Source organism: Martes martes (assembly GCF_963455335.1).
Source record: "Martes martes genome assembly, chromosome: 1".
NCBI classification, from domain to species: domain Eukaryota; kingdom Metazoa; phylum Chordata; class Mammalia; order Carnivora; family Mustelidae; genus Martes; species Martes martes.
Window position 1 is genome coordinate 71,648,487 of NC_137888.1, and position 72,089 is coordinate 71,720,575.

The 72,089-nt window shown below is 35.8% G+C and overlaps 1 protein-coding gene across 2 annotated transcripts; it reads right to left on the bottom strand.

Moving 5' to 3' along the window:
• Window positions 1–21,635: 21,635 nt before the first annotated feature.
• LOC308356486 (phospholipid scramblase 1-like) lies at window positions 21,636–49,824 on the bottom strand. Of its 2 annotated transcripts, XM_080825506.1 has the most exons (10): window positions 49,689–49,791; window positions 49,392–49,484; window positions 45,627–45,652; window positions 43,006–43,086; window positions 38,173–38,543; window positions 36,711–36,753; window positions 34,655–34,875; window positions 33,096–33,257; window positions 24,639–24,800; window positions 21,636–22,349 (listed from the first exon to the last, which is right to left on the bottom strand). In XM_080825506.1, the coding sequence occupies exons 3-10, from the start codon at window positions 45,637–45,639 to the stop codon at window positions 22,311–22,313; spliced, it is 1,092 nt and encodes a 363-aa protein (XP_080681632.1). In that variant the 5' UTR covers window positions 45,640–45,652; window positions 49,392–49,484; window positions 49,689–49,791; the 3' UTR covers window positions 21,636–22,310. The 2 variants fall into 2 exon arrangements, with proteins under 2 accessions (XP_080681632.1, XP_080681631.1); XM_080825505.1 differs by lacking the exon at window positions 49,392–49,484 and having other exon boundaries at window positions 49,689–49,824.
• Between the last annotated feature and the right edge of the window lie 22,265 nt (window positions 49,825–72,089).

Consider the following 72,089-nt stretch of genomic DNA (forward strand, 5'->3'; position numbering starts at 1 on the left):
TCACATGAATATGTTCATTTTCATATTATTACTGCTCAAATAAGTTAAGAAACACATTACTACACCTGAGTCAAATATTCCAGTCCAGGTGGACAGTTGGTTATTGTCCCTGGTGCTTGTATACATTGCATCATGGGTGGAAGATTACAAAAAGCCATAACCAAGATTATATAAATACTCAAGAGTGTGACAGGTTGAAGAGATCTCTCTTTTTATCTATAAAATCTAACATGAAAGAAACAACCTGATTAGAGACAGGAATCAACTTCAATTTCAGGTTTATTTTTCTTTATTTTATTATTTTCAACTGAAGTATTTAGAATTTCATTTATGGAGACTGTCTCTCAACTAAAACCAAAGAGGAACCTCAGGAATAAAGAAACCCCAGCTAATACCAGTATCATAAACTGTGTTAATCACTGTGTTATACACAGTGGCCCTTGATCTATTTAAATATGCTTGTCTTTAGGTTCAGAATCTTTTGACAATGGCTAGATGGACTTTTTCCCTCCAGTGTTGAGAACAATGTTATGGTGGACATAACATTTTGCTCTGGATAGGGATTGGATAAAAATTTTTATAATGAGATTTGGGGAAATACCTATCTCTAGTGCCATGATTCTAACAAACTTAGAACAAATATATATGGAGTCCAAATTTTCTTTTCAGCCCTGATTAAAGTCTCATTATTCTCTGTATTTTCCTCAGGTTGTGTCAGAATTAAACTTATGAAATAAATGCACAAATCCATGCTTCCAACTCAAAGTTTAGGAGGATAATTCTAAGCGCTTATAAATATATTTAAGGTATTACAGAATTTATTACATTGTTTTGAGGCAAATATTGTAAGATTTACTCTCATTTAGGTACATTAAAATAAAAAAAGAAACAAATAAGTGATAGCAATATAAATGCAAGAGATAAGCATCAATTATGATAAGAGAAAGATGTGTTTTGGAAAAATACTTACCACAGAATGCAAGAGTGAGTTTTAAATAGATTGCATTCCAAATAATCAGAAGTGAGAGCTGAGATAAAGGGAAATGAAAAAAGGATGGCGGCAAAAGAGAGGAAAATGCAAACTGACGAGATTTTTTCTTTTTAGTTTTGCTATTTATTTAAATTTTTGTGATTAAATTTTCAAGGAACTGCAAAATATTTTCCAAAGTGGCCAGTACATTTTACATTACCTCTGGCAATGTATGAGCATTCTAATTTCTCAACATTCTTGCCAACACTTGTTATTGTCTGTCTTTTTAATTATAGATACCCTAGTGGGTGTAAAGACACATTTCATTGTGGTTTTGATTTACATTTCCCTAATGGCTAATTCTGAATAATAATTTTTCATGCGTTATTGGCCACTTGTATATATTCTTTAGAGAACACTGTCTTCAAATCCTTTGCCCATTTTTACCTAGGTTATTTGTTTTTTTGCTGGTGAATTATGAGAGATTTTATACATTTTAGATTGTCCTATTTTAAGACTTGCAAATATTTTTCTCCTATTGTGTGGGTTGTCTTTCCACTTTCTTGATGATGTTCACTAAAACACAAAAGTTTAAAATTTTTGATATAGTCCAATTATCTATTTTTATTTTTGTTTGTACTGTGTCATATCTAAGAAAAGTCACAATGTCACAATGATTTTATTAGTCCAAAGTCACAATGATTTTATTCCTCTGATTTTCCTAATGGTGTTAGTGTTTTAGTTCCTAAATTTAGATCTTTGATTCCTTTCGAGTTAATTTTTGAATATACTGTGAGTTAAGGTCCAACTTTACTCTTGTGCATGTGGATATACAGTTGTTCCAGCACCATTTGTTGAAGAGATTGTTTTTTTTTCATTGACTTATTTTGGCACCCTTGTTGGAAATCAATTGTGCTTAAATGTAAGGGTATATTTCTGGACTTTCATTCTATTCCATTGATGTATATGTCTTTCTTTCCTAAGTACTGCAGTGTTTTTACTTTGTAGAAGTTTAAAAAGGGAGAAGAATGAGTCCTCCAACTTTATTTTTTTTCAAGATCGTTTTGGATTATTTTTGTCCCTTGAGTTTCCACATAAATTTTGGAGTCACTTCATCAGTTTCTACAAAAAAAGCTGCTTGTGATTCTGATAGAGATTAACTGAATCTGGAGATTACATTACATTAGGAAATATTGCCATCTTAACAGTGTTGAGACTTCTAATTCACAAAAATCTATGAAATTTCATTTATTTAGATTTCCTTTAATTTCTTTCAACAATATTTGCTGATTTTCAGAATTTTATGCATCTTGTAAAATTTATTCCTAAGTATTTTATTCTTTTTGAACTATTATAAAATAATTATTTTCTTATTATTATTTTGGAATAATTCACTGCAAGTTTATAGAAATATAATTGATTTCATTTCATTTATTGTAAATATTGCAACTCTACTGAACTCATTTTTTAAAATTCTGATGTTTTAGTGGAGCCTTTAGGGTTTTCTATATAAGACTATGCCATCTCCAGATAGAAAAAAATTATTTTTCTTTTCCAATTTAGGTGATTTTATCTAATTTTCTTGCTTAATTGATGTGGCAAGAGCTTTTAATACAATATTGAGTACATTTCATTTTATTGTGCTTTGTAGATATCACATTTTTTACAAATTGAATGTTTGTGGCAACCTTGCATCCAGCAAGTCTATCAATACCATTTTTCTAAGAACATTTGCTCACTTCATGTCTCTGTCACATTTTGGTAATTCTCACAATATTTCAAACTTTTAAAAATTATTATTACATTTATTATGGTGAAATGTGACTGGTGATCTTTAATGTGACTATTGTAATTGTTTTAGGATGCTACAAACATTCATTGAGTAATGCTTTTTTTGTTCTGATTGCTCCACCAACAAGCCATTCCCCCCTTTGTCTCCCTCTCTCTTGGTCTCCCTATTCTCTGATCCATAACAATATTGAAATTAGGACAATTAATAACCCTACACTGACCTCTAAGTGTTCAAGTGAAAGGAAATGTTGCATGTCTCTCACTTCAAATCAAAAGCCAGGAATGATTAAATTTAGTGAAGAAGGCATGTTGAAAACTAAGATAGGCCAGAAGGTAGTCCTCTTGCACCAAATAGCCAAGTTGTGAATGCAAAAGAAAAGTTCTTGAAGGAAATTAAAAGTGTTATTCCAGTGAAAACATGAATAAAAAGTCAAAACAGCCTTATTTCTGAAATGGAGAAGGTTTTAGTGGTCTAGATTGAAGATCAAACTAGCTACAAACATTCCCTTAAGCCAGAGCCTAATCCAGAGCAAGGTTCTAACTCTCTTTCATTCTAGGAAGGCTGAAAGAGGTAAGGAAGCTGCAGAAGGAAAACTTATAGCTACAAATATTGGTTTATGAGGTTTAAGGGAAGAAGCTGTCTCCATAACTTAAGGTGAAATAAGTGCTGATGTAGACGCTACAGCAAGTTATCCAGAAGATCTAGCTAAGATAATTAATGAAGGTGACTGCACCAAACAAGAGGTTTTCAATGTAGATGAAACAACCTTCTATTGGAAGAGATGCCATCTAGAACTGATAGCTAGAGAGGAGAACCAATGCCTGGCTTCAAAGCTTCAAAAGATAGGATGATTCTCTTGTTAGGGGCTAATGCAGCTGGTGACTTGAAGTTGAAGCCAGTGCTCATAAAGCATTCTGAAAATCTTAGGGCCCTTAAGAATTATGTTAAATCTACTCTGTGCTCTATAAATAGGACAGTCAAGCCTGGATGACAGCATATCTGTTTACAACATAATTTACTGAATATTTTAAGCTGTTAAGATCTATAGTTCAGAAATATAGATTCCTTTCAAAATATTACTGCTTGGCAAGGCACCTGGTCACCCAAGAGCTCTGATGAAGGTGTACAATAAGATTAATGTCATTTTCATGCTTGCTAACATTCATTTGTTCTGTAGCCCATGGATCAAAGAGTAATTTTGACTTTCAAGTCTTATTATTTAAGAACTAAACATTTTGTAGAGTTATAGCTGTTGTAGGTAGTGATACCTCTGATGGCTGTGGGAAAAGTAAACTGAAGACCTTCTGAGAAGGAATCACCATTTTAGATGCCATTAAGAACATTTGAGATTCATGGGAAGAAGTCAAAATATAAGCATAAACAAGAGTTTGGGAGAAGTTGATTCCATCCCTGATGAATGACTTTGAAGGGGTTCACAACTTCAGTGGAGGAAGTAATTGTGATGTGAAAATAACATGAGAATAGAATTAGAAGTGGACCCTGAAGATGGGACTGAGTTGCTGCAATCTCATGATAAAACTTTAACAGATGAGGAGGTGCCTCTTATGGGCGAACAAAGAAAGTAATTTCTTGAAATGGGATCTTCTTGTGGTGAAGATGCTATGAAGATTGTTGAAATGAATATAAAGGATTTAGAATATTACATAAACTTAGTTGATATAGCAACAATAGGGTTTGAATAGATTGAGTCTAATGGGTAAAAAGCTGTAAATAGCATCACATACCATAGAGAAGTTCACCTTTCATGAAAGAAAGAGTTGGTTGATGCAGCAAACTATCGTCTTATTTTAATAAATCGCCACATCCAGCCATCCCAACCTTCAGCAAGCACCACTCCAATTACTCAGCAATTGTTAACATTGAGGCAAGACCGTCCACCAGCAAAAAGATCATGACTCACTAGAAAGCTCAGAAAATTAGAATTTTTTAGCAATAAGTATTTTTAAACTTAGATACGTACATTGGTTTTTTTAGATACAATGCTATTACACACAATAGACTATAGTATAGTGTAAAGAAAACTTTTATATGCACTGAGAAACCTAAAAGTTATTTGCCTTACTTTATTGTGACATTAGCTTTATTGTGGTCTTCTGAAACTAAACCTGCAATATCTCCAAGGTATGGAGACTATACAGACTGTCCTTTCACCATTGAGTATTCTTGGCTCCCTTATCAAAAATTAGTTGATCTTATCTGGGTTTATTTCTGGGCTCACAGTTATTTGTTTATGTGTCTTTTTTATGCCAGTACCAAACTGTTTTTTTTTTTGAGGTATAATTGGCAAATTAAAATGTAAGCTATTTAGGGGCACCTGGGTGGCTCAGTGGGTTAAGCCTCTGCCTTCGGCTCAGGTCATGATCTCAGGGTCCTGGGATCAAGCCCCACATCGGGCTCTCTGCTCAGTGGGGAGCCTGCTTCTCCCTCTCTCTCTGCCTGCTGCTCTGCCTACTTGTGATTCTATCTCTCTCTCTGTCAAATAAATAAAATAAAATCTTTAAAAAAATTAAAAAGATTTAAAAAAAAAACAATAAAATGTAAGCTATTTAAAATATACAATGTGATTATATATATGTGTGTGTGTGTATACACACACACACACACACACATATATATATAAAGGATTCCCCCCTTGAGTTAGTTAACACATCCATCAGCCATATATTTACTTGTTTTTTTTTAATAAGAACACTTAAGTTCTATTCTTTTATCAAATTAAAATTATATAATGTTATCAACTACAGTCACACATTATACATTAGATTCTCAGAAATTATTCATCTTATAACAGAAAGTTGATACCCTTTTACCAAACTCTCTTTATTTTTCCTACTCCAGGGGCCCTGACAATCACTATTTTGCTACCCTCTATGAGTTCAATTTTTTTTTTTTTTAAGATTCCATACACAAGAATACCATGCAATATTTGTATTTCTTTGTCTGGCTTATTTCACTTAGCATAACACCCTCTATGTTTATGCGTGTTGTCACAAATGGAAGGATTTTCTTCATATTTAAGACTAAACAGTCTTTTGTATATATACACCATATTTTCTCGACCCATTCATTCATTGACAGATAATTATATTGCTTCTAAACCTTGGCTGTTATGTATAATGCTGGAATTAATGTGGGAGTCTTCAAGATCATGGTTTCATTTCCTTTGCATATATACCCAAAAGGAAGATTGTTGGATCATATGGTAGTCCTATTTTTAATTTCTTGAGGAACTTCCATACTGTTTTTTATACTGCTTGTACAAATTTACCTTCCCACCAAGAGCACACAGAACTTCTTTTCTCCACATCCTCTCCAGCTCTTGTTATCTTTTATTTCATAATACCTATTCTAACAGGTGTGAGGTGGTATCTCATTTTGGTTTTGATTTGTGTTTCCCTGATGACTAGTAATGTTGACCACATTTTCATGTATCTGCTGGCCATTTGTATTTCTTTGGAAAGAAAAATACCTAATCAATTCTTCTGGCCTTCTTAAAATGGGATTTTCTTTCCTGCTATGGAGTTGTATGAGTTTGTTATATATTTTCATTGCTACCCTTTATCAAATGTGTGATTTTCAAATATTTTCTAGTTTCTATCATTCAGTAGGTTGCTTTTCATTTTGTTGATGGTTTCCTGTGCTGAGCAGAAGCTTTTTAGTTTCACGTAGTCCCACTTGTTGATTTTTTCTTTTATTGCTTTTGCTTTTGTTGTCAAAGCCAAAAAATCATTTCCAAGACCAATGTCAAGAAGTTTAACCCTCTGTTTTCTTTTAGAATTTTATAGTTTCAGGTTTTACATTCAAGTCTTTCATCTATTTTGAGTTGATTCTGTGAATGGTGTAGGGTAATGACCCAGTTTTATTCCTTTGCATGTGGCTACCAGTTTTTCCCCGCACCATTTATTGAAAAACTATCATTTCCCATTATACATTCTTGACTTATTTGTTGAAAATTAATTGACCAACCAAATATGCGTATATGGATTTATTTCTGAGCTCTCTATTCTGTTCCATCTGTGTGTCTGTTTTTATTCCAATACCATACTGTTTTGTTTAATATGGTTTTGTATATAGTTTGAAATCAGGATGCCTCCATTTTTGTTTTTCTCTCTTAGGATTGCTTTTGCTATTGGGGGTCTTTTGTGGTTCAGTTTGGATTTTAGGATTTTGAAAAATTTGTTTTTGAAATTTGATAAGTTGCTTTGAATATGTAGGTGGTTTTTGGCATTATGGACATTTAACAATATTAATTCATCTGACCCAAGAACGTAGGATATCTCGATTTATTTTGTCTTCCATCTCTTTCAGCCATGTCTTACAGTGTTCAGTGTAAAGTTTTTTCACCTCCTCAGTTAAATTTATTCCTAAGTATTTTATTGTTCTTGATGCCATTGTAAATGAGATTGCTCTCTTAATTTCTCTTTCAGATAGTTCCTTGTTAGTCTATAGAAACAGAACTGATTTCTATATGTTGACTTTATATTCTGCAACTTTACTGAATTTGTTGATTAGTTCTAACAGTTTTTTATAGGAGTTTATAAAGTTTTCAATATTTAAGAATATGTCATCTACAGAGACAGTTTTACTTGTTTTTTTTTCCAGTATGAATGCCTTTAATTTCTTTTTCTTGCCTAACTACTGTAGTTATTAGTTCAAATATTATATTGAATAGGACTGATGAAACTGGGCTCCCTTGTCTTATTCCTGATCTTAGAGGAAAAACTTTTAACTGTTCACTGTTGAGTATGATGTTAGCTATGGGCTTGTCATATATGGGTTTTAAAATGTTGAAATACATTCCTTCTATACCCAGTTAGTTGAGAGTTTTTATCATGAAAGTACATCAGATTTTGTCAGATGCTTTTTCTGCATCTATTGACATGATCATATGATTTCTCGTTTTTATTTTACTAATGTGGTATATCACATTTATTGATTTGCACATGTTGAAACACCCTTGCATCTCTGGGATGAATTCCATTTGATTATTTTAATATGTTGTTTCATTTAGTTTGCTATATCTTGTTGAAGATTTTTGCATCTATATTCATCTGGGATATTGACCCATAATTTTCTTCTTTTTGTAGTGTCCTTGGCCCGGTTTTGGTATCAAGATAATGTTGGCCATATAAAATGATTTTGGGAGTGTTTCCTGCTTTTCAAATTTTTGGAAGTTTGAGGAGGATTGCCGTTAAGTTTTTAAATGTTTGGCAGAGTTTACCAGTGAAACCATCTGATTCTGAAATTTCTTTGTTGGAATTTGTTTGATTACTGATTCAATCTCTTTACTAGAAATTGGCTAATTCAAACTTTCTATCTCATCATGATTCAGTCTCAGTAGGTGGCATATTTCTAGGAATTAATCCATTTTAGGTTCTCTGATAGCGTATCATCGTTCCTGGTAGTCTCCTGTGAGTCTCTGTATTTATGTGGTATCAATTATAATGTTTCCTTCATTTCTGATTTGATGTATTTGTCTTCACTCTTTTTTCTTCTTCTTCTTAGTCTAGCTAAAGTTTTGTTAATTTGTTTATCCTTTCAAAAAATCAGCTCAGTTTTGTTGATATTTTCTATTGTTTTTCTGGTTTCTATTTCCCTTATTTCTTTCTAATCTTTGTTATTTCTTTTCTTCTTCTAACTTTGGGCTTGGTTTGTTCTTTTTTTATTATTATTAATTCCTTTATGTGTACAGTGAGGATGTTTATTTGAGATTTTCTTTTTTTTCTAATGTAGCTGTTTATTGCTATAAACTTCCTCGTAGGACGCTTTTGCTGCATCTCATGAATTTTAGTATGCTGTATTTACAATTTCATTTATTTTGAGATTTTTTTAAACTCTTTTATTTTTTTGACCTTTGGTTATAAAGGAGTGTTTTGTTTAATTGTCACGTATTTGTAAAACTTCTAGTTTTCCTCTTACTGATTTCTATTTTCATACTATTGTCATCAGAAAAGATATTTGGTATAGTCTCAGTCTTCCTAAATTTGCTAAGAATTGTTTGTACCTGACATATAATCCATCTTGGAGGATGTTCATGTGTCCTTGCCAAGAATGTGTATTCTGCTGCTGTTGGATGGAATGTTCTGTGTGTGTTTGTTAGATCCATTTGATTCTAGTTTTATTTATTTATTTATTTATTTATTTTTTAACAACCTAGATTTGAATTTTGGTTTTGGCCTTTACTAGGTGCGCAACTTCTTTTTTAAATTTAATTTTATTTTTTTAGTGTTCCAAGATTCATTTTTTATGCACCACACCAAGTGCTCCATACTATATGTGCATGCCATCTTATTTTTTTCTATTTTATACTTCTCCTCTTGCTATTTCCTTTGTGAATTGATGATGTTCCATAGTGCTATGCTTTGATTCCCTTTCTTTATCTTTTGTATTTCTACTGTAGGTTTTTGCTTTGTTGTTACCAAGAGGCTTACATAAAACATCGTATAGCTATACCAGTCCATTTAGAACAGATAACAACTTAACTTCAATTGCATACAAAAACTCCACACATCTCTCCCTCACATTTTATATTTTTATATTGTGTATTCATTAGCAAATTATAGTTATTTTTCATCCTATTGTCTTAACTTTTATACTTGAGTTGTGATCAACACACTATTAACAGTATGAGAATATTGTGAATTTGATTATATACTTATCTTTTCCACTGTGTTTTATATTTTCGTAAGTTTTCATATTACTAATTAGTGTTCTTTCATTTCAGTTTGAAGAACTCCTTTCAACATTTCTTGTAAGGCAGGTCTACTGGTGATGAACTCCCTCAGCTTGTATTTTTTGAGAAAGTCTTTATTTCTCCTTCCGTTTTGAAGGACGACTTTTCCAGATAAAATATTCCAGGTTGGCAGTTTTTTCCCCCTGCATTTTGAATAGATCATCCTATTCTCTCCTGGCTTGCAAAATTTCTGCTGAAAAAGCTGCTGATGGCCTTATGAGGGATTCCTTTGTATGTGAGGGTTTTTTTTTCTCTCTTTTTTTTTCATAATTTTCTTTAAAAATTTTAGACAGTTTTATTGTGGTGTGTCTTGGTGAAAATATTTGGAGTTGAAATTTTGGTAGAACCTATGAGCTTTATGAACCTTATGTCCAACTCTATCCTCAGATTTGGAAAGTTTTTGACTATTCTTACATTAAGTAAACACTGTGCACTCTTCTTCCTTTCTTATACTTCTGTCAGCCCAGTTAGGGATTCTGAGACTTTCTCAGACCTTTCCTATGGATGTGCTTGCTTCACATTCCTTGTTTCTTCTTTGTGGTAATCCTTAAGGTTATATGTTTTCTCTTGATGCTAGAGGCTATATACTGATAATTTCCCATTTGCTTTCTCTAGGTCAGTGCTGAATGCTCACGTTTGTGTGACTTTTTTGTAGTTCCACATTGTTGGGCCTGTTTTCTTTGTGCTCACTAACTAACTAGAAAAGTTTGCTTTTGCCACTTTTGGGAGTATGCACAGGGAGATGTTCATGAGGAGGGGATGTGTGTGTGTGTGTGAGGCAGACAGAGTGTTGTGGGTGCCTGTGGGCCAGTTAGGAGGATCTGCCAGGGAGGCATCCCCAGTGGCTTGTGGATGGGTTATAGTTGGAGTTTGTGACAGAGTTGGTAGGATCCATGTTCTTTAATGCCCTTGCAAAGCCCTAGATGCAGTTGTCCAGGCTCCCTCCTCATTGTTCTACTCAGTATTCAGGATAGAGAAAGAAATGGGCCTCTTTTGCACATATGGGAAAGCTGGGCACCCATCTATTCAACTTTCCCCTGTGTAGAAATCATAAATCAAAATGGTCTTTCTTGGCAGTGAGCTATGCTGCCTTGGAGGAAGTGTGATGTGGGTAAAGTGAAGCTATTTCTCTTACCCTCTTCAGTGTGTATAATCCCAGAGATTTGTCCTAAACCCAGGAACCCAGACATCCTCTCCAAAAGGCAACCAGCTTTTCACATATATCAGAAGAGCAGGAATAAAGCCTCTGCAAATTTTTAGATCCTTTTGCCTAAAGATGATAGTTTCCTAATGTAAGTTATAAAATCTCCATTAGATAGGCCACAAAGAGGGCCATAGACCTAAAAAAGGGCAGAAGTCATTTATGGTGACTGAGAGTTGGAACACAGCATTGTCTGGAAGCTCCCTGTGACATGGCTACCTGGTAGGTGAATTAGAAGAGGCTTGATCCTCTGTCTGGCCCACATCTACAGCCTCTCAAAGTTGTGAGGAAGAGATGAGATGCCCAAGCAGCCATGGCAAAGAAACATTCCATTTAGAACTTTGGAGTTAATTCTTTCTATGAATACTTCCATATGTATTTGGATATAAAATTAATGATTCTCTGGCAGTCCTGGTCCCTACACTTCCAATATTGGTTTACTTTTTTGCACCTTGTGCAAGGGAATGTTCTTGAGATGTCCCCCTTCATAAGACTTCATCCAAATTAATACATTGAGAACTTCCCCAGTTTCTAAACCAGGAAGGTGCAAATGAGCAATCCCAGGACTATACCCTGTTGGCCCTAGTAAACTTGCATCATGGGTTGCAGAAAACAGATATAAATAAGTGATTAAAAGAAATATAGAGATATTATGTCTAACTTAAATTCTAGTATTTCCAGAATTTTAAAAGAGATGTGTTACCTCTTCACAAACCTCTTGATCCAAAGTTGCCCTCTTAATTTCCTTTTCTTTTAGTCATTGAAAGCAATAAGCTGTTTCCTACTTATATGAAATTATAAGATACATAAAAACCTCAAAAATCAGAATTGTTTAAGGGTTATATTCATACCATAAGCTGCATCTTAACTATCTTAAAAACATTAGAGTCTCAATTTTCTTACCTTATAAATATATACTTTCATGTTTCATCTAGTTATATAATTTTCCAGTTGTGCATATACTCTCAAATACTCCTTTTTGAACACTAAAGGAAATTCAAGTATTTCTCTTTTGGTATGTAGAAATCAATCTGAATTAAAATTATGAGTTCAAAATTTAAGATAGAACTTTAAGAAAACTAAAATTGGAAAAAAAAAACTGTAGAGTGTGTAAGTTGTTTAGTAAATAAGTACACACACATACGTGATTATTATTGGAATCATATATCAAAACCTAAATTTAGGGGGCACCTGGGTGGCTCAGTGGGTTAAAGCCTCTGCCTTCAGCTCAGGTCATGATCCCAAGGTCCTGGGATCGAGCCCCGCATCGGGCTCTCTGCTTGGCAGGGAGCCTGCTTCCCCCTCTCTCTCTGCCTGCCTCTCTGCCTACTTGTAATCTCTGTCTGACATGTGATCTCTATCTGTGAAATAAATAAATAAAATCTTTAAAAAAAAAAATATTAAAAAACCTAAATTTAGGATGTCACAAATATGCGTAGTAGTCTAGGAGAGGACTTTTTTCCTCGGTGCAGAAAACACCAGCTATATCCAGTGTTAGGAATGGATAAAATTATTCTTAAAAAAAAATTATCTCTCAGAACATTTTCAGCAACATCTGAAAATCATTAAAAAAAAATGCTTACAGAGGCGCCTGGGTGACTCAGTGGGTTAAAGCCGCTGCCTTCGGCTCAGGTCATGATCCCAGCGTCCTGGGATCGAGCCCCGCATCGGGCTCTCTGCTCAGCAGGGAGCCTGCTTCCTCACTTCTCTCTCTGCCTGCCTCTCTGCCTACTTGTGATCTGTCAAATAAATAAATAAAATCTTTAAAAAAAAATGCTTACAGTGTAACATCATTTGAGTTGAGAATTGATGGTGCATTAACAATAAACATAATAGTAATGGTAGTAAACAATGTTTATCTAATCCTAATAAAACCTTAAACCTTAAAATAAAAACCAATGTTTATCTAATCCTAATAAAAACCTTAAAAATCTTAATAATTAAATTATTAACTTAATTATAGAAATAAGTCAAAGCTTAGAGTGGTTCCATTAAGATTTTCATCCAAAATCACACAGCTAGAAAATTCAGGAGCTGAAATCAAATCCTGGTCATATTTTGATTTGATAAGGAAAATGCTGTAGTTTTACCTATTTCTTACCTGCTCATTTGGTTGAATTTAATTATCTACCAGTTACTCTTAATTCCTTAAGGCTACATGAAGTCAGTTACTTAAAAGACTTTTATGAATAGAGTACATCAACTAATCCTCTAAATATCAACTCCCATAAAACTTTGAAGAGGCATGGAGGTGAACCTGGCACAATTTCGTCAATTGAAAATTTGATCAGTTCTACCCTTCACAGATGGAGACTTGTGACATATCCAATAACACAGAAGAGTGCTAGAAACCACGCATGAAAAAAAAAAAAAGAGAGAGAGAGAGAGAGATACAGACTACTCCTTAAAATGGGTTTTACAGATCTTTGTTACTTTAAGACTGAGCCTCGAGTCTTGAGTGGTGTCACCTGAGCTGGGAGCAGTCTCTGATCTTTTGGCAAAATTCCAGAAGACTTTGTTCCATAATTTGACCACGAGAGAAGACCTATGTCATTTTTTGTCTTCAGACACTATATACATTAACAAAGAATGATAAGACTCAACTCTTTCTCTTAAGTATGTGGTTGGTGTAATAATGTACACCAACTTTTCAGCAAGATAAGAAAATGTAATAAAATCAGTTTTCAGTTCAAATCTGTTCCTGTTGCTGGAAACATCGTTTTTCGTACTTCAAATCTATATGCCTCCTACATTCATGAAAAACTTCATAAATATGCCAAGTAAGGTGAAACTAGAGTCAATACTCTGCATATGAGTACCTACTGCCACTCTTAACAAGAGTGGCGGAGCAAGGTTTTTCAGTGTTATCCTGAGAACATTGGCACAAACTTAAATAAGCAAGACTCATTTACAAAATACAAGCTAACTATGGTTTCGATTGGCATTCTTCTTGCTTAAATTATTACTACTATGCAACTAATACCTTTTAAAAATTCAACATCACATAACCTAAAACACTTCATAATTACATATTTTTAAAAGGAATACCACTTTTTGAGAAATAATCCCAGAAGGTCTCATATATACAAACACAATTCACATGTGAAAACAAGAAAAACTGTTTTTTATTTGTTGATTTTTTTTTTTAATTGAAGATGTACCAAGAAAGGGGAAAATGGGCATGAAGGAGGACATTTAGGGTACTTACTTGCTCTAAATGAGCAGTGAAGACCTATGAGATAAGCACAAGTTGATTAGTTAGTCATTTTGAGAAACTGAAAATCTCATATTAATAAAATAATAATATAAACCATTTTTTAAAAGATTTTAATTTATTTATTTGGTAGAGAGAGTCAAATAAACAAAGCAGGGGGAGTGGCAGGCAGAGGAAAAGGGAGTGGCAGGCAGAGGAAAAGGTCCTGCTACATCCCAGGACCCTGGGATCATGACCTGAGCCAAAGGTAGACACTTAACTAACTGAGCCACCCAGGCGCCCCAATTTTGATTCATATTAAATGTTAAATATGTGTAGTAAAATGGAGGATAATTGATGAAAGAACACCTTTGCTTCAGGTGCCTTGAAATAATATATTTAAAACACATTCTAATAATGGCAACTTAACAATGGTAGAAGTGTTAAATAAATGTTGGACATTCTAAATATGCGTACTTGCACAATCCCTTAATAAGTCTGACCTTTGGGCTTGAACTCATGACCCTGAGGTCAAGACCTGAGCTGACTGAGACACCCAGGTGCCCCATTTCTCACTTTTAATCATGAGAAAAATGCTGATGTTTATAATAAATTGTTGAGGTACCTAAATTTTATTTATTGACTATTTGCTTCTGAAAAGTAATGCATAGGTGTGACAACCCTATTGGTAAGTCAGTACAAATAGAGACCTTTGGACCTAATCAGGCCAGCCTGCAGGTGAATTTGGCCAGCAAAGTAGTTTGCTTGTTTGTTTTTAATTTGAGAAATACTGGGCTGGACTGCACTGCCAATTCCGGACTCCCCAACATTACCTTACTCCCTGATGTCTTACACCTGCAGCCCCATGAATTTACCTTACTTGCCCAGAACTAGCAGGCAATTAAATAATAAGAGGTTCAGTTGACTAGTCAATATGAGTCCTAAAACAAAGCTCTCAGTCATAAGCTCATGGACGCCTGGGTGCCTCAGTTGGTTGAGCATCTGCCTTTGGCTGGGGTCTTGATCCTGGGGTCCTGGCATGTAGCCCCGTATCGGGTTCCCTGCCCAGGAGGAGAGTCTGCTTCTCCCCTTCCCTCTGCCCCTAACTCCTGCTCATTCTCTCTCTCTCAAAAAAATAAATAAAATCTTAAAAAAAAGAAAAAAGAAAAAATCACAAGCTCAGTTGATGGAGTGTTTACTCTTTATTCCTCACCTGGCATGAAGGCTTCTTTGTCCGCATGAAGAGTTCCTCTGTGGCAATTTCATTCTATTCACCCTAGATGCCTGAATGTGGTCTGGCATGAGTAACAATGAACAAGAAAACAAATGGGAAATCAGCAGAAGCTGCTTGAATATTCAAGTCTCCAGGGTATATATTTTCTATTTTGAGTCACAGATTGAAAAAATGAGTCAATGAACATAGCTGATGCAAATCACATTTTTGTTCTTTTGTTTTTGGTGATGGATAAGTCAATATTTATTAATATTTGTTTTCTTCTTTAGTTTCTTTTTTCTGCTTTACTGAGACATAGTTGACAACATTGTGAAGTTAAATGTGTGCAATGTGATCACTATATATGTGTGTGTGTGTGTGTGTGTGTATGATTACAACAATATAGTTAGTCAACACATCCATCATCTCACAGTTACCATTTTGTCTGTGTGCATGTGCGTGATAACATTTTTTTGAAGTACATTACTATACTTGTGTTTTTTTTTTAATTTTTTATAAACATACAATGTATTATTAGCCCCAGGGGTGCAGGTCCGTGAATTGCCAGGTTTACCCACTTCACAGCACTCACCATAGCACATACCCTCACCATGTGTGATAACATTTAAGCTCTACTCTCAGCAAATTTCAAATATACAGTGCAGAATTGTTAATTAGAGTTACCGTGATGTACATTGGATCTTCCCCCATTCTTTTTTAAAGTATTTATACTAATTGAGACTCCCTGTTCTCCACCCACCAAATCCACAGGTGGCTGAAACTCCTGGTAATTACGGAAAGACAATGGCAACAATCTAAATCGAGTCACAGCCTGCTGTGACTGCTCTTATCACAGTCATTAGGAAATACACATCTTTTTCTCCCCGGCCTGGGTTTCCCCTTTTGGTGCAACAGACTAGACAGTATGTCCCCACTTACTGGAACAGGCCCAAACAGTCATGCCCTACACAATTTGTTAAGCACACTGATTCTGACCTGAGTCAGCAGGGGAAACAAGAGGCTTGAGATCTTTAGAAACCTGTGAGCCTGCAACTCAAGCCACTTTGCATACTTCAAATACTTTCTTTGTCTCTCCCTTAATTTCTGAAACAATTTCCTCCTAAGACATTCCCCTAGGAGGACACCAATAAGTCCACATGTGGTCTTAGTGCACACAGATTTCCCCTATTATAATGCCACTGTTAAATAATGTGGTGAGTGCCCTATTGCCAGGGTCAGAGAGAGTGAAGCTTATGTAGATTTAGCGTGACTGAGTCCTTACCCCAGTATGGCCAGATTCCCACTACAGTCTTAACCCTTCTGCAGACATTGTTGGTTCTGCCTCCTTTCTCTCCTTGTTCTGCCTCACTCTCTGGCTAATGATTATCCATTTTCATGCATAACGAACTTAATATTAACTTAGTTTAATTAATGTAATAATCTAACAGTAAGTAAAATAGATAGCTGTCCCTACTTTTACACAATAGCAGATTGTATAATCCGTATAGTACCATTTGCATTAATAATACTCTCAAACATTACTTATTTAAAAAAACATTACTTATTTAGGTTCTACTTATATGAGGTGTGAATATAAAATAAAAACTATTCTACAAGTCATAAAAAGCCATCATACATTAGGTCTACACACCATATACTTCAGCCTCAAAACTTCTACTTTCCATCATTTTTAAATAAAAGCTGCAATATCCAATGATTTAAAAATATGCATTGTGTATCCTAAAATATTTTACATAAAATTGATAATGTTGGTGTAGGTAACCTATTTAAATGACAAAATTTGACAAACTTCTAAAGTTTATTTTGACCCATATTTCTTTCTTACCATGATTAACTTGCTTCCAAAATAAAACCAAGAAAAAACTAAGATAAATAACAGATACCTGGTAAACTACTGGAGACTAATTCATTTTAACAAGACATTAAATATCCTGCTGTGGCATGCTCTTCCCCATTGCCTGCTCTATGGCCCATGTTTAAAAGGTGGGTATTCAAAGGGACCAAATCAAAATAATATTCAAGAGAAAATATGCTGTCAAGGAAATTTGAAGGGAATTATTGATACAAAAATATTGAGGATTTTTTTCACATATATATGGATCAGGAGAGGAGGACAAGAAACTGATAAAAAATAAAAAACCTATGAAAATTGATTCTAGTAAAGGTAAGTACCAGAAACAAGGGAAGAGATAACAATTTATTGATATTGGAGTGCTTATTTATGTAAAATAAAATTAGGTATCTCTCACACTATACCAAAAAAAAAAAAAAAAAGTCAGTTCCAAGTGGATTAATGACCTATGAAATACAAATCTGCAAAACAAAAACAAACACCTCAAAAATGCAAACCATGAAAAACAATAGATAAATATGGCTATTTAAATTTTTGCACAGGGATGCCTGGGTGGGATGGTTAAATGTATGCCTTCAGCTCAGGTCATGATCTCAGGGTCCTGGGATCAAGCCCTGCTGTCAGCTCTCTGCTCAGTGGGGAGTCTGCTTCTCCCTCTTCCCTACTCCCCCACCCTCGCTCGCTCTCTCTTTCTCTCAGGTAAGTAAATAAAATCCTTAAAAAAATTAATTCCTGCACACAAAAAAAGACATCACAAATACTGTGAAAGAAATGCCACAATCTGGAAGAAAATATTTGCAATGCATAAAATTTACAAAGGATTGGTAATCTGAAAAAGTACTGCAAATCAATAGGAAAAAAGATAAGCAAACCAACAGAAAAAAAAAAAAAAAGATCCAAGTGTGTAAAAAGGTAATTCATATTAGAGGAATTGTGAACATCCAATAAACAAATAAAAATGTGTTCAATCTCACTAGAAATCTCAGAAATGCAAATTAAAACAATGAGATTTCTTTTAAAAATATCAGTTGACAAAAACTGACAATATCAAGATGTGGTAGGTATGTAAAGCAATAGCAATGTTCATACACTACTTTTGAAACAATAAATTAGTATAACTGATTTGGAGAGCAATGTTACAATATCTCATGATAACGAAGATGCTCATACTTTTAGAACAACCAATTCCAATAATAGAAATAGCTCCAGAGAACCTCTTCCATACACATATAAGGAAATATGCATAGAAATATTCTGTAAGATTGATGATAGAGAAAAGTTAATGTATTAGAATTCTCTAGAAAAAGAGAATGAGGGAGAGAGATGGCAGAAGGAGAAGGGGAGGGGAGGGGAGGAGAGATTGTAAGGAAACTGGCTCACATGATTGTAGACAGTGGCAAGTCCCAAATCTGTATGATAGGCCAATGGAGTGGACACCCAGGGAAAAAAATGATGCTGCTTTGAAGGCGGTCAATCATTTGTAGTTAAGGTCTTCAACTGATAAGATGTGGTCCACCAATGTTATGGAGGGTAACTGGCTTTAGTCAAAGTCCACTTTAAATGTTAATCTCATCTAAAAAATACCTTCACAGAATCATATAGAATGTTTGACCAAATATCTAGGTACCTCAGCCTACCCAAGTTAACATAATATTAACTGTCAGCCTATCCAGAACAGGATAGGTAAACTCATGGTATTATAGTCATAAAACAGAATATTCTATATAACCATAAAAATGTACAAACTAGAGATACAAATATCAACATGGGCAAGGTACAAAAGAAAAAACAGTGAATGAAAAATTTCAATTGCTAAAGGTATATATAATATGATGCCATTTATATTGTTTTAAAGCACATGAAAAGTAGTGCTCTATGTTATTTATGGATATTTATACGGAAATATGTATGTATAAATATATATGTATATATATGTATACATATACATACATATACACATATATGTATATATACACACATATATATGTATATATATACACATATGTATATATATACATATATATGTGTTTATATATATATACGTATATATACATTTAATAAATATCCACACACACAATGGGAATAATGGCCCCACAAAAATATCCATATTCTAAACCCGTGTTATGCTACATAGGAAGGGAGAATTAAGTTGCAAATAGAATTAAAGTTGGTTATCAAGTAAAGTTAAAATAGGGACTTTATCCCTGATTATCCAGGATGGCCCAATGTTATCCCTAGGGTCCTTTAAATGTGGGAGAGAATGCAGAATTGGAGTCAGAGATAGAAATGTTACAATGGAAGCATTTAGTTTTAGAGATGGAAAGAAGCTATAAGTCAAGGAATATAGGTGGCCTGTGAATATGGAAAAGGCAAGAAAAAGGATTGTACTCTAGTGCCTCCAGGAAGAACGAAACTCTTTCAATATCTTGATTTTAATTTGGTATATTAATCTGCTTAGGTATAAGAAAATACCACAGATTAGAAGGCTTAAACACAGAAATTTATTTTCTCACAGTCTGCAAGTTTGGAAGTTCAAGATCCAGATAAAAGCATGACTGGTTTCAGATGAGAGCTCCCTTTCTGATTTTTAGATGCCCCTTTTGTATGTCCTCGCAAGGTCTTTCCTTGGTTTATGTGCATGAAGAGAGGACCCTAATCTTATCAGATCAGGGCCACATCCTTTATGATCATTTAAACTTAATTAGTTCCTTAGAATGATTAAGTTACATTGGTGTTAGGGCTTCAACATATGAATTTTGCAGAAACACAAACATTTAATTAATGAGGCCTAGTAAGACTTATTTCAGACTTTTGACCTCCAGAACTATAAGATAGTAAATTTGTATTGTTTAAAGCCACTAAGTTTGTAGTAGTTTGTTATAGCAGCAATAATAGACTGATACAAACTTTGGGATCTAGAAATGGGGTACTACTGCAACAAATCCCTAAAAATGTAGAAGAAGTTTTGGGATTTGGAAATGGGTAGAAGCTGGAAGAATTTTGAGGAGCATGATAGAAAAAGCCAAGATCGCCTTAAGTAGACTGTTCACAGAAATACAGATAAAAGTGACTCTGCTGTCAGTACTCAGAAGGAAGTGAAGAACATGGTAGAGAAAAGATGTACTATTTTAGAGAACTTATACCTCATCATGAACAGATTGATGGTAGAAATATAGAATATTTCTATTCAATCTACCCTTTGAATTTATCTGACTTCCTGGAGAATTTCCAAAATCCCTTTTACTTTATCGTGTTATCCTTCTACTTTGTACAATCTACTATTCCAGTGTTTCCACCATATTTTAAAATGTGGCGTCAAATTTTTACATTATTAAAATTTTGTCTCAACAGAATGTTCTTTTTTCTCTACTGTCTTTTCCAGAAATAAATATGCAGTGTTCCTTCAAGTCTCACTGAAATTATAAACTTGTGTACAAATGTCAAGACAAATGTTGCAATTCCTTGTGATTTTCTTATTTAAATTTCTAACTTTTCATGTGTGATGATTTTTCACTTTATTAATGTTTTATGATAACATATTTTTCTAGTATTTGAACTTAAATGGGTTCTTCAGAGACTGTGTGGGTTTCTGCTCAACTCCTCCTTGCATGTCCTTGAAGAAGGAAAAAGTTGTTTAGATCAGTTGTAGTTTTACTTTGCTTAATCAGAGATCCTGAATCCTATGTAAAGAACAGGGAGAAGGAGTGGGAGAGCAGAGAGAAAATCAAAGTAAGATGTAGTTGTCACGGGAATAAGGCCAGCACCTCTAGCCTCATTGGGGTTGGCTGTGGTACCTGACATCTAGCTTGGGTAGCCTTCCCTTTCTCCACCAGGCACAATTAGAGCCACCATGCAAGCCCCTTCACTTTACCTGGCATGCTGTCTATACCAACTGTAAAGTTAACACGAGTGTTTTGGTTATACCTCATTATTGGAATCTGGCATGGGGGAGCTGCTTGGGCTAATTAAAGGTGGTCACTTTCCCTGTAGCTCCCTTGCCATCCCAGTGTTCTCAATATTAGGAGCTAGTGGTGGTGTTGAAGTTCTGCTAAAGATGAACAGTAGTCTTTCCCCAAGTCCTTATTTCCTAAACACACTTTTCCTTTGCATGAGTTAAATTGTGGGTTAGCCATTTCCTCTCACTCGATCCAGTCTTTCCTACAAAATAGAGTACATTCCTTTAAGTTTCTGATGGGTAGACATGTTAGTTTACAGCACTGGTATGGATTTTAATAAAGATCATCATATGCTTTTGCTCCTTTTAAAGGAGATCTGAAAGCAAAAAGGTGGTAAATGTGTAATGTTCAAATATCACCTAAATTGACTATTCACAGTTTATTTAAAAATAAAAATCAAATATGCAAATATATCAATAATTTTTAAATCAGTTATTTGATTGTTGGTGTAAATACTCCAACAGACCATTACTGAAGTTTCTACTCAGATGAATATATATGTTCTATTTAACATCTGAATGATCTCATAACTGTTATGCTCTATGAATGATAAAATGAATACAGGAGTTAACCATTCATTCCATGTGTAAATAATTACTTCAAAAATGATAACAATGTTTCAGTTTTATAGAGTCTTTAAATGTGTTCTTCTTTACCACATACCTTTTTCCTTGGAAATCATTAAAACATCAATAATTTATTGTCTCGTTAATATGAAAATCTTTTTATAGTAGTAGATTAACTTATAAAAGAAACTACATACACTGTAATTTGCTGAACAAAAACAAATACACATTTTATGTTCCTCGGTAATATGAATATTAAGTATTATTTTAACATAGCTGTAAAAGAAATTGAAATTATATCGATTTTTAACTTATGTGACTATATGGTATTGCAAAGTAACATTAGTTTTTACACATGTCAAGTAAACTGGAACTATATTTAATAAAATGTAACTTTTTATATTAAATTACTTTAATAAAGCTTTAGATAATTTTCTATAAAAATTGAAAATAAAAGAAATTACAGTTCAAAACAATTTACCATGGGAAGTTTCATGATTAAATATAAAAATTCACATGTCCTTTCTTCAAAATACACAAAGAAAAAGAACATGTATGAAATAAAAGAAAATGCATAAAAAACATTTATAAGTAAGTGATATAGAAAATAAACTCATAATTCCAAAAGTCATATATAATAGGAACTTCAGGTATCACAGTATAATTCACATATGCCATTAGTTATTTCAACAAAGAAAAAAAAAGTGAGCTTTTCTTTTATATAGTCCCAATCAATTCACAGACTTCAAACTTTCTGAGGAGATTTTCATTAATTCACTACCATGCTCCTTTTTATTCGTTGTTTCCACTCCTTTCAAAAAACATGAAGTCCTAGATAAGAACAAAAATATGGAAAGGAGTTTTCAGCAACAAAGCAGAGATCAACATCTGGGAAAAGTTGATAGCTTTCCAATACAGTAGCAAGTACATCCTGTAATTCTGCTCATTTACTGAATACCTGAATGAATTTAATTTATTCTCTGGTAATGTTTCTAAATTTCACTTTTTCTCATGCCACTCAAAATATTTCTCTTTTTGATTTTTCTTTCTTAACTTTTTGTACTCCTTCTCTAGTAATACAACTTTTCTTAAGACTGGAATTCAAAGTACAACATTCAGATTTTTTCAGGAGAATGACAACCATCTTAGATTTTTTTGGCCCAGTTTTATGATTTCTCTTGCAAACTTGTCCACTGTGTTCCCCAACTTGTCTCACTATATCAGTGTCTAACCAGACCCTCTTCCCTATGACTTTTATCAAATCCTAAGGATTTTCTGTCACATCTATCATTTTCGTTATCTGTTCACAAAGAAATAATTTAATCCTTATCATCATTCACTTGCAACTGCAGTATGATAATTTTACCTCTCCTCAATCCATTTCTTACATAGTCACCAGGATTTATCTTTCTGAGATTTGGATTTATAACTATTTTATTTATACCTGGTTTAAAACCAACCAATTAACTAAATAATTTTCAGTATCTTCCCCATGTATACAAGAAGTTGTCCAACCTTTAAAAGTCCTTTAGAAGAGGCCCAATGTACACCATAGTCATTTCCTAATAACCCCACCACAACTCCCAACCCTGTTTTTCATCCATCCAAACACCTCAGACTGTCCTTTCTTCCTTTTACACACCATACCTCTGGTTATGGTGTGTGTATGTCTGGTCAAACAGTTTCCTAAGGTTAATTTTACTTTTCCCATGAAATAAACAGTGAAAACAGTTTTTAAACCGAACTGTGGTTATATTAAAACTTTATGCAAAAAATACTGGCCCGATCCCAAATTAGATAGAATAGCAAAATAAAATCCCAATATCCACTTGCCAAGCTTTCATAATTATTAACCTGACCAATCTTCGTTCATTAATCACTCCATCCCCTAGATCCTCCTACCCTCACCTACATTATTTAAAAGCAAATCTGTGATATCATGCCATTTTATACTGAAACACTTCAGTGTGTGCCCCTAAAAATTTGTACTCTTTTGTTTTTATATAAGCCTAATATCACGAGCATATTTTTAAAAAATAATAATCCAGTAATATCATCAAATAGCCAGTTAGTGTTCAAATTTCTCTTAATTTCTTCTAAATGTCTTTTTATATTCATTTGTTCAAATCAGTATCTAAATACGGTCTACAAACTGCATAAGTTGAGGTCTCTTAAGTTTCTCTCTCTCTTTATATTTTTTTTTTACCTTTTTATTTTATGGACACTTACTTGTTGAAACAACTGGATTCTTTTTCTGTATATCCTCTCACTTTTTAGTTTTTTGGGATTGCATCCCCATGTCAGTGTTTAAGATGTTCATCTATTGGCTCCAAACCCTGCTTGTTTATTGGAGTCACCTGACAGTTCTAAACAGCTTGCAGGCGTGGTCCCACCTCCAGAGATTTTGACGACTGTCTGCATGCAGTCTTGACACAGGGAGTTTGAAAGCGATCCAGGTATTTGTATTGAGCAGCTTGGCTTGAAAACTATTGCTCTGTCCCAGGAGCCCTTGATTTTGGCTGCATAGTCACCTGGGGAGCTATACAAACTTCTAATTCTGAGCCTTTAATTTAGTTAAATTGGGGTACAGCTTGATACTTGGGTTTTTTTAAAGTTCCCTAGCTGATTAAATGTGAAGATAAGTTCAGAATCACTGCACTATCCCACGTAATTCCTCTCAAATGGTAGTTCAATTTAATGGCTCAATGGGATGTTTACTCTTACTGCAGTTTGCACTCCTGTATAAGATGATTTAATTTAATAATGAAAGCTGGGCGAAATCTTGTTTTACTGAGTCTATTCCAGCAAGTTCAAATTCAAATTTTTTTTCACAGCACTGACTTCAATTTTTAAATAAAAACCCCAAAGACCAGGGCCCTTCCTTAACACATGAGGTCCTTCTGTTACCATATGAAACTTCATAGACTCTCCAGAGAAACTAGTTACCTGCGAACCCAGAATACCAGAAGCTAATGAAATTTCAGGGCTAGAATTAAATGGGCCCCTTGGAATAAAATCTATAAATTTCACAAGGTCGTTTAAAAATGTACAGTTTACTCAGTCATTTCAGAATGATACTAGAAAAACCATCTAAACCCAAGATTAGCAGAATAGACTTACAATAAGGAAACATGCACCGAGCATCACAGCTTTCATTTTCACATCAAGGTCTAAAGGGAACTGGATACCAAAGTTATCAGCATCTGTAAATGCCTCTCTCACGAGACCAGTCCACTGCTTGGAAATCTTGCCAACCACATTTTCTTCATCAAGAGATTTAATCTAAAGTGAAAAAAAAAAAAAAACCACCTTAAAGAATTCTAGAAAACTAGTAACAAACTAAAAGTTGAAATAAAATGAAATACCCTATCAAAATTATGTGTAATACTTAACTATGAACATTATATCACTATTAAATGCATATAGATTCTTGTATCTACTTTTAGATGCATGAAAAAAGAAACCTGTTTCTTTGCTGCAGAGAACTTACATGAAAGTTTTGCTTAAATATTTAACATTTTCTGTTCTACGTTAAAATAATAAAATGAGTTGATCTGAAACAAAATTTAAGCAGAAAAAGGTACAAATATAAAATGTTTCTTTGGTGAAATTTCTAGAAGACCATCAGGTAGGTACTAAATGAGTCCTCCATGCTGTAAGAGAAGCACAGAGAGTTTATATAAGCTGAGTGTTTAAATGTGATGGGAGGGTTCATTACCACCATCTGTAGAAAAATATGAAATGCAAAGAGCCTGGAAAAGAAGACTGGCAGTTTTGAGTAAAGGAAAATAACCAATAAGTAACTTGATGGGATGCTGCAGGTCAAGGGTTGGGGTAAGACTGAACAGTGGGGTGGATAGACAGTGAACAACAAAAAGAAGAAGGGTGGATGATAAAAAGGGCTCCAAAGTAAAATTTTTCTAATTTTACAATTCTGCCTGAGGAAAGCCCAGGGCCATTACAAAGAGTTGAACATTTTGTGGCTGGACAAATGCACTCATCAAGTAGGTACGTGGGGGGGATGAATGTAACCCACACTTACCATGGTATTTGCAATGTAGAGTTATGTCAAACCAGGAAAAGAAGTCCTTTTCAAATGTGCACAAGGTACCACAGGTGCTAGCAACACCCACTGAAGCCCTAGCTCAGGTTGAGAACAGCAAAATAAATATGGGGAAACTAGGTGCCCTGGGTGGCTCAGTCAGTTAAGTGTCTGCCTTTGGCTCAGGCCATGATCCCAGGGGTCCTCAGATGGGAGTCCAGCATCAGAGCTTCCTGCTCAGTGGGGAGTCTGCTTCTCCCTCTCCCTCTGTTGCTCCCCCTGCTTGTGGTGTCTGTCAAATAAATAAATAAAATCTTTAAAAAAAAAGTGAGGAAACTAAAAACAGCTGACTCATTTTATTTCGGCTTGGGTTGATGGGTTCTTTACAAATCTGAAATAAACTTCTAATATGACTGTGATAGCATAGATTATTGTTCAGCAAATACTCATGCACTACCCTCCCCCACCAATTGTAAGCCCAGAATATGTCCCTGTACACTGACAGAGTTGCCCATATGACTTGCTTGACTAATGGAATGTTAGTAGCTGTGACATGAGCAAAGGCCTTAAACATGGTTAAGTTGTTTGCCCTGGCTCTTGCTCTCCAGCGATCAGCCACTAGAAACACAGGATCCAGGTAGCTGCATTTACTATAGCTCCAGAATGAATATACCTGGAGTAGACCTGAGGGCAACTTACATCCCAAATCAGAGCCATCTAGCTGAGCCTGGGTATACTCCCTGAGACACAACTGACCTGCATATTCATTAGCATGAGAATAAATACCTGTAGTTTTAAGCCACTGAGTTTTAGGGGTTATTTGTTATGCAACATTATTGTGGCTAAACAGACTAAAACAAATTCCTCTTGCATACCTGTGTTTTGTTTGTTTGTTTGTTTTTAAAGATTTATTTATTTATTCAAAAGAGAGAGCCTGAGCAGGAGGGGTAGAGGGAGAGAGAATCACAAGCAGACTCCACACTGAGCAGGGAGCCTGACATGGGGCTGGATCCCAGGACCCTGAGATCATGACCTGAGCTGAAACTAAGAGTCAGATACTTAACCGACTGCACCACCCAGGTGCCTCTGCATACCTGTGTTTTATACGTAAATAGCTGTCATCAGCATTTGAAGCTAGTAATAAAACCTTATATTTATTTTTAAATTTAGTCATTATTAATTTCAGAAGTGTTTTTAAAATAAAATATACAAAAGATAATTTATAAGTCACCATAATCCTACCACTAGATTTAACCAATATTGACTTTTCTCCTTTTTATTCCAATAGGAAGAAATTTAAAAATTTACTAAAATTTATGTAAGAAGGAGAACACGTAACTTTTTATGAAAAGGCTCAGAAATGTGGATAATGATTTATAACTGAGAAGTAAATAGGATTAGATAATTTTTAACTAAATTCTAGGTATTTAAAAATGGAAAATCTATACAATAAGATGATTGTAACTTCTAGAAATAATAAACTAATATTATATACCTATATATATATATATACTGAGAAGTGATAGTAGTATTCTAAAAATAAATCTATAGGCTCATCTTATAATAAAATTTAAATACAAAAAATTCAAATAGAACATTAGCACATAGAACCTAGGTTAAGTGTCAAAAGAATGCTGAAAATGGATTTTATTTATTTGCTAATTAAGCATTTATACAACATTTAGCATATGCATAACATATAAATGCTTTATAAGTATTAGGTGATTTTTTCCCCTCACAATATCTTTACAAAATATGTACTTTTTTTATTAATTATTTTTATTGACATATAATGTATTATTTGCCCCAGGGGTACAGGTCTGTGAATCATCAGGCTTACACACTTCATAGCACTCACCATAGCACATACCTTCCCCAATGTCCATAACCCAACCACCCTCTCCCCCCCACCCCCAACCCTCGGTCTGTTTTGTAAGATTAAGAGTCTCTTATGGTTTGTCTCCCTCCTGATCCCATCTTGTTTTATTTTTTCCTTCCCCACTCCCCAAACCCCCAACTCTGCCTCTCAAATTCCTCATATCAGAGAGATCATATAATTATCTTTCTCTGATTGACTTCAAAATATGTACTATTATTAAACACAGTTTTCATATAGAAAAACTGAGGCAAGAAGAGTTTAATTTGTCTAAGTTCATACAGATAAGAAGTTGTGGGAAGGATTTCAAACCCAGGCACTCTGTTCCAGAGTCTATTCTCATGACCATTGTGATACCCTGCTTTTAGACAGTTAGGTACCAATTCTTAATAAAAGTCTACAACAAGGGTCAGCAAACAATGATCAGTGGACAAAATCTAGCCTACCCGCTTTTTTGTAAAAAAGTCATATTAGGACACAGTTATATGCTGTATTTATATATGGTCTGTAACTATCTTCATGCTACAATGACAGACTTGAAGAGTTGCACACAATGGCCATATGGCCCATAAAGTCTAAAATGTTTTCTATCTCATCTTTAATTTTTTTTTTTTTTTTTGCTAATTCCTGCTCTAGGTAAAATAGGACTAGAAAAACAACATGAAAAATAATAGCCAATGTCTTTCTAAATTGTGAAACATTGCTGCTATTTCAACTGAAGTCATCAACTTGGTAAGTATTCTCACAATTGGCATTACTATTCAACTTTCCTGCTATTAGAATAGACTAGAAAAGAAAATAAGCTAATTGGTAAATAAACACGAGAAGAGTGAAAATGATTTCACTTTGCTCTGTAATTTTTAAATAGAAAAATTAAGTATAAATAAGCAAAAATGTTTCTACAGTTAAATACTTAGTCCAGTCAGAAGACTGGATAGAAGGTAAACAAATAGCCTTTTTCAATAAGAATAAGTACTTAACATATCTCTATTCCTTCTTAATAGTGAAAATGCCTCTAAATTACTTGGGAAATTTTTAACAAAAAAAGAAGTTCTATATAAAGAAACCCATATGATCTTATGAAGAATATAAAATTAGATATGAATGAATAAAAAGACATAACACTTCTGGGATGAGACAGGTTTAGCCTCATAAAAGTGCTAATTTTTAAAAATGGTATACAGATTTAATACAATACTAATAGGATTCTAACTTCTGAAAAATTGCCTTGATAGTCACAGGAAAGAAAAAATCTGATCGCAGCAAAAAAACACAATAAAGAAGAATAATAAGTGGCTCTTTGGCTATGACTAAATATGGAGTACATAATTAGGTTGCCATAATTGAATCATAGGGCACTGTTGTAAGAACAGATAATTAGATCAATGAAATGAAAATCTAAAATAGATCCCATCATTTATGGGAATTTATTTATTTATTTATTTGACAGAGATCTCAAGTAGGGGGAGAGGCAGACAGAGAGAGAGAGAGGATGAAGCAGGCTCCCTGCTGAGCAGAAAGCCTGATGTGGGGCCGATCCCAGGACATTAGGATCATGACCTGAGCCAAAGTCAGAGGCTTTAACACACTGAGCCACCCAGGTGCCCCATTTATGGGAATTTAATATATAGTATTTCAATTCATTAAGGAATGAATACTTCACTTAATAAATTGTGATGACACAGCTGTCTAGCCATCTGAAGGAAAATGATGTTTGATCCTATCTTGTACAAGTAAAATTCCTGGTAAGTTAAAGATTTAAATATAAAAAAGATTAAAAAAGGAGTAAATAAAATATAAAGTTGGGTAACTTCATAATCAAGACAGGAGAATGGCAAGATATTAAATAGATATATGTGCCTATATGATATATATATGTGTGTGTATACACACACACACACACACACACACACACATAAATATGTAAGTTCCACAAAGGGTAGACTTGTGGAAACTATTTGCAGATCAGAGGACAGGGTTGATATCTTCAACACACAAATTATATTTACATACAAATTACATTTATAAATTGACAAGATAAAAGTAAACAATCTAATAAAAATACAGACAATGGATATGAATATGCAATTCAAAGACCACAAACAAAAGTAGCCAGTAAACTTAGGGTAAATTGTTCATAATTCCTAACAGTCAGGGAATTACATATTAGAGATAACCTTCCCCCTCCCACTTGCTGATTTTAGATTTCCTTTTTAGATTGAAGTTTGCAGTTCAAGTTGTATCTGGGTGTCATTCCTTCTTCTTACTCAGAACTCCTTGTACTTTTTGAATCTGAGAAACCCTGGCATCAAGTCTGCATGATTTTTATTCATTTATCTCTTTGAATATTTTCTTGGCACATTCTCTGTATTCTCTTTTTCTGTGACTCCTCTTTGGCACATGCAAGAGTAGTTTATTCTAGTTTTCACATTCCTTTAAATTTTTTGGTCCTTTCAAATTTATCTTTTCCCACTCTCCCATTTATTTTCCTCAGATAGATCATCCAGTTCATTATTTCCCTCTTCACCTCTTCAGCTCAGCCCAATGCGGGGTTTCAGCTCCACCCTCCCAATGAAACTTCATCAATGAGTGTTCCTTATTTCTGCAATTTCTATTTGGTTTGTTTTCAGATCCTCCTGTCCTTTTTGATAATAGCCTCATTTTCTCCTTATGACATTTTTTGTTTCTTCTTTAGCCTCTTTAATGTTTATTTAGATATTTCTTATATAATTGATTGCAGACTATTCTATTATATGCAGTTTGTTGGTGGTGAATTAAGTCTTAGAACATTATGTAAGTTTTTATCTTTTCATGTGAATATCAGCTTTTTCTATAGGAACAGAGAGTGTTTTGGTGATCAGTCTTTGGCAATCTCCTTCTAGTGTGCTTTTGCATTCAATTATGTCATCTGTATCACCACTCAGGATCAATTTCTATGTTATGAGGTTCCTCATCCATAAGAGTGGTATGAATTGACTTCAGATACATAGAGGGGACTATAATGTATTAGCAGTTTCATGGGGCTTTTTTCCCCTACCAAAAGTCTTGGAAGGAAATAAATTCCCTTATTGCCTCCATGGGATAAAAAGTCTGCTTGTCTTTCTTCTACTCACCCTTTGGAGAATCTCATGGCTTCAGCTACCATTTATATGCTGAAAACATCCCAAACTTTTTTTCTACATACCAAAAATCTAACATAACTGAAATACAAATTATGAGGTTCTCACGAATTAACTGTTTCTTCTCCAAGATTGTTAACCTGGCTAATGGCATCATTATCCATTCAGCCACTGCTGCTTTTTTTTTTTTTTTTTTTTTTGAGAGAGAGAGAGAGAGAGAGAGAGAGGGATTGAGAGAATGGGGGTGGGCAGGTGGTGGCAAAGGGAGATGGGGAGAGAGAATCTTAAGCAGGCTCCATCCCCAGGCTCCGTCTGTCAGTCTCACGACCCTGAGATCATGACCTGAGGCCAAATTAAGAGTTGGATGCTTAACCAACTGAGCCACCCAGGTGCCCTCATTGAGCTTCTTAAACATCAGATATTAGAACAACATGAATCAGAATCATCTCCAAATTTTCTTTCATGCCCAGCTGACATCAAAGCCATGAATCAGTTCCATTTGGTATACTTATGAAATGTCTCTGAATTAGTTCTCCCTTTAGAATGGCTCCTGCTCCTGCTGTGTTCAGGCCATTATCTCTTCTCTACTCTGTTTCCATACCGTTAATACTATGATGGAGTCCATGTTCCACTGTGGTTCCTTATGGATAATTCCTGCTTTCAAACTTTTCATTATACCTAGCCTACAGAAAATGATTCAAGGGTCTACATTCTCAATTCTCTCAAAGATGTTACCTAGTTAGAACCATTCTAGATGCACAGGAGACTAGTTAATTCATTACATAGAATGGATGCTTTAAGGCATCCACTGAGAAGGGTTCTGGGAGATTTCTAAATTCCTTAGCATTAAATATAAAAGTTTCACAATCCAATTTCACTTATTGCACCAGTATTTTCACTTATTTTCTAGAAATAAAGTCTATGTCAGCAAAAATTCTATTAATATTCCCTGAAAGAACAATTACCTATCAGTCCTCTGGCTCTTTCATAGGAATGATAACCCCTACATAGAGAACTATTATTATACAAAAACTATAAGGTCTTTACACATGCTTAGCATATATCCCCTCAATTCCCCCCTTACACTATGTATATGCCTTTGTAAGAGTCTTTATAAAGTCTCTATTATGTCACGTGTTTTCTTAGAAGCGCCTGTCTCTCTCATTTGACTCTGAAGTCACTGAGGGGAAAGAGTCATTTTTATACAAGCAGGGTCTAACAAAGGACTTGAAAATCATATGATTAGAGAAGCCAGGAAGATAATATAAAGAATGGAGCTGGAGAGTGGAAAACTGTAGGAAGTCAGGGGACAGTGTCAGATTGCATACACCTTATAAGGCAGCCCTGCTCAGTTTTAGATTTTTGCCCCTTTTTGTAGAAATGTTGGTCCAGCTTAACATATTTTATGATTTTTCCAAGAGGATCATGGGATTAATATTGTTATAAAATCTCCCTATTTTTAAATATTTGCAACTAAATAATTTGGGCTACAAGATTAGGCCATCTACGGAAAAATTGCTGTAATGAAACTCCTTCATGTCATAAGTACACAGATAAATTATGGTTTACAGTGATCAAATTTTTTATTTTTATTTATTTTTTATTTTATTTTACTTTTTTTAGATTTTAGTTATTTACCTGACAGAAAGAAAGATCACAAGTAGGCAGAGAGGCAGGCAGAGATATAGGGAGAAGCAGGCTCCCCGCCGAGCAGAGAGCCCATTGTGGGGCTCGATCCCAGGACCCTGAGACCACGACCTGAGCCGAAGGCAGAGGCCCAACCCACTGAGCCACCCAGGTGCCCCAATGATCAAATTTAAAAAAAAAACATTTTATTTACTTATTTGGCAGACAGAGATCACAAGTAGGCAGAGAGGCAGGCAGAGAGAGACGAAGGGAAGCAGGTTCCCTGCTAAGAAGAGAGCCAGATGTGGGGCTCAATCCCAGGATCCTGGGATCATGACCTGAGCCAAAGGCAGAGGCTTTAACCCACTGAGCCACCCAGGCGCCCCTACAGTGTTCAAATTTAACACAAGGATAAAGAGAGGCATAACTGGGAAGTATATGTTCCACTATCTTTCTTAAAACTCTCTTTGCGTTAGTGAGCTTTTTGTAGGAACTCAAAGATGTCAGAACTTCTGAAGAGGATCTAGAGCACTGGCAGCCTGTATTTCAGATTAGGGAAGGATTCATATGCTTTGGCAATCAGACTTAGATGATGAGGTTCACATTTTATTTTAAATGGATAATATATGGAGCATCCATATAGACACCACCATGTTCAAATGTTGGATGTTTTGCTTATATCTATTTGTTTATTTGACTACAAAGCTCTGCTTCTTTTTTTCCATTTAGTATAATCAACACTGATGCTTGATCAGAGCATTAACCACCTTTCTGACCAAAGTTAAATATATAAGCATACTGTCTTCCTCTTGAAATATCAGGACACACACATTTATTTTATTTGTAACATCCTCCCAGATTATATTACCCTTTATGAGGAAATCAAGACCTGTAAACATTATCACATCTCTTACCTCAAAATCAACATCTGCACAACAGCTGCATAGAACACATGGACCAGTAATTTTTAGTACATCCTCTTTCCTCTCATTTTGAATTGTAAACCTGGGCAGGCACGGATGCCAGTTCTGAATAACATAACCTATGGGTACACCAGGAGGAGCATGGATTGCTATCTACAAAAGCAAAAGAATATATATAAATCATAATAATTATAATGTCTAATAATCACTCCTTTATTGAATACTTTTGAAGTGTAAGACACTGTTTTATCCACCACTTAATTCCTAACACATCCCTACAATGTTGGTACTATTATCCATACTATAGAGAAAGTAACTGAGGCACAGAGAGGTGAATTAACTTGTATCAGATTCCCAACCTCAAAGAAGAAAAGATGAGGTAAAAACTTGGGCAGGTTGCATGCATCGTTTCCACTCTTAAGCTTTGCTCCACTCGCCTTTGTACATTTTTTATTCTCCATATTTATAAAAATGTCTAAATTGTTAAGGAACTCTTTTCTTAAACTTTTTAAAAAACAGTGTTTAGATGTAGGAACCAGCTCAGAACAGTGGGGCAATTTCTAAATATAAGTAGCAATGGTGCCGAAATGGAAAGAAAATGAAGCCTGGAACCTTGGCTCTGCTACTTAGCTAGGTGACCTTAGTCTTTTTTACAATAGTGCATTATATGTTAATATACACTTTATATTATAGAGCACATTCCATGAAACTCTTAGTTTTTCCTCAGATATTCCTTGATGAATATTACTATATATAACCTAAATGATATGGAAAATAAATAATTCAGCATGAACAACTTCAGTTATCTTTTTAAAATATGTACCATATTAGATTTCAAATATTCATGTGTTTGTAACTGTGTCTGTCATGCTCGCACAGCTCCCTCTCTGGAATGACTGAGTGGCCCCAACAGGGCTGGTTTTAGGCCAACAGAGATATATGCAAAAATCAACTTCCCTATAAACTCTCTGTGCCCCAGCATCTCCTCTGAGATCCACATTCTGTATTAGTAGGCTGCCAAGTAAATAAAATGGATACCTGGTCTTTATGGAGTCAAAGGTATTCATAACTAGTGTATACCTCTTATGGGGGCTCAAATACATTCATAATTTTTATAGATATATAAAAAAACAGGCATTGAAATTTTTCAGAGAAGGCCCTTCTGTGAGGTTGGCCCACACTGTGAGATGAACACATATATTCTAGGATATTCTCTACGGTATCACTGTTCTGGCTTTGGCCAGGCTCTTCATGTTCATTGTAGGTAATGGATTTGACCAAGGTGCCCTACCTTCTCAGCTCTCCATGAAGATCAAGAAACCTTGTCTCTGAGATTTCTGATCTCAACCCCATGAGACACACTAGTCATGGCCATGGGGCTAACTGTTCATTGTTTTTCACTGCCTTTCTTGGACCATTTACTCTCAAGAATACACTAAGAGCTTATGGACCAATTTTCCTTTAAATCTCATTTGATTACATAATCCAATGAAAGGGTAAAAATTCTTGCTGAACTACTTTATAAATGACCCTGGTAATTGCTCACTGACCTCCTGAAGGCAGCAAGGGAAACAACAGCTGTCACACTTTAGTGGTCTCTCCAGAGTTATAACTTCTCGGCCCATATTATCAAGAATTCTCATGGTAAATGGCCTAGAAGCCCCACAGCAATTTCGGGTACAAAAATCCGTATCCTCTGCTGCAAAGTAAATCCTCTGTCCAAAGCTGTTCTTAATTTCGTATTTGTTATTAGTTTCAAAACCTGTTAAGACTACAAACATAAAAGGGGAATCATTATGACCATTATGCTAAAAGAATATTGAATCTATCCTAAGATACTATAATGTGTAGTTATGCCATTTTTAGATGATACTTCAAGTAACACAGGGAGAAAGAAAAGAAAAGGTGTTTAGAGATGATCTAGATGGAGGATAAATGGGAAAGGGAAAGAAGAAGGAAAAGGTTTTAAGGCATAGAGAAATTAAAAGTCCCTATGTGAGACATGGAAAAGAAAACAACTCATCTATCTTTCTAATTCCATAGACTTATGTCAGAAAGTCAGACTGTTCCTGAGGGATGGTACAATGCTGTAGATGGTCTTAGTTGCACTAGGTATATGCAGAAAATATCCACTTGCTTGGTATAATTTCCATATATTCAGTTATGTAGGAAAATGTAGGATGGTTGCTATGTTTATACTCTATGAAATATTCTATCGAATAAATTTTTTTATATACAATATTCATGGCTTATGTTTTTGCACTGTGTGAGGGAAGGTAATGAGAAGGCTTACTCTTAATGCATACACGTAGAAAGGGAAGGTGAAAATGGAAGATGAATTAGAACATTGCATTAGGCCCAGAGCACTCTTGTTTAACTCAGCAGTAGTTGTTCAGAAGTGGGAGATGGGTACTAGACAGTGGGAAAAGGTCCTGAGCAACCAAGGCTGCAACTCATAAGCTATCTAGACCACTGGCATCCTAAGTAAGCTCTGTACTCTAGAGGGGGCTATCTCTTCACAGGGAGGCAGAGGTATGTTAAATGCTGATGCCCATGTGATAGCTTACCAATGGGATTCCCATACTAAACCACACATTGCAAATGTCTCCTTGCTTAGAGCCAGAAAGGAACAATTAATGGTCCCATTAGTCTATAGTCCTTGTTAATGTGGGTCATGGGATGTCACAGCCACCAAAATAATGAATGATTAAAAGATAAATATGGGACAAAAAACACTCCCTAATGTCTGTCTGACTTTTAGTCAGGTAGAGATGTCCTTCATAAATTCTATCACCATGACCTCCCTTAAGTACCTTTGCTCTGGCTCAAACAGGCTTTGAGCTCTTTCCTTAAAAGAACCACCCTTGACCTCAACATCTGACAGTCATATGTTTTGTGAGAAAAATATTAAACTGATTCATAACATGGACTCTATTATCTAAGTGTTTCATTAAATAGTTTAATCTCAAAATTCTTCAGCTGCTTTATCTGTAAAATGAGGTCAATGGTTTTACACAATCTCTAAGTTACCTTCTAGTTACTCAAAAAATGAGAATAAAACAAAATAACTCTATGATTACCATAGTGCTGTTCTAAGAAGGTAGGCCTCCAGGCCTGCTGACCAGCATCCTCCAACACTGCATTAGCTCTGTACCCAAGGTGACAATCCATAGCCCACAGAACAAAGGTTTTACAGGGTTCATATGACCTCCAAAACATACTCATCAAAATTGAAGAAGTTTACTTGATTTTTAAATGTACTAAGGTAACTGAACTAGTACATTTGATTCTGTGTCAATAACAAGATCATCATAGGCTGGGAAGAAAACAGCTGAAGTCATTTCTAGAGAGAAGTGGGAGAAAAGTAAGTTTTGATCAGTTTCCTTCTAAGTCAGGTCTATAGCATGAGGACAGATGCTCAGAGTAATAGTATTTTACTAGAAATGAGCTACTGATAATTACCATAATTTCATTATCATGGAGACATTTATAAATAATCAGATTTAACTCTTCCACATCAGTGAAAGTGTTACATTTGTGGTTGCTGATATGCCCTTATCTGTATAAATATCTCATTCTAGAAATATCAATACAATGAATACATACCTTCCAGAAGCTCAACTTGCTGATGAACCAGTATCTGATCTATCTATTACAGCAAAAACAAACAATTAAGCTATAAGTATATTGCCATGCTTTTCACACCAACCAAATTAATATTAGTGCTTTTATATCTTAAGGAATGTATATAATCAATTATCAGTATTTATCCATATTTAGTAATAGAATATCTTACTTCTAAACTTTTATACTTAAAAAAGTATAAAATAAAGTTAATACTATCTTTAACTGAAAAACAATCTATTGAATGTGTTCACTATTAATGTGGGCAAATTCAGGTCAAATAAAATTGACTCACACTAGAATCCCTCTAACAATTTTTTTTTAAACTTCCTTCTTGAAAAGACTTAGGAAATATTAAGACTCTATCCATTTGAAAAGCTTATTTCTGGATCTAAAAAAATTTTTTTTCAAAGTGTGCTTGATACCATCTTTTGTAGCAGGTAATAACTTCCTCTATATATTCTGGAAGGCCCCGATTTTAAAAAGAAATCTGTTCAAGGTATTTGTCAGAGAATGTATGAACTACTAAAAGTTCTTACAATACATGCTGCCCAAGTGCACTGTGGGAAATTAGTACAGATAGTACAAGAGAGCCAATTCATTTGCTGAAAACTGGTTGGTTACCACAGGAATATATTTATTTGTTTATTGATCAGACACATAAAATTTCATATTCCTGCTCTACCTACCAGACTTTCAACACTGGGCAAATACTAACCCTCACATTGTTAGGATATGGTATCATGCAGTACACTAAAATCCAGGATTTAAAAAAAATTTTTTTTAATGGTGGCATTAATAAAATTGGTTCTTCCAAAGAACAAAGCATCATAAAATATAGTTTTATTACTTATAATAAAAAGTATATCATGTTGTACACAAAATATTAATTCTTTGTTTTTGGTATCACTTATTGACACTCAACACCAAATTTAGTTTAATGTTTATTTTCACCTTCCAGAAAGTTACTTGGTGCTGAGATTAAAGATACTGAGATCCAGCACCAAGGTTCCAGAAGTAAGAAGCCATTCCCACTTCCTTAGTGTTTTGGCTCTGAGTCAATTATATAACTTCTCTGGACCTCGGATTCCTCTTCTTTAAAATGATGATAATTATAGCACCTATATATCATAAAGCTTCTAAAAGGGTTAAATAAGTCAATACATGTGTTATACTTAGGAACAAAGTCTGGAAATAGTGCTTAATAAAGGTTTGTTATTGGCCATTACCACAGATTATATTAAAAAATTAAAGAAAACACAATTTCTTAAGACATTTGCATTTTGCTTTAAAAGCAAACTTAACTTGGAAGAAGTATTATAACTTGTTAGTATAAAATGTTTTACCATTTCAGACTTCTGTGAATTAGTCATTTCTTAATTTCATTAAGTAAACTATAAGTACAGTTTTATTTTTTATGAATGTTTCATTTATTTGAAATTACCTGACTTAAATATTCCAATCCAGGTGGACAATCTATTGGAGGTGGTGGTGCTGGCATCCATGGTACCCCTGCAGGTCCACCTGGCTGACTGTACACTGGCTGGTGTTGTACAGGAAAGCCTACTGGGCCAGCACCTGAATAACCAGCTGGTGGAATTGAGTAGCCAGCCTGGGGGCCAGGGTAGCCAGCCTTGGGGCCAGGGTAGCCAGGCTGGGGGCCAGGATAGCCAGCCTGGGGGCCAGGGTAGCCAGGCTGGGGGCCAGGATAGCCAGGCTGGGGGCCAGGATAGCCAGGCTGGGGGCCAGGGTAGCCAGGCTGGGGGCCAGGGTAGCCAGGCTGGGGGCCAGGGTAGCCAGTGTGCTCTGGAGGTCCTGAAATATAAACAGATGAAATAATTTGTAACTGCACAGAAAATGAAACATGAATTCTTTTGGGATTACTCAACTGAAATTTCAGCCTGGAAATACTGTTTCTATGAAGCTTAACGTTTGTATTTTTATCTTCTATCAATTTTTCAATGAGATATTTGTGGTTTCATATCCCCTCCCATAGGGCTCCGGACTGTGAATAGAGTTGGCCCAAGCCTTATTCACTGTTCAAAACTCAGTTGAAAATAGTCTTGAAACCTAAGAAAGTGATGAAAATCAACAACGATCTAGAGTCACCTACAAAAAGATCTGGAATGCCTTAATAGAAAAGAGATGACATTGTGTCAAAGGCCCAAAATAAAGGCTTTGAGATAGCATTTCTAAAACCAAAGCACTTTATAGAAATACGATAATTCTGGAGTTGTAGGAAACAGTACCTCCCTTATGTAAAGAACTGCGGGTGGTTTTGCCCCCTCAGGGAATATCTGGCAAAGTCTGGAGACATTTTTGGTTGTTTCGGCTGGAACAGAGGGTGATACTGGCATCTGGTAGACAGAGACCAGTGATGATGCTAAATATTTCCTGAAATACCAGAACAGTACCCTGAAAATAAAGAATTGTAAATCCCAAAATATTATAGTGCTGCTGTTGAGAAACTCTGGTATAGAGGTAAAAACATGTTGTTACTTCCAGTATTGTCCAGGTGCTTATCTGGGTTAACAATTGGCCTGAACTTTAAACCCACAGTACATTCCTATCTTAAGACCTCCTACATGAAAAAAAAATCCGTTATGACAGGTTACAGATTTAAATTTCAAAATTTACTGCTCTCAGCACTCTAAAAAATACAATTTGAGAACCAAGGAAGGTAAAAAGTTACAACAGGCAATTTATAAATACTTTTAAAAAATTTATTTATAATAAATAATTTATAAATACTTTAAAAAATCATTGATAGTAAAATACACCATTATAAAAAGATTTAGAAGACTAAATCTCATATTAATACTTTTAAAATATAGTTTTTATAGTTTATTCCTTCTTAGAATAAATAAATATTTACCAATGTTCTACAATGTGACTGGCTTTGTTCTAGAATCAGAGGACACAGCTATCAACAAGGTAACCCATCCTCAGGATGATTATAGGCCACTTTTGGGAAAACAAAAATAAATTATTTTTAAAAGATTTCAGATGGAACTTATAGAGAAAATGCATGGTGGAGAGGGAAAGGTATCAACCAGTTACTTTAGATAGGAAAAAAAAAAAAAAAAGCTCTGTTGCGATCTAGAATATGAGAAAGGAAAAGCTTTGTGTAAAGACCTGGTGAGAAAGGTTCAAGAGGGAGGAAAACCAAACGCAAAAATCTTAGACTTTAAGAATGAATTTGGCATGTTTGAGAAAGAGAGAAACATAAAGAAGAGGAAGAATAGAATCTGTTGTCAGTGAAGAAATAGGAGCAGTTCATCTGGGGAGCCCATTCATAAGAAGATTCAATTTTATTCCAAGTGTGACTGACAGGCCTTTGAGGATTTTAAACAGACAAGTGAGTTCCATAATCTGATTTATATCTTACAGAGTTTTTAGGAATGCTGAGCACTGGGATTTAAAATGAGAAATGCAGATGAAATCCCTGCCCTCATTGCCTAATGGGGAAGATAACCTTATATTTATCCTTTACTCTAGAGATCCGTAAGACCAGTATGATCAACTGATTAACGAGAGTCGAAGGCAAACTCCTTGAAAGAAGGGACCAAATCTTTATGACTATATATGCCAAAACAAAGTGTTGGGATGGGGAGAGAGAAAAGAAAGGAGGTGGGACATCTTCCCTGAGGACTGCCTTTCAGCTGAGATCTAAAGGATACAAAGGAGTTGAGTAGATCAGGGGCACAGGGAAAAAGGTTTCACAGAGAAGCCCTGGGATAGTAACACATCTGTAAAAAGGAATATTGGCTTGAATATCAGAGAGTCAGGCTTAAGAGACAGTCGAAGAGAAGGCAGGGGAGCCCCTCAGGTCTAGTGAACCAAATTAAGCATTTTGGCCTCTATCATAAAAGCAACAACAAGCACCAGCTTGCATATATGAGGAATTTGAAAGGCAATGTGGGGGAGATAAACCATAAGAGACTCTTAATCTCACAAAACAAACTGAGGGTTGGGGCAGGGGAAGGGAGAAGGTGGTTGGGTTATGGACACTGGAGATGATATGGTGAGTGTGTGAAGTGTGTAGGCCTGACGATTACAAACCTGTACCCTGGGGCTAATAATACATTAAATGTTAATTTAAAAAAAGCAACAAGCCAATGATGTACACACTGAATACAGTCCGTAATATGAACAGATAAGCATTTTTAAAGATCACTGGCTACAGTGCAAAGATCAGACCACAGGCAAACCAAATGGGGATACATGAGTTAATAGGTTACATTATTAACATTACTTCAATCTTCTCAAGACTCTTGGAGAGGATAGCTGATTATTTCCCAAATCAATGAATTAAGCATACAGAATTACCTGAAATTTGGGTAAAATTTTCATTTGTATGAAGTGCAATTGATTTAACATATTATTAGTATAACAGTCAACTAATATTAAATCACTTATTATTTGTAAATCTTTGTACTAGGTGTTTTACATATACTTTTATTCAATCTCCAAACAAAACTGAATTGGAAAATATTAGACCCAGTTTATAGAGAAGAACTGAGGCTTAGAGGTTTAACAACTTGTTTGAACCACCACACAACTATGAAGTATAGAAGCCAGAACTTGAAGCCTGAGACAGCCTCTCTATGTCTTTTCCCCACCTGCATAAGGGGGGTGATTAATAATAACCTTATAAGGTTGAGAATTAAATGAGTTACTCCACATTACACAAAGTGAGCTCTCAATTTTAAACCATCACTACTGTTAGCATCGTTGTCATATTAAGACCTGCACTATATGTGGCCTTAGGACTTGAGAAATAAAACTAAGCTATTTTTCTTATAAACTCTTGTCTGATTATAACTGAATTTAATTATGTATCACCTACTTTTAATTAGCTGTGGGGTGGATTAAATCATTCTCCAAGTGCCTTGGATACATATTGCAGCTTGCTAATAATTCTTCAAACAATCGCCATATAAGAATTTAGAGCAGTGGTTCTCAGCCCTGGCTGCACATTAGAATTACCTGGGGAATTAAAGAAATTACTAACCCTGGGCCCCACTACCTGAGCTTCTGCTTTAATTTTCCTGGGATAGTTCACTGGTAGAGTGTTTTTAAGAACTTCCATGTACAACTTAAGTGCAGGCACTCTTGAGAACTATATCTTAGAGATTTTCTAGCTCTCATTCTTAAAACTGCAAACATCTAGATGAGATCCAGGCCCTATTGGGAAATTTCTGGCTAGACAATTAAACAGGCCATTTAATTCCCAAGCAGATTTATTTGCTCAGAGTAGAAAACAAAATAGATACACACTTCTGCCCAAACATGATCCCTTTTGATCCTAAATCCCCAGGATGGTCTCTCAAGATGGTAGTAGTCAGACTACTTGCAAATTTGGGTGCACCATGATCATTGCCATTTAGTAAAGTTCTAATAATTTTGATAACTGTATTTGTCTAAATGAGAATCTCTGAAGTTTTTTATTTATTGGTTCAAAGGGAAAAATGTACTCCCTAGTATGGAGTGATATTCAACTGCTTTTCTTAGATGCAAAGCATGATTCAAGATGTATACAAAAGCAAAGCTTTCATATATGTTATGAGATGAAAATGAGAATTATCCCCATGCAGCTACATTTTTATTACTTACAGCTTCCAGTTTTAAGTTCTTTTCTGTGACCCTCACTGTACACAATTACTCTCAACTAATATCTGACTCAAAAATACCCAAGGATAAATCTCCTAAATGTGATTACATGATGACAGTTTTTAGAACAAATGAAGAATCAATTAAATCTCTCACTTAAAATGTGTATTTTGGGGTTTAATTTATGTGCAGACTTTATTTGCTAAATGTAACCTCTCTATTTTTTATTGACTCTATATCTTTACTATCCTGTATAAGTAAAAATTACTTTGATGATATTTATGATACTACATAGTCAAGCAAAATAATCAAGAATGAGGCTGCCAATTTCACTATTGCACTTTTAGTAAAAGACACTACTAAAATATACATACAGAGATAAACACATAGGTACATACACGCTTTGGGGAGTATCAGTAATTGAAAAATATGGGGTTTTTATTATTTTTTTTAAAGATTTTATTTATTTATTTGACAGAGATCACAAGTAGGCAGAGAGGTAGGCAGAGAGAGGAGGAGGAGGCAGGCTCCCTGCTGAGCAGAGAGCCCAATGCCGGCTCTATCCCAGGACCCAGGGATCATGACCTGAACTGAAGGCAGAGGCTTAATCCACTAAGCCACCCAGGCGCCCCTGGGGTTTTTATTCTTTAAACAAGTGTCTTACCTTGGAATGCTGCTGAAGGATATTCAGGGGGATGTCCAGGTGGTAAATTTGTTCCTGGATAAGGAGCCCTCATTTGCCCATCTATAATTTAGGGAGAGGTAAAACATATACCTTCTTTAATAAAATATATGTCAGAAAGAAAAATATATTGTCCTTAGGTAATTTTCATTTATATGATCCTGTGCTGTACTAAAATTGATAAAGTGAATTCTTCAATTAACTACAACAAGCTATGATTGCTATCAGACTTAATTTGCAGTAGAATCCTGTTTCAAACAAATTCCTTTTTTGATAAAATAAGATGGTTGAGTTGCTGGGGCTGAATTTCTGGTTCTCAAATACGCCTGATGAATGTTCACTTCCATATTTTGATTCCATTAGTAGTAGGAAAACAGTGTTTTAAAACCACATGCAGACAGTGAAGAAAGATGTAGGGATCGTAATGGAAAGATTATGGATGATTTCAAAGATACGTAAATTACTGCTACAAGAATTATTTTTTAAATCTGTAAAATAATGCATACATTTTAGTGTTTAAATATCCTTTTTACGCTTACTCTGCAACTCCCGCAATAAGGCTGAACCATAGGAAATTCCTAATACTTGACTGATTATGACCTATGAAAATCATAACTGACTGAATTACAAAAAACTAACATATTAAACTATGTTGAGTATTTTTAATCATTCTTCATATTTGTGTTTTCTAGTCACTTATTTAGTAGTGACCCCAATCAGACAAGAAATATTTGTTGAGCACCTCCTGTATGGCCTCTGAGTTGAGCTCTGAGGCGATACTGCCTCTGTCTTCATGCAACTAATGGTCTAGTGGACCCTACGTTTATACCATGTTTCATTATGGCTTGCTAACTATAAATCCAAAATAGTTTCCAACCAAGTGATGAAGGCATGGCATTAATACAGAAGAAAAAGTAAGTCAAACTTTCAATCTGATATATTTCCTATATCCTTCTTTACCATAGGCCTTCAAAGACCACTCAACTCATATGGCTTCAGTAGGAAAGCTGGATTGTGAGCCACCCTTCTCCATTCAATTGGCTTCATAATAACTTCAGTAGAATGGAGTCCATGGAAACTGTGCAAATTCAGGTAACAAAGAATCCTCTACTTCCATAAGGGCTTTTCCCTGAACAGATAGTGGAACATAACCCGATTTATTATAGATCTCTGAAATACCACAGGTCTTTCCATCCCAACCATTCCCTTGTTTGTTGGCTTCAAGGGTTGGCCTACCTCCTAGTTCTCTAGCTCTCAAGGCCCTGCCCACAGCCCCCACTCCCAACCTGAGTGAGATCACACTTACCAGATCTCAAGAAAACACACTGCAAGTGTGACTAACAGATCTACTCTTGAATGATATGTCACATTTTGGCACCCCTTAATAGGTAACATTGTTTGAACAACAGTAAATACATATACATATCTAGGAGCAGAAATTTATATAAAGGGAAAACAAGCAAATGGGCAAGAGGTCAAGTAGACCAAAGGGAATATGATTGATGAATGGATTTCTGCATTTGGGAAATGGAACTTAAAATAATTTATAGATATCATAGGGCTGTCATGTTATCATAAAGAAATTTCATTTTTACTTCTCTATATATTTACATATATACATACATACATACATTTTATTTCTATTATGCACACTTAAACACACACACAATTACATATATGAAGATGAAGAGTTAAAAGGTGACTATGACCTTGGCCAAAACAATGCTCCTAAAATGATCTAAAGCATCCTAATGCTGCAGCAGATATGGTAGTGTAATACTGTATCAATTTACATTGAAAAAGCCTTGAGTTTTGTAAGTAAAATTAAATTAATATAGCAAACATTAAGAGAAGAGAAGAAACTTCATGAAGGAAAGCTGAGGTTTCTAGTCCTACAGAGTTTTTAATATATCTAGCAAGGTTGACATTGTGGTTAAAGATATACGACTCTTTGGTAGCTAAACAAAAATAAACAGAATATAAATCTTCTCACAAAACAGGATTTTGTTTTTCATACTTTCCCCCATGGGGGGCTTGATCCCATGACCCTGAGATCATGACCTGAGCTGAAATCCAGAGTTGGCTGTTTAACTGACTGAGCCACCCAGGTGCCCCTAGAATTTCCTTGATAGTAAAAAGCCATAACAAAATGATTGTTATTTATTTAAACCTGCCCACATGTGTCTGTTATGAAATATAGAGCAAGGATATATATGATTTTATTACAATAGACTGACATATTAAATCTATTATCTGTTAATTTGAATCGAATAATGTTAATGCATATAAAATGCACATAAAAAGGCAAAAACTGATCTAGATGGAAGATAGTGTAAATTATATAACATATTTCCCAGTAAGACTAAAATTCCTTAGGCTTACCTAAGGTTTTTTTTAATATTTTTACAGGAAAAATTAGTGGTAGTGGATATATGTGTACTTTGTCTCTATGTCAAAACAATGAACTAGACTCTGGGTTCTAAAGCATAAACAAAACAAAGCAAATTATATCTTTTCAGAGACTCTATAAAACATTATGACAAAGAAAATATTAACAACAGATTTAACATTATAAAATGAAAGTAAACACCTAAATTACTTACTTTGTTTTTCCATGATTTAGAGAGTTCTGAAAAAGAAGACCTGATATTATTACATTGTTTACAAATTCGTAGGTCAAATATGACAGTTGAAACAAGATATTCTGAAACTAAACATACACATAAGATATTCATCTATTCATCTCGTCTACCAGAATGGTCATTTGAACCCTTTAGTCTTGATCCCATTCCCCACTGATGTGGCTCTGAGTACAACTTAAGAAGTTGTGGGTCACCCCAGAATGGTGGACATTTTCTACAAACCTTCGTGGGGAGATGTAGGCAGCCATGGACTGGGCTAGAGTCAAGAAACCAAACCAGGCCCCGACTCGCGCCTCCTGGAAGCCCAGGGGCTGATAGCCCTGTGGGTGGAAAAGTTGAGTAGCGCTTGAGAAAGGGCCTGAGCTATGGATCCTAAGACTCGCTGACGTGGTTGCTTGCATGTGCTTATCTGGAATGGGCAAAACAGACCTGGTCATTAAATCATTGTGGGGTCGTGCTGTCCTTGAATGGGCCATAATCTACACCATTGTAAGATTGTACTGTGCTTGCATGGATCATAAACTATGATCTTGAGCCACTTTGAAGTTAGTGCATCTGGTTAAGGAGTTGTCTGAAGACAGAGACCACTGGCGTCAGAGGGTCTGCTATTAGTGCTTGGGAAATAGATAATAGGGAAGCTTGAGGGGTTTTATGTGTATGTTGCAAATTCTTTAGTAATCAGCTAAAAAAAAGATACTTCCTTATGATTGTTGCTGTTAGCTATATAATGCCTCACAGCCATGAATAAAATTGGCACTGCTTGGACATCATCCACTTTGCCCCTCCTGTCCCCATCTCTTTGTGTCTCGTCTTCATTTCACCATCCTCTTGCCCTCTTGACACTGGTCGTGTTGTCGCGCCGGCCGCGACAGGGAGAGGGTCTTATAAGGCAGAAAGCCAAAAGGAAAACCCTGTGATCTTAGGATCTCATATTGCATCCAAGTTAAACTCCAAAACTGGAGCCTTCCAATCTACACAAAAGAAGTGTGTGATCTAGCACCCAGCCTTAGGGTTGGGCTCTAAACGTGCTTCACCAGGACAGGTTAGCTATCAGATTACACTACTGCAAGTATCTCTGGATTCCAAGTTCTGTGGATACTTTCTGCCCAACTTGAATAGTAAATTTGAAAAGGCCTAACCCTTTGTTCTATGTTTCAAGATACACTTTCAGCCAGAGAACCCACTCTCAGGGGTTATCATAGTTGTAGCATCACAACAATATAACCAAAATTTTGTGTTTGGTTATTTCTACAGAAAATAATAATAATAATAATAATAATAATAATAATACACAATGCACTCAGTAGTTCTACCTTCCAGTTCCTTGATTCCCCCTGATCTCTCCACTTAAAAGCCCAATCCCCTTTCTGCCTGTTAATTACAATTAACACATAAGGCAAAACCTCCTATCCAGAGATCCAAGGAAAGGAAAATAACAGACTCTAAATCAGAACTTATTTGTCTGTATTTGTTCTTCTTTCCTACTTGGTTACACTATTTTGAGTCTTAAACTACAGATTTGTGAAAATGAGTCCCTGATGGCAAAACTACTACAGAACAAAATCTGAGTCCACACTATGCTGTAGGTTTTAGAATTTTTGCAATTACACAGTATCTCAAGCATGAAAAGTGGTATGTCATAAGTTCAGGTACAAAATGTTAAGTGACAAGTTGTACCTGTATGTGTGCCAGGTAGAATAAAGAACTTGTGGAATAAGGATGATACTCACCATGTCACCCTGTCCACTCTTGTTTGCTTTTGATTTTCTCAAACTTAAGGGTCTATTAACAAGAGGTAATGTCACTCAGTTTTGCAAATGACTAAGATGAGTCCTGGGTGAATTAATTAATTAATTAATTAACACAGTAACTTTTAAATAATGCCCCCACTACCCTTACTAAGAAACAAATCCTAGAAAAACTTCCAATAAAAAGAACATCATATTCATCCTGTACTAAAAGAAAAACAAGTTTCTAAGGAAGTCATATATATTGTACCACTGGAACCTTAATCACCTCAGGACAAATATATAACTTCAAATTATAATCTGATTACTACACACTTCTTCCTAATCCTGTTAAATGAGAGCTTCTGAGGAGATTAGTGCATCATATACTATAGTTATGTAAGTGTATCTCTAGTAAAATTATTCTATCAGACACCATAAGACCCGCTGCTGCTCTGGGCTATTTGAAAATTACAAACCTCTTCCATCAGGGAAGAGAAACAATGCAAGTGACATCAGATGTGGCTCCACAACTCATACTACAGTGAAATCCTTGACCCATATCTTGGGGTCCTGAAATTTCTATCTTATTGCTTTAAAAAAATAGTAATGTACAATCTGGAATCCAAGGAAAGCATCCCTAATTTGGAAGATCCTAAGACTACTATGCTTATAAACTAGGCATAAACTAGATTTGAATTATTTATTCATATTTGCTTCTTAATTGTTTAAGAACAAAGCAGTTAACATTTTTCTGAGTCCCAAGATGTGGATATATGTTCTGCATTATTTAAGCAAAACGTTACTGCTCTAAAGACAGTGACAGACCCAAAGGAAATCTAAAATCAACCAGGCCATGGGTGGGGCTTGAGGAAGTGAGGCATTATAGACAGAGAACAGTAGAAGTACTGTGGCTAGAAGGAACTTTACTCACTTAAGGAAATGAAAGCTTTGTGGATTACAGAAGAAAGAGAGGAAGAGGTCATCAGACATTAGGATAGAGAAGTGTATGGGGACAGTTAGTAGCCTTTAATATCTCTCTACCTGAATTCTATGCTCTCAAAGGCCAGAAGATGGCCTGTGTTGTACAGGACAAGGCACTTAACGGGTGCTTGTTGACTGAACAGGGTATGTACAGTATTATTTCACTCCTTTTGGTCATAAGGAACAGCTCCCTTACAAATGTGAAGGATGCTTAGTCTCTGATCCAGCCACTTATTTTACATGCCACTTTTCTATCCAACTGCAGAAATCTGCTCATTTCCCTTTTCCTTTATTCTTCATTCCTTGTGTCTATTCAGTGTTCAAAGCCTCACAGTTGTCATACTCTAGGGCATGCTATTAAGAGAAAGTTCTGGGGTTAAGAAAGTTCAACAATGAAAAAGGAAATCATGAATCCCTTGACAATTCCACTAAATGACACTTGTACTAATATTTCTCACATTCCTAAACTAGGAGAAACAATGCCTTCCTGTTCCTGAAACTGGGAAGTAGCCATTGTAGGACTTCCAGGAATAGCTGTATAAATAAAACCACATGGGAATCAGATAATAATCTTGGAGAAGCAGGGATTTTACTATTAAATATATTAAAAGCTACCCTACTGAGTACTTGGGGCAGTGCTAGACACAACTCAAACAGCTTTACACTAATATATATCACACTCCAACGCTTGTAACTCCTTTTGGATCTTTACACAATTTCAAAGACAAGGATGAAGATGAAGAAACTGATTCTGAGGCCACAGAAATTAAGTAGTAGAGGGAGGATTCAATCAGACAGGTGGACTCCAGAGCTAAAAGTTTTAGCCTCTAAGCGGCAAACCACCGCTTTCTTTACAATTCATCTGGTGTTCTAGAGTGGCTAGCACAGTTTGGGGGGAGGTCCATCCATACACCTAATTAATACTTAGTGTTAAATGACAGCTAAGAGGGTCTATTAATCATCCCTTCTAATTCCACCCGTTCCCTTCCCCTCCCAGTAAATGGCGGATACCCACTGCTCAGGTTCTTGCCGGGTTCTTCAGCGCGGCGGAGAGGTGAACAGTACTAAGCGGGCGCTGAGCCTGCAAGGAAGTCTCGGCAGGAAACATCTGACGGGCCAGAGGGGTCCCACGCGAGTCACCCTTCTGCTTCCGGGGTAGTTCCCTGGGGCCTCCGGGACCCCGACCGCCACTCACCCAGCCAGCACAAACCCAGCCCGCTAGCCCTCGTGCCCCGGCCCCCGCCAGCAGCCCCCCAGCGCCCCGCACCCTGCCTGGGAACCCGCGCGTCTCCCGCGCTCGGTGCGAGCCCACCTGTGGCTGCCGCTGCGCTGATGCCGCCACCAGGAGAAGTACGGGAACCTCCGAGCGACCTCGGTGCCGAGAAACTCTCCCGCTTTCGTTTCCTGATTCCTACCCGGTCCCCGAGCGCCCGCGTGCCTGCTGGGGGGCGTGATTGCTGCGGGCGCCGGCTGCCGCGGCGATGCTGCCCCGCCTCCTCTCTTGTTCCCCACAGAGACTTCAAGGTTAGTTCCCTGGCGAACGAAGCTCAACAATGAACTGGGAGGTGGACGCCAGCTGGAACTTAAAAGTCATCATCAGGGATGTGGCCGCCCTCAAGGTGGGGTCGTGGGCACTAAATTCTCGGAAACTTCCGTTTTTCTGGCTTTAACCTCCATCGCTTAGATTTCTATTGCTCTCAAGGCTTGAGAGCAGTGGTGGTTCAGAGTACAAATGAGGCGGGGTCAAGCTTCTTTTTCTTCACGGTGGTTTTTCTCTTTAGTTCTCTTAGTCTTTGTCTCCCTGTTTCTCAGTCATTCTCACTTTCTCATTCTGTTTCAGTCTTTCCCTATCCCTCATTCTCCACCAAACGCTGTTAACAACTTTTAAAAGTCAAACTGACCAGACGTGCTTAGAATGTTTAATTTTTCTCACCGGACTGGCAAACACGCTCAGTAAATATTTGTTAAAGCGAACCGAAGGAGTCATTGATTTTTTTTTCTTTAAAATATCTTTTTTATGAATGTAATACAGGATCTTCCAACCAATAAAGCTGAATACGGAAAAAGCAAAATGTGCTTTTTGCACCTCCCCTCCCCTTTTCTTTCTATGACACTGGCCACAGTGAAGAAACATGTGAGAGGAAGGAAGAGGGGGTGGAAGGGGAGGAGAATAGAAAATGAAACTGAGAAAAGAAGTAAAAAGGGAGGAGAAGGAAACCAGCCACTTAGGTTTGAATTCCTTCTCATCTCTGTGACTGCAAATTAAAATTCCTGTGCCTCTTTTATTAATATGTCAAATGAGGGTATATTAGTAGTATCTATCTCATAAAATTAAAGTTAAAATATAAAAGTTTAGAGTGATGCCTGCCATGGAGTAAGCACTCAATAAATATCATTATATATGCAAATATATATATACCCTGTACATAGTGTTTCTTTCCATAAAGAGGATTGTTTCACAAAGAGTGTTCTCTGGTGCATTTTTTTTTTCTCCTTTAGGATGCATCTTAGAAATCTCCTTACCTCTAATACAGAACGGTCTCATTGATCTGATCATTTGGGTGTAGTTTGTTTCCTTTTTAATAATTAGAAATTTTGCTGTAGTCATCATCCTTGCACATATCCTTGTATGTACACTGTAGAAAACCCCATCATTCTATTCTTCTGCCAATAAAGTATGAAAATACTTGTGGTGGTGGATATGCCAGAGATATTTATTTTTGTTTTCTATCCAGTTTCATACTCAAAATGAGCAAGCTTCTTTCTTTTGTCCTCTTCTTCATGGTAGTGTGTAGGATTTTTAAATTTTGCACCTTGGTTGTAGCTCTTTGTGATTCAGCCTTCTTATTTAAACTATTTAAGGTTATTTTTAGCCAAAAGCATTGTATGGCTGAAGATCTTAAATGTATTCTTTCTAAAATTCTCCTCATTGCTCTAAGCTCTGTTTTCTTTTCTAGACTAAGTGCTATAGACATTAGCTCCATGAGGCCGGCAGCCGCAAGGACAACTGATACAGTGGAAGCATCAGGAGAAGGTCCTGATATCTGGGTGCTTCAAGTTCATTTGTATTAGGACAAAATTTCTGTGTTGAAATATCAACCTTAGCAAAGATTTTTAGTTTTCCAGTTAGATTACCAAACACAAATTCTTTAGTTGTCAACATTGGGCCATACTATTTGGGAGAATGCTGGTGGCATTATCAACCTTCATCTCCAAACTTCAATGACACAACAGAAAACTTTTTTTTTTTTTTTTCCTTTTTATATGATGGACCAACCAAATGGAAGTGTTCCCCTTTGGTGCAGTGAGGGCTCTGCTTTATAGCATGACTGAAGGACCCAGGCTAATGGCAGCACTGGCATCTTTAGTATATGGCTTCTGAGATTTTTCTGGGCTTTGATATTGAGTCTGCAGAGAGAAGAAAGGAGAAGTTGGTTGTACCTGGGAGGTCTTTATGGGCCAGGCCTGGAATTGACACATATCATTTCTGGTAACATTTCCTTGGTTAGAACTTAGTTGAATGGCCACACTGAAATGAAAAACAAGCTGGGAAACGCTATCCAGTTTCTTCCCAGAAAGATAAGGAAATGAATCTGTTACTAAGCAAAAAACTTTTGTATTATCTTCTACAGATTCTTACTAAAGATAAAAACAACCCCAAAGTTCCTCCTTAACAAACTATATTGCCAGATATATGGTCACAACTGTTTATAAAATCTTAAGTTCTGTTACCTTACTAACAATATTTTCAGAAATCTGTATTGAGAATCACTCCAAATGAGTCAGCTTTGATCATCAATACTCATATTTTTCCAGTCCCATTGAAAAGAGAAATGGGCATTTTAAAGGTAAAAATGTATATGACTGAATCTATCAAGGTTTTCCAAGCAGCTCTTATAGCAGGAAAATATAGAACATAAAGAAAAGATATTCACCCAGAAATAAGAGTTCTGTAATGGCTTCCTATACAAAAAGATGTTGCAGCTAGATTTTAAAAGAACAGTGGAAGATAGCCGTGAGCATAAGGCTGAGACATATGCAAAGTGAGGTCATGGTGTCTTTCAGGAATACAAGTTGTTAAGTTCACTACATTGTAAGAGGGGGCAGGTTAGGGAGTTGAGTTCTTGATGTTGATGCAGAGACAATGACCTGTTCATCAAAATTTGTGTTTTCTTTTTCTTGGGATGGAATTGTTGCTGATAAGTGCTCAGCTAATGTGTGGCCATGTGGCAGAATTGCAGCCAATAGCTGTGAGAAGAAACAAGTTTATTACTTCAAAGCCAAGGTTCTTAAGAAGTAGGTGAGCCTTCATCATGCTCTTTCCCTTCCATTGGCTTGATGCTAAAGATGATGAGACCCTGTGAAATGGTGGAGCCACAAAGCAGAAGGATCTTGTGGCCCTGAAACACCACATGAATAAAAGCTTCCCACAGACTAGAAACTCCCACCTTGATAAGTAAGGAAGAAAGAGGCTTGTATTGAGAAAGGTATTGAAATTGGTTAGAGCAGTTATGATTATCTAAACTAATTAATCCTGGGGAAGGTAGGCGGGGACCACAAGTAAAAGCTCATACACTATGCTAAAGAGATTGGGTTTGATGTTGGAGAGTGGGTTGATAACATAATTTTAAGTATGAAAAGGACACCGTTAGGTTCTTGTTTTAGAAAAACTAAATTAGTGTGGATTTGTAGGATAGGAGAAACAAGGGTAGCATTTTAGTGACAATTCCAGACATAAAATAATATAATACTGAAAAATATAGTGAGGTAGTGTTTAGTGAAATTAGAAAGGAGGGAATGTATTCCAGGGATAGAAAGAAGGGGGAAAAAAAAGGAAGAATAGTTTGTGCTTGGTGAGATTTTGGGTAGGAAAGGGAAAAGAATTATTTTAAGAATGTTTTTGTGGGGGCGCCTGGGTGGCTCAGTGGGTTGAAGCCTCTGCCTTTGGCTCAGGTCATGATCCCAGGGTCCTGGAATCTAGCCCTGCGTCGGGCTCTCTGCTCAGCGGGGAGCCTGCTTCCCTTCCTCTCTCTCTGCCTGCCTCTCTGCCTAGTTGTGATCTCTGTCTGTCAAATGAATAAATAAAATCTTAAAAAAAAAAAAAAGAATGTTTTTGTGGTGCCTGGGTGGCACAGTTGGTTAAGTGTCTGACTCTTGGCTTCAGCTCAGGTTGTGATCTCAGGGTTGTGAGATTGAGCCTCATGTCCACTTCTGTGCTCAGCATGGAGTCTGCTTAAGGCTCTTGCACCCTCTCCTGCTGCCCTTCTCCTCAGCACTCCCACTCTCTTTCTCAAATAACTAAATCTTTTTTTTTTTTTTTTTAAGCAAGAATGTTTTAACCTTGAACAATTGAATGGACAGTAGCACACACATGTAGATAGGTATCACAGAATGAGATTAGGATAGAGACCGGTTAAATTAGCTTAGTTTGAGATGCCTGTGGGACAAAATGGAGACAATTGATAGATGATTAAGATATCCCTACTTACCTGTGAGAGAAACAGAAATATGCACAGTAATCAAATTATTGAAACCAGTAGACCCACACCATTGAAACTGCACCGTGAGGAATGAGTCAGGCATGGAGATAAGTGACACCAATATTTAAAGAGCATGGACTTTTGATCCTTTCACTGACAAAAGAAAAAAAATGAAAGGGAAGACAAAGAGGGAAAACAGAAGGGTGGTATTTCCAAAACTGAAGTGGAAGAGACTTTTAATGAAGAAGTAATCAAAGGTGTCACCAGCTGCAGGAAGGAAAAGAAGTTTCAGTTGTAGTGGCCAAGTGCCATGTGTAAGTCACAAGACCATGCTTTTTGGTTTGTACCCAATGACAAGAAAGAGTGCTTACACATACCTTGTGGTTAAACACAATGTCTAACCTATTGTGCCTTCCACCTCCCCAGTTCTAGATGGAAAGGGAGGTCATGAAACAGAAAATATATCCCATCGTTTTATGCCACCATCTGAAGCCTAGTTGGTGGATATAATCACAGTGGAAAGAAAATAAGGATCTCACCCCATAGTCCCTCAAATGTAGTAGTTCTCATTCTTTTTCAGGCAGAAAACAGAGAGAGACAGAGACTGGTATGGTTGGGGACCCTGTGTTTTCAGTGGGTGGAGTGAGCGTGTCCACACTGGAGTATTCAGGTTGCCCTAGAAGGGTCACAGAGCCGAATCTTTTCACAAGTTTTACCACTTGTAGCTATGGTTTATCAGTTACCGTCTGATAAGCTTACATCTCTTAGTATTTCACTTTGCACATGTCAGACAATTTTCACTTACTCAAAATCCAAACCAACAAAACAAAACAAAACAAAACGATTGAATTGAAGGCCTAAAGTTTCTACTTGTTTGGCCAATATCAAATGACTGTCTAAAGAGAGGACTTACTATCAGGTTTAAAGGGAAAGCCAGAAAATCTAACCACAAAATAGGTTTTTTGTTTTGTTTTGGCTTTCAGTTAAAGATTTAATGGTTTTCATAGAGTCTAACATTTAAAAGGCCATTACCATTCTTAGCAAGGGCAACTTCATTGAAATGGTGGAAGTGGAAACCATATCTCAGTGATTTGCAGAGTAAAAGAGAAGACAATAAAATATAAACAATAAGTTTAGGATTTAAAAAACAAAAACTACAATTACTGCTAACCATGCTTAAAAGTAATTGTGAGCAAATATCAAGATTATTAACTATAAGAGACCTAAAGGAGAGTCAGGTTCATTGGACTAAACCTTTGTTAGTTGAAAGCGTAAACTTTCTTGGAGGTATCAGGAGCAAAAACAAAAGAGACATTTTTACAAAACTCTGGGAACAATTTGAAACCCTGTTAACCGAAGAACTTAATATTCAGATTATAAGGTTTCATGCTTATGAAGTACAAATATTTGATTACTGAGTCAGAGGCTGAACTTGCATGTCATACTTTTTTATGAGTGTCAAATGTAAACAAAACAAAGGAAGACATTACAAATAGAGACCCGCAGAAGGTCAACAATGCCTTCAACTCCTCAGTAAGTCATTGTAATAAGTCTATCCTATGTCAACCTGAGTTCAGCATGTAGATTATGTATTAAAAACGTCACTGGGTAAAACCTCAATTACTTAATTACACATGTTTGCCTTCTGCTTGGTCTCTCATGTCGCATTACTACTTATTTGTACCACCTACAATCAAGTTGCCAGTGGAATCAATATTGACAACAAGTAGTAACAAGGCAACCATGTATCGTGGTTTTTGTTGGAGATTAGTTCTACTTTCCCCAGCTCAGTACTGGCAGTGATTCAACATTTTAACTATATTTTAAAAAGAAGAACACTTTAAACGTGATCTTACCAGCAATAATATGATGTTATGTCTTTTGTGGAAAAAAGAAGAAACTGTTTGTTATTTGATGTTCAGTGTAGGTTTGTAAATTCAGATGGTGAACTAAATTCAATTGCAAGGTAGTGTTTTAAATTCATACCAGAGAAGGAATTACATTTATTTCTTTGGTCATATATTCATCTGTAAAGAGATAACAGTGAAGAAAATTTTTCATAGACATGTGTGATAACTTAAATATAGCGATATTTTAAGGAATGCAATTGCACTTATTAGCCTGGTAAAGAGATTCCAAACCATTCCTTCATTGAGTATTGAATTTCTAATTCATTCTTTAGACTTACAGGGTTAATGCACATTGGAGCATTAAGCAGTTGGGTTTAATCTGGGTTGTGTAGGTGAGGAATTCAAACAAACGAGGATAGATGTTAGATTTTTAAAAGCTAATATTGGAAGGAAATCTTTTAAATGGAGTTTAAATATTCACTTATCTCCTTTTTCTTTCAAATAATTTTATAAAGCTAAATTATCAGGTAAATTTCAGGGTCAATGAGCTTGATAATTTTAATTCATCAATTAATACATCTAGCTAAAAAACTTTTCAAAAGGATTGTATCAAATTTGCTTCCACCTAAACATTTGTTTGTATTTCTACTTACAGAATGAACTATTTTTTTAAAAAATAGATTTTCTAAGTTAAAACTGATATGCATAGTTATTAAGCTTTAAGTTAGAGCTAAAATATAATTTTAATGACATAAGATAGTTTTGATAGGGGCACCTTGGTGGCTCACTTGGTTAAGCATCTGACCCTTGATTTTAGTTCAGGGTCCTAGGATCCAGCTCCATGTTGGGCTCTGTGTTCAGCAGGGAGTCTGCTTACCCCTTTGCCTCTCCCTCAGTTCATGCTCTCTCTCCCTCAAATAAATAAATAAATAAAATCTTTAAAAAAATAAAGAAAAAAAGTTTGATTAATGTAGCATCCCTATATAATCATTTAAATAATTAATATAATCAGAGATTATTTCTTATAAACATATATACAAACCTTATTTTGTTATGCCAAATATTATTATAAGGCAATGATAAAAGCACAAATGTTTTGAAAAGGAAAGTTGCAAACCATTTTATATGGTTGTCATGTACATAAGAATATTACTTAAAATAATATAAGGAAAAATTAAGATAACAATATCCCAATGCTTTGTGTTCTTGTATTTACTTTTTTAAAAAAAAGATTTAATTTATTTATTTGAGACAGAGAGAGGGACAAAGTGAGCACAACCCCGGGGGAGGGGCAGAGGGAGAGGGAGAAGCAGACTCCCCACTGAGCTGGAAACCCCAGGCAGAGCTCCATCCCAGAGATCATGACCTGAGCTTAAGGCAGATGCTTAACCGACTGAACTACCCAGGTACCCTTTGTTTTTACTGTTTAACTGTCTTCAAAACTCGTGTAGGGGTGGGAAGGAAAACCAGAAACATTATCTGTTGTGATTTAAGAGATGACATGCTTGGTGTTCAGAAAATGCTCATGAGGGATGTACGCAATAGTGACATGAAGAGAAAAATAGCAAGTGCCAAATCCAAGTGATGACTCTAGGGAGATTTATTATAAACCTGGGGTTTTTTTGACATGTCTTATTTAGATGTTCTTAGAATTTTTGTATTCGAAGAGATGTTAGGCCCTTTGGGTCAGTCCTTTTATTTGGAAAATGAAGAAACCAAAGGGCTTAAAGTTTAATTTGAGGAAGTAATATATAGAATTAGTGGCATATGGATGTGTAGCAAACCAATTCTACAGATTAATGTTTGCTTTAAAAAAAATCAAATTGTAAATAATATGAGTAATTTATAAAATATATAAAAGCATGTAAAAATTACTAATAAAAATCAAAGTATAAATAATATAGACATTTTATAAAATATACAAAAAATATATAAATTACTAATAATTATCACATATTAATGACCGCTATAACACAATGTATTTGTCTCCAGTCTTCTCTGTATGTACAAGTATTTTGTATTTATAATAAAATTAGACTCAGTTGGTACAATTTAGCATGTCCCTTTCATTTAATATATAGTGATCCTTCAAAAATTTATGGAACGGTTGCATAATATTTCATGTAATAATTGTACCATAATTTCTTTATTATTTATATATATAATGTTGCGAACAATCTCCTACATCAAACATGTGAGCTTTTAGGATGCTTTGAGTGTTATAATCCTAAATATGAAATTTTTAGGTATCAGTGCTATTTGTCCTTGGTAATAAATATGTGTACAAAATGGGTCTAGTCTGCAGAGAGAAAAAATATTTGGGCATTTATTTTTGCATTATTTAATTGCAGATACAGTGTAGGAGGATATATGCACCACACAACTTTCTGTATTACAGCAGTTAATTGGGCAGTAACAATAGTTAGAGGTAAAACATTACATGGCATAACCAGGGCCCATAATCAGTGGTTGCGTGATTGCAGGTTGCTGCTGTAACAAATTGCCACACATTTATCAGCTTAAAATAACATAATTTTGTCATCTCACAGTTCTGCAAGTCAGCAGTCTGGGTTGGCTTGTTGTAGTTCTCTGATCCGGGTCTCACAAGGTTCAATCAAATCTTTGTCAACTGGGTTCCTAATTGGAAATAATCCACTTTCAAGAAATCCATTCAAGTTGTTGGCAGAATCCACTGTGGTTGTAGGCAGATTTCAGTTTCCTTGTTGGCTGTCAGCTGGGGGCCTGCCCATGGGGGTCCCTAAACCTCAGAGCTAGCGACTGCCCATTGAATTCTTCTTTTGCTTGGAACCTTTTGGACCTCCATCTCTGCTGTGCCTTTCTAACTGCCTCTTCTGTTTTCTTCTTGTGCTTTTTAGGCCTCGTGTGATTACCTTGGACCCACCCAGATAATCCAGGAGACTAACCCTATCTTGGCTGATCAGTAAGGTTGGCTGATCAGTAACTTTAATAATAACTTTAATAATTTTAATAATAATAATAATAATAATAATTTTAATAATTTTCACAGTAGTACCTAGACTCCTGTTTGATCAAGTAAGCAGAAGATGGAAAATTGGGGGGGAAATCTTTATAATTCTTTTTTTTTAGGTTTTATTTGTTCATGAGAGACAGAGAGAGAGAGTGAGAGAGAGTGAGAGAGAGAGAGGCAGAGGGAGTAGTAGTCTCCCCGTGGAGCAGGGAGCCCCAGGTGGGGCTTGATCCCAGGACCCCAGGATCATGACTGGAGCTGAAGGCAGACACTTAACCAACTGAGCCACCCAGTCATCCAAACTTTAGAATTCTATCCACTACAGGACCTATTCTGATTGCTTGAGTCCCATGCCATGCCAGTTATACTTTTAATTTTAATTCCTCAATATAATCTAATGCTGATAGCAAGGAGTTATGTCAGAACCTTGGCTGTTAGGCCTATTCCTCTACTCACTATTACTGGTTGAGGGAGCACCAGTTATTCCCCTGCATGACTGGGTATTGGGGTCCAAACCCTGCAGTTACAGCTATTTTATCCTGTGGACCAGTCCTGACTTCCCCTTGGCACTCTACCAGGGGTTCCACGAGGCTGACTCCCTCTCCCAGAGGACAGCCTCTCAGGGATAAATCAAGTTAAACTTTACCATCTGTTGTGCCTATAAAAATAGTTTAAGCTTTGGGGTTTGGGAAAATGCTGCTTGTTTATTTGATACTTATCCTTGGGCTCATAGATAATAAAAAATATAGGTCTCTTTAGCTCCAAATGAGATAGCAATAGGTCTCAGTGTGGTGTGCTATGGAAAGACCTTTTTTTTTGATTAGAGTGAAAATTCAGAATCCATTCTTCAGAAAAGTTTGAGGCTTCAATAATAACCATAGAATTGGCTCTGGATGTGGGATACAGAGAGATTTCTGAAGAATAAGAGTATTACCTCTTCCTCCCCCTTCCCTCTTCCTTCTCCTCCTCCCGCTCCTTCCCCCTTCTTCTTTTTAACAGAGAGAGAAGTGCAGGGGTGAGGGCAAGGGGCAGAGAGAGAATCTCAAGTAGACTCCCTGATGAGCACAGAGCCCAACTCAGGCTCCATCTCACAACCCTGCAATCATGACCTGAGCTGAAATCAAGAGTTGGACACTTAACCGACTTAGACCCCTAGGCACTCCTCTCCATTTACAATTAGAGCTGAGCCATTCTTTGTGAATAATACTTCAAGGACCCTCTCACAAATTGTCTGGAATTATCCTTTGCAGAAGAGATGGATCATTTTTTTTTTAATTTTTATTTATTTAAATTGATAGAGATCACAAGTAGGCAGAGAGACAGGCAGAGAGAGGAGGAAGCAGACTCCCTGCTGAGCAGAGAGCCCGATGCGGGGCTCGATCCCAGGACCCTGGGATCATGACCCGAGCCGAAGGCAGAGGCTTTAACCCGCTGAGCCACCCAGGCGCCCCGAGATGGATCATTTTATTCAAAAAAGAGTACTCATGACATGTGAAACGGAACACATAGATTCAGGAAACAGGTTCAGTTATCTTTGTCCTCTTCCCTCCCTCCATTCTTGGGAAATGCAAAAAAACAACCATCCAGATTAGTTTCCTTTGGACAAGAGTAGCCTGTTTTTTTTCCATGCATCCAAAACCAGTTACAAATGTTACTTCTCATTTTAATGGCTATTTCTTAATAGGATATTCCTATTAGGAATAGGATATTCCATGTTCTTTGCCTAATAGGATATTCAAATTCAACTTTTCCTCACTTGCATTCTCTATTTCTTTCTCTCCATCCTCTCTGCCTCTTCTTCTCTATTTTCCTTCTCCTTATTTTTTGTTTGATTAAAATTCCTGAGATTTTCTCCATTGATCTTTTATAGCCTAACCTAAGTTAAAACTTTTGCTATTGTCTTTTCAACTGCTGACATTTGCCTCACCATGTTCTCCCTTATAGTTTTCTGTTCTTATTTTCTAGATTGTTTGAGAGGATATTAAATATGGGGTTTGGAGTCTACTTTTTTTCAGCGATGTATCTGTTTTTCCCAAGTTTTGATTTTCTTTTTGTTTGTTTTTATCTCTCTTATCTGGGGCCTTCCTCGAGTATCTGGTGATATTTAGATAGCTCACTTACACTGATACCAGGAGGAGGAAAAGAACGGATTTCAGCAGCAGGCCTTGTTGATCGCTTTGCTTCACTGTATGGTAAAGGAGTAGAAAGCTGCACTTTTTTTTCTTTCAGGTGCCCCCCAAATCTAGTTTCTTTTTCTTTGACCCTTCTGTTACTTTGACCCTTTGACAATTTTGTAACTGTCTGTATATTGTGAAACTACTACAGCTTTCTTGCATCTGGATGAGAAGGAGTAATTAGAAACCTGAATTTATGTACCATACAAGGGAGAGAGAGTCTGAGAGAGGAAGAAAGAAGGAAATGAAAGAGAAAAGTGCATTTGGATATCCTGTTAGGAGAGGACCACAGGTTTTTACCTTGTTCATTAGAAAAAGAAATAACCATCGCAACCAGGTTTGGATTTACTGACAGGCTAGGCTGCCTAATTCAGAGGGTAGTATCCTCTTCCATAGACAACAGTTCAAAGTAGCTAAAAACTAACTTCTATGTAAGTTCTGATTGTTGAAATCACAGCCAAATAAAGCCACTAAGTAGGACACCCTCAGTCACACAGCACTTCACCCTGAGCAGCCAACTACCACTGAATGAAATTCTCCCGTTTTCTAGGACAGGTAAATATCTCCAGTACGAGGCTTTATCAGGCATTTACCAGGTCCAAGGTTACCTAAAAGTGGAAACAACCATAAATCCTCTCTCCAACATCTGGCTGGCACAGTTGGATTTTCAGAGAGCTGTCCACAAATGCCTTCACTCTGTGCTCATATTCCCAACACACTGCTCTGAGTATAAGCAAAACACATGCTTCTCTTCTCCATTTGAAAGAACTACCTCAGACTCCAGTGCTTAACACAGCTAACTGGAGAGTGAAAGAGATAATGATCTACATCTATAGATTTGTGGAAGGGCAACAATTGAACTACTACTTCTATTAAGACTCCCGTTTCTGCTGCTACTATTTTTATAATGACTATTTCCACTACTACTAACTGGTTTTAATAGGAGTCTGGAGGTTCTTTTTTTTTTTTTTTAAGATTTTATTTATTTATTTATTTATTTGACAAAGAGTGAGTGAGAGAGAGAGTATAACCAGGGGGAGCAGAGGGAGAGAGAGAATCAGGCTCCCCCCTGAGCAGAGAGCCTGATGTGGGGTTCAAGCATAGTACCCTGGGATCATGAGCTGAGCTGAAAGCAGAGCTAACCTACTGAGCCACCCAGGAATCCAGAGGTTCTATCTTAATTACATATAATAAAATAAGAAATGTCATCATCTTATCATATTACTGAGAGTAAAAAAATTATGGACCAAAGAGCTTCTCATGACAGTCTTGGTCCCTATTCACATTTAAATTGTTTATTGCAAAATAGATTATGTTGGAGGCTATCTACATTGGCAGTTGTTAATAACGAACTGGAGAAGAGTTACCAAAAGTGATATGACTCATTTTATTGAGGTCAGTGAAGATCGCAAAGATAAGAAATGGAGGTGAGCTTTTGTACTTTTCATTCCTTCTATTATTTACTTGTCAGAATAGGACTCTAGTCACATTACAGATTTTTTATTGTCTTTTAGAAATATCACCAAATCAGTGAGCGTATATTGATGTAGGAAACACTTTAGGGTTCAAAGCCTGTGGCCAAGAAAGAATTTCTTGAGACGGTCTTTGGTTCAAGAAGGTGGTTTACTAAAGCACAGCGACAGGACGTATGGGCAGAAAGAGCTAGCCCATTATATACTTTCAAGTTGGGAAGGAGTTAGGGATAGTGTAAGCCTCCCATGTGTTTTGGAAATAAGGTTTCCAGGATCCTGAGGGGGCTAGCTACTGTTAGGAAAAGGCCATTTATTACTGTTTAGTAGAAACTCAGTCATGAGGCTCTTCAGATGTATATTGGCGAGTCATATGCTTGGAGGATGATTGCCAATATATATTTTAGGGTTAGAGGTAAAGAAGTTTCCAAAGGAAGTTTTCTATGTTAAAGTAGACTTACAGGATCCTGGGGGTCGGGCTAAGATTGCCTTTTACCCTCAATGAAGTATTAATATCGAGGTAGCTGAGTTCCTAGAGGAATGTTACTCTGCCTGTTTCAAGGACTTGTCAATGGGCTTTATGTAGTAAGGAAATTTAATCATTTTTCTTCTACCTTTGTTTCTCACATCACATATCATTTATTCTTCTCCTATGACAGTGTACAATAACTGAATAGAAACAACATTCACTAGTTAAAATTGATTTTTTAAAAAAAGTGATATACTGAGGTGTGATTGAAATACAAAAAACTGTACATATTTAATGCATTTAGCTGGATGAGTTTGGGCATAAGTGTACATCCATGAAGCTGTCACCACAATCAATGCCATAAACAAGTCCATCACTTCCAAAAGTTTCCTCCTGCCTTCTTTATTTATCACTATTTTTTATAAGAACACATAATATAAGATCTACTGTCTTAGCAATTATTTAGTATATAATATAGTGTTATTAACTATAGGCACTATAGTATACAGTAGATCTTTATTCATAATAACTTCCTGTTTTCCCCTTTTCTGCCTCTGGCAACCATGATTCTGTTCTCTGTTTCTGTGAGTTACACTTCTTCTTCTTCTTCTTCTTTTTTTTTTTTTTAAAGATTTTATTTATTTATTTGACAGACAGAGATCACAATCAGGCAGAGAGGGAGGCAGAGAGAGAGGAGGAAGCAGGCTCCCCGCCAAGCAGAGCAGAGAGCCCAATGCACGACTCGATCCCAGGACCCTGAGATCATGACCTGAGCCAAAGGCAGAGGCTTTAACCCACTGAGCCACCCAGGCACCCCGTGAGTTATACTTCTTTAGCTTTCTCATATAAATGATATCACATAGTATTTATCCATCTGTGTCTGGTTTATTTCACTCACCATAATGCCCTGTAGGTTCATCCACACTGTCACTAGTAACAGGAACTCCTTCTCTTTAAGGCTGAATAATTTTCGACTGCATGCATAAACCACATTTTCTCTATCAATTTCATCCATCAGTGGACATCTAGGTTTCTTCCATGTCTTATCTATTGTGATAAATACTGCATTGAACATGGGAGTACAGATATAACTTTGAGATCCTGATCTCAACTCCTTTGAATATATGTCAGATACGGGCTTGCTGGGTCACATTATTTATGTGTGTGTATATATATATATATTTTTTTTTTCCCCTGAGGATATGGCATACTGTTTTCCATTGTGACTGCACCAATTTGCATTTCCACCAACAGTATACAAGGGTTCTATTCTCTCCACATCCTGCCTAACATTTCCTTTTTTTTTTTTTCTTTCCCTTTTTGATAGTAGCCATCTTGTTTGGTGTGAGGTGATATCTCATTGTGCTTTTGATTTACATCTCCCTTATGGTTAGTGCTGTTGAACATCTTTTCATGTATGTGTTGGCCATTTGTATGTCCCCTGTGGAAAAATGTCTAATTAGTTTCTCTACTCATTTTTAAATTGGATTTTTCCCTACTGAGTTGTATGTGTCCTTTATATATTTTGGATATAACATCTTATCAGATATATGTTTTGCAAATCTGTTCTTCTATTCTAAATGCTGTCTTTTCATTTTGTTGATAATTTCCTTTGCTGTACAGAAGCATTGTAGTTTGATGTAGTCCCACTTAAATAATTTGCTTTTGTTCCGTATGATTTTGATGTCATATCTAAGAAATCATTCCTAAGACTAACCTCAAGAAAGTTTTCCCTTATGTTTTTCTCTAGGAGGTTTGTGGTTTCAGTCTAATGTTTAACAATTTAATCAATTTTGACTTGATTTTTGTGTGTGGTATAGGATAAAGGTCCCACTTCATTCTTTGACATATGGCTCTTCAGTTTTCCCAACATCATTTATTAAAGAGACTTTCCTATCCCTTGATACCAGTGTCCATGGCTAGGCCTAAAATATCTTAGGATATTTTTAAGTCACCCTTTAAATTGACATTTTAATATTGTAAAAAGTGATCTATATAATATTTTTTCCTATAGATTTCAAAAATATTTAGATAGGTCATCATAATTCTAACATTTCTAATAGGCATAATATCTGATAACTTCTTGTAAATGTTCTTTGGAGAATGCTGAGCCATTTACCTCACTCATAGTATTTCTTAGATTATAAGAGATTTAATGAAGAGAATTTCTCTCTGGAACACTGGAAGAGTTGAGACTGTTCAAGGATATTCGAATACTGATATTGGTCAACTCCACCACCCCAGATATGGCCTTGCTAGTATTGAATTTGGTCCAAAAATTGGGAGAGCTTGATATAGAGAGTCTCTTAAACATGAAAATCTAACGTATTAAAATGAATTCTTTCTCAGTGGCAATGTAAGCCCAAGTGTAAAAAAGTAAGATATCCTTATTAACCCTGCCATGATTCTATGTGAGTGGAGAGCCTTAAGCAAGTAAATGCTGGGAACCAGAACGGGGGAAGGAAGAGACATTAAAAAACATGTGTCTCTATCATCTAGAAATGTCTTTTTCAATTCTGAACTTTTTTCCAACTTTTTGTTAGAGTATTCCAATCCCCCACCCTGCTTTTGCTTTTTGTTCAGTATGAAATTAGTTTTTCAAGTATTTTTCCAAAGTTTCCTTCTCTTTGTTATAATTTGATGAATGTTTCATGTGTGCTTCAAAACAGTATTTATTCTTTATTTGTTGCACGTAGGCAACAGTTCTCAAAATGTGGTCAAACTATTTATCACAAAGATGTTATTTGCCTTTTCCACTCTCTCTCATATGATTATACAGTGGAAATTTCCAGAGGTTTGTGATATGTGATGATAACATCACCACTCTGACAACTAATGGAATGTGAACTTGTACTTTTTTTTTAAACAGTTTCTGTTTTAATTTCTAATTTTGATAAATGTCAGTAGGTAAAACCCACGTAATCAAAAGCTCTTTGGAATCTTCATTGAATCTGGCTTCTATTGTTACGTTTTCAGAGGCCTTAAATAGCTGCTCTATGTCCAATCCAGGTTTTCTTTTTTTTTTTAAAGATTTTATTTATTTACTTGACAGACAGAGATCACAAGCAGGCAGAGAGGCAGGCAGAGAGAGAGGAGGAAGCAGGCTCCCCGCTGAGGCAGAGTCCCGATCCCAGGACCCTGGGATCATGACCTGAGCAGAAGGCAGAGGCTTTAACCCACTGAGCCACCTAGGTGCCCCTGTCCAATCCAGGTTTTATAGTGCTATTAAGCGGGAAAGACAGGATGCATTGTAGTTAATCAATATTAACTGGACCTGGAACCTTTGTAGTTTTTTTTATTCTATTCTTTTCTATGATATACTGAATATTGTATGTGTTCATATATATGAACATTATGAATCATGCATCATGTAATGTATTTAATCAGGATAAATTATAGGTATAGATAGGTTAAATATTTGACATCTGTGAGCAATTATACTTTGATAATTTTTTTAAACACTTGCCATATTTACTTCCAATCCTTTAAAAAAATTATAAACTATTTCAAACATAGGAAAAATACAGAGAATAATATAATATGTATAATATGTATAATATAATAATATGTAGATACATACATATTGAGGGGGCTAAGAGCCTTCATTCTAGATCCAGGGCTACCTCGCTCTGTAGTGTGACATCAAGGAGGTTAGTTAACCTCTCTGTTCCACTGTGATTTTTTTCCCCCTTATTTTCTGAGATAAGATTAGATAAACTTAGGGAAATAGGGAGATATGACCTATCAGTATACTCACATCTGAAGTATGATGAGGACATCACGATTGCATACTTAGAGAATTTCTATCTTTTCTATATTCCACTGTGTGTGTGTGTGTGTGTGTGTGTGTGTACGTGTGTTGCATTTTCTTTTTTCATTCATTCTTCAACAGACACTTTGGTAGTTTCCATATCTTGGCTTTGTGAATAATGCTGCAATGAATATGAGGGTGAAGATAGCTCTTTGAGATGGAGATTTCATTTCTGTTGGCATATACTCAGGGAAGGAATTTCTGGGTCATATGGCAGTTATATTTTTAATATTTTGTGGAATGTTTATAGCAGTCATTAGTGGCTATGCCAACTTAGGATTCCTTTTCTCCACATCCTCACCAGCACTCCTTTTAATTTGTCTTTTTTATAATAGCCATTCTAACAGGCGTGAAGTAATAATCTCATTGTGGTTTTGATTTCATTTCCCTGATCATTAGTGATATTGAACTTTTTATGTACTAATTGTTAGGTTGCATATCTTCTTTTGAAAAATGTATATCCAGGTCCTCTGACCATATTTAAACATTTAACTACATAAGATACAGGTTAAGTCATTCCATTCACTACAATAACATTTCTGTTAGCTTGTGTAGTTACTAACATTCTTAGAAATATGGTGATTGTCTTTAAACACTCGTCTGTATGCTTTACGGAATCATCACATCCATTCACCGAAATATCACTTTTTTTAAGCATGTTAAGTAAGAAGCACACTTAGAAATATATGCAGTGAGAAACACATCTGTGAACTGATATAACACTGTTCTCTAGTGCTGAGCATGAAACCTCTTAGACTCAGAATCATCTCTTCCGTGAGGTTTAACAATCCTCTATGTCCATTCCAGAATAGTCAACACATCCATTCAATAAAGTTCCATTCCAATCAAGTTACCATTATTTTTTCTCTTTAAAAATTTCTTCGTGTTTTCTTCTTAGTCATTTCACCTATTCCTCCCACTTCTACTACCACCTGATTCTGGCAACCATCAGTCCGTTTTCTGTATCTCTGAGCTTGGTTTTCTGTTTGTTTATGTTTGTTTGTTTGCTTTAGATTCCACAAAAGAAAGATCACATGGTATTTGTCTCTCTATGTCTGACTTCCTTCACTTACCATAATCCCTTTGAGGTCTGTCCTGGTTGCTGTGCATGGCAGGGTTTCATTCTTTTTATGGCTAAATAATATTCTCTGGTACACATATATACCACAGTTTCTTTATCCATTCCTTTATTCATTGATGTTTGGTAGAATTTACCAGTGAAGCCATCCTGTCCTGGACCTCTGTGTTTTGGGAGGTTTTGAGTACTGATTCAATCTCCTTTTGTGTAATTGGTCTGTTTAGATTTTCTATTTCATCATGTTTTGATCTTGGTAAGTTGTGTGTTTCTAGGTATTTACCCATTTCTTCTAGGTTTTTTAAATTGTTGGCGTATAATTGTTCACGATAGTCTCTTATGACCCTTTGTATTTCTGTGCTATCAGTTGTAAAGTCTTGTCTTTCATTTCCAATTTTAAGTCCTCTCTCTTTTTTTCTTGCTGAGTCTAGCTAAAGACTTGTCAATTTTATTTATCTTTTCAAAGAACCAGTTCTTAGTTTCATTGATCTTTTCTATTATTTTTTGTAGTTTCTTTTTCATTTATTTCCACACTGATCTTTGTTATTTCTTTCCTTCTACTAACATTGGGATGAATTTGTTCTTCTTTTTCCAGTTCTTGAGGTGTAAACTTATATTGTTTATTTGAGTTCTTTATTATTTCTGAATGTAGACATTTATTGCTATGAAATTCCCTCTTTGAACTGTTTTGCTGCATCCGATAAGTTTTTGGTATGTTTTTATATTTTTTTCATCATATATAAGGTATGTTGTATTTCTATTTTCATTTGTTTCAAGGTTTTTTTTTTTTAAATTCCTTGTTTGATTTTTTTTTCTTTGATCCATTGGTTGTTTGGTAGCATATTGTTTAATGTTTACATATTTGTGAATTTTCCAATTTTCTTCTTGTAATTTATTTCTATTTCATGCCATTGTGTTCTGAAATGATGCTTGGTTTAATTTCAGCCTTCTTAAATTCATTAATAGTTGTTTTGTGGTCTAACATATGCTCTTTCCTGGAGAATATTCCATTTGCTCTTGAGAAGAATGTTTATTCTGCTGCTTTTGGATGGAATATTCTGTAAAGGACTATTAATCTTTCTTAATGTAAAATTTCAATCCAGCAGTTCCTTATTGATTTTCTGTCCTGATGGTCTATCCATTGATGAAAATGGGATATTGAAGTCCCCTACTATTATTGTGTTGCTGTTTTTCCTTTTATGTCTTTTGACATTTGTTTTATATATTTAGTTGCCTCTATGTTGGATGCATAAATATTTATAAATGTTTTACCTTCTTTTTGGATTGACTCCTTTGTCATTATATAATGACTTTGTCTCTTATTGCAGTCTGTCTTAAAGTCTATTTTGTCTGATGTGGGCATAGACAAAAACTGGGTGCCAGACGTGTTCAAACTCCTTTCTGGGATGCTGGTGACTTGGAATGAGGCAGAAGGAGAGAACCTAAAGATGGTGCCTGCTGCCTCTCAATGGAGACTGTTGCAGTTTGCCTCTTGATGTGTGTTAAAACAGAAGCCTGCTCCAAAGGCCCCCATAGGTGTTGTGATAAACTAATAATCCTCTTTCATGGAAAGACTGGGCAAGATTCAGTTTGTTTTCTCTGCATCGTACCCTGTGGAATTAGCCATGGTGAGTCACATGAGCCCTTTAACATCTGTCTCTGAATTCAGTATGGCTTTGTGGGTCTCATGGCTGCAAGCCCTACAGGCTTTTATTTTTATTGTTTAAATATTATTTCAGAGAAAGAGAAGCAGAGGAGAGAGAGAGAGTCTTAAGCAGACTCTGTGCTGAGCACAGAGCCAGACACAGGAATCATGACCTGAGTTGAAACCAAGAGTTGAATGCTTAACTCACTATGCTACCTGGCACCCCTCCTACTGGCTTTTAAAGCAGCTAGATGTTTTGGGAGTCCATCTCTCAGGTAGAAATATTAAAAGTTTGGTGCAAGATATAGGGTTCAAACTCTTCACTCCTCAGGGAGAAGCTGGGAGTTGTGAGTTCTCTCTTGGTTTTTTGCCCCTGCACTAAGAATGGGGTTTATGGTAGGATTGTGTCATGTCTCTGTCTCTTTTACTTGTTTCTGTGTGTGTGTGTGTGTGGGTGTGTGTGATTCATATCATGTGTAAGAGTTACTCAGTGATCTTGTGGATTTCTTTTAGAGAGAATTGTTCTATATATAGTTGTGGTTTTGTTGTGTTTGTAGGTGAAAGTGAATTTAGGAGGCTCTTATGTGGTCATCTTGAAACATAACCCCTAAGTCTTAATCTTTTTAATACTTCTTTTCCAGATATCCTCCAAATTTCCAGTGTTCTTAGAGTTTGGAATCTATTGGTATAGTGTTTATATGACCCAGCACAGAGGATTATGACCCACATAATGCCATAGCTACCACTTCTGGTATGGACATTATATTTATATCACTTCTTTTTTTTTTTTTTTAAGATTTTATTTATTTGACAGAGAGAGAGATCACAAGTAGGCAGAGAGGTAGGCGGAGAGAGAGAGGAGGAAGCAGGCTCCCCACTGAGCAGAGAGCCTGATGTGGGGCTTGATCCCAGGACCCTGAGACCATGACCTGAGCTGAAGGCAGAGGCTTAACCCACTGAGCCACCCAGGTGCCCCTCTATCAATTCTTCTTAATACAACTTTGGTTTTTTAATAATTGCTCAAACTTATATTTAAATAAGACCCTTATTATTCTATTACATGAAATTACAGTACAATCTCCACTTTGAATTCTCGAAGATAATTTTTACTCAAGTCTGATACATTACATGTATCTGTTCAAAATTTTCATTTATCCCACAATAAGAAAATATTTTTCAAAATTAATACATACAACAGGCACAGTGTTTTTTGTCTCATTGAGGATAGATACAAAAAATGGTTCAAAGGCAGAGCTTCCCATGAAGGAACTTATAGTCTAGTAAGTAATATGAATCATAAACAGAAGACAAATACATAAAATGTACAGTACTATGTGCTAATTTGCATAATATTGTTGGCATTATATCTTGACAGGAATAGAATGGAGAAAGCAAATCAGACTGAACAAAAATTAGAGAGCAATTTTGAGACAGAAATGATTTTGGCATTCAAAAATGAAGAACAATTGGACAGAGAAATATGAAAATGTGCCATGGTGAGGGAAGAGTATAAATAAATGTAGAGAAATAGAAGTACTCCAAGCATAGCTAAATCTGGATAAAGGACATCAGCCTAAGATTATGAAAAATCTAGATGTTTTCATTCTTTTTGCTTTAAAATTAAATTTGAAACATTTCATAATGGTGTTTTTACTTCTTAACAGTGACATTTCACTGTCTCCTCCCTTGTGAAGCTAATAGATGTGTAGTTTGTTTTGTTTTTGTTTTTTAATTGTCCACAATGATATAAAGTGCAGGAATCAAAGTCTGCCACCAGTGTGATGATTCTTTTTTTTTTAAATTTTTTATTTCTTTTCAGCGTAACAGTATTCATTGTTTTTGCACCACACCCAGTGCTCCATCCAATCCGTGCCCTCCCTAATGCCCACCACCTGGTGGGAGGTTGGGGGAACCAGTGTGATGATTCTTGATGCCTTCCCTGACTTCACTACTGTCCCATTTACTGTTTGAGAAATCCAAATATTCCATTCTGCAAAAAGATGAACATTTTGGCATCCCCTGGAAGCTACAACCAGTCATAAGCCAGTGAGTGATTCATGCATGCAGACACTTTCTGCATTCATAAATGCACATAGTAAACCTATTCTGTTAGAATGAGAGGATAGAACTATAACATATATATCAAAAATAAGAATATGTTTTATTTCCCACAATGGAGTCATAAGACTTTGTAGTATGGAATTTACTTGAGAGCCAATCACTATATCCTTTTTTTTATAATTATTTAATGCACAATTTTTATCCGTTAAACCTTTTGCCTGGTATTTATTATTGTAAAAATGTATGTTAATTATAATAGAAGACAATATGATAATGTTTTTACATATTTGACTCATGTAGTAATTGCATAGTTAATTTATTCATAATGGTTATTAAAAGTAGGTAAAGAGAGAAATTATTATTTTTCTGTAGGCTACAAAATTTATAATATATTTGTTTGTTAGAATTTTTCATTTCTTCAGAAAAAAGAAATATTAAAATCTAAGAAAAAAACTAGTGGTTTGTTAATTATTTATATGGATAATTCATATATATTTATAATTTCTTCTTTTCTAATACTATGATATAATACAGAAAAAGAATTAACCTCTTTTTTTCTTTTGCAAAAACACAAATGTGGCTCCTAAGTCGTGTGCCAAATTGCACCCTGAATGGTACATTTATGAAGCATATGGAAACCAAAAATTTAACAAAGTATTATATAGCTTTGCTTACCTTTTCTCCTTGTGG

Excerpts from the sequence above, each read along its gene's own strand:
- LOC308356486 (XM_080825505.1), bottom strand. Across the intron at positions 36,754-38,172 it reads GATTGGAATATTTAAGTCAG|ATAGATCAGATACTGGTTCA; the intron begins GTAATTTCAAAT and ends TTGCTGTAATAG. Across the intron at positions 33,258-34,654 it reads TCCCTTGCTGCCTTCAGGAG|ATAGCAATCCATGCTCCTCC; the intron begins GTCAGTGAGCAA and ends TTGCTTTTGTAG.